The sequence below is a fragment of the Hylobates moloch genome, unplaced genomic scaffold (genome assembly GCF_009828535.3).
Source record: "Hylobates moloch isolate HMO894 unplaced genomic scaffold, HMol_V3 SCAFFOLD_13, whole genome shotgun sequence".
Classification (NCBI taxonomy): Eukaryota; Metazoa; Chordata; class Mammalia; order Primates; family Hylobatidae; genus Hylobates; species Hylobates moloch.
The window spans coordinates 48,473,871-48,536,123 of NW_026652288.1; the positions used below are offsets into that span (position 1 = coordinate 48,473,871).

Below are 62,253 nucleotides of genomic sequence, written 5' to 3' on the forward strand. Positions count from 1 at the left end.
AGCAGAACCAGACTAACACTAGAACTCCACTAGATCCTTCTGACCCTTCCCTCTGTCATCCTCCTAGGCTTAGAATACTGACATCTCTCTCTTTCTCTGCAGATGGACTGTAACAAAGCAGAGAAGTTTGATTTTGTAAGTTCCCTTGCTACTTGGCCCCTGGCTGCATTTCTCCATGGCATGCTGTCCTCTCCAGCTGCCCCAGTGGCTCTCTAACCCCACTACCAGGTGCACCAGCCCATACTAGAAGCCTTATTTCCAGAAGTGTGGAAATCTGCTGGCCTCAGAGAGGAAAGCCTCTTAACAAGACCTGAGTTCAGAAGGGCTAGTCAGCCTGTGAGGTATTAATAGAGCTTCTTAGTCAAGTGGAGCCTCAATGTCCCTTTTTCTCTTCCAGGTGTTGCAGTATCTCAACAAAATGGCTGGGAATGAATACATGGGTTTCAGCAATGCCACGTAAGTCCCTACTCAGAGGACTGACTGAAAGCATTGTGGTGTATGTGTGTGTACTTAGGATGGGGACAAGAGGAATGAGGGAGAGAGAATCTTAGGAGGAAGAAATCCCAGGGGAAATTTGGCCCTCCAGCTTCCCCTGAGTCCCTTCATTAACATTTGTTTATCTTGTAAAATAATTTGTTCCATTTCTAATTAGTACGTAATGAGAGAGGCAGTGTGATGGTTTGTGCCTAAGCCCTTTCTTGCCAAGACTTTCAAAGCCAAAAACTTCACTGGTTTTCCTAGATGACTAGACAGTTTGGGGTGTTTGGTTTGGGTTTACTTTATAACAAAGCTATGCTGAGTGTTTGCTCAGGTTCAGAAATTTCCTCTAATATTACTGTGAGAAGTTATAAAGGGGTTCATTTAGTTTGTGGTGTGATGTAGTTCTGTCTCTCCAGGGAAGGTAATTTTTCCCCTTCTCCCAACACCCACTCCTCCAACTTCAAGTACTAAATTGGGTGTTTGCTTCAGATTCCAGTCAGAGAAGGAAACAGGGGATCGGAATTATGCCATCGGCTATTATCTCAAGGAAAAGAAGGTAACCAGAAGAGGCCGGAAGAGAAAGTCCCTGGGAATTCTGCTGCTAGTGGAAGGGCAGTAGGGGTTGGGGGCTTCAGCTGAGACCCTGACAGTGTGAAAGGGCTGATGTCCTGAAGAGAAATGCTCTCCCCTCTCTTCCTTGCAGTGCTTTCCTAAGGGGGTGGACATGATGGCTGCCCTTGATCTCTACTTCCAGGTAAGAAAACACTGCTCAGGGCCGAGGGAACAGGACAGACTGTCCTTGCCCTTGCCCTACACCCAACGGTACCATGTGCAGGTTCACATCACATCTTCACCTATTCTTTGTTTTCATAGCTGTGCTCTGTGGAGGTCACTTGTGAATCAGGCAGTGTCATGGCAGCCACCCTCGCCAATGGTGGGATCTGCCCCATCACAGGCGAGAGTGTGCTGAGTGCTGAAGCAGTGCGCAACACCCTTAGCCTCATGCATTCCTGCGGCATGTATGACTTCTCTGGCCAGTTTGCCTTCCACGTGAGTTTCTGGCTCTGCTATCCATCTGTCATGAGCCCAGTGCTAAGAAGAGAGAACACTGACTCTCTCAAGATAGAGGTGGAAGCTTGTTCCTGCCTCTCATTCACTAACTTCCAGGAAGGCAATTAGGTTGAGACTCCTTAGGCGAGTTTCTCAAAAACACCAGGTTCCTCGAATATATAAAGGGATGTCTTTGGGAGGCTGAGATAGGTGGATCACCTGAGGTCAGGAGTTCGAGACCAGCCCGACCTACATGGTGAAACCCCATCTCTACTAAATACAAAAAATTAGCCGGGAGTGGTGGTGCACACCTGTAATCCCAGCTACTTGGGAGGCTGAGGCAGGAGAAGTGCTTGAACCTGGGAGGCGGAGGTTGCAGTGAACTGAGATTGTGCCATTGCACTCTAGCCTGGGCAACAAGAGCAAAACTCCATCTCAAAAAAAAAAAAAGAAAAAAACAACAACAACAACAACCAGAGGTGCTGCAGCTCCTGAATTGTGCTTCACATTGCTGGCTCTTCTCCTCGGGGTCTCAGCTTAGATGTCATTTCCAAAGAAAGACTTTTCTGACCACCCTATCTCACGTGGCCCCCCTCTACCTCTATTTACAGCACCCTGCTTCTCACTGTTTATCACAATTACTTTAAAAATTATGTGTCTATTTATTTACCTGTTTATTACCTATCTCCTAACACCAGAATGTAAGTTCCTAGTTCTAGCACAGCATCCAGCACAGAATGCTGTAAGTATTTCAAAAAATATTTTCTAGCTGAATCAGTGAATTTAAGAGAAGGAAAGGACAGGAGTAATAAAAGAAGCTAATTAACAAGCCAAAAGGTTGAGGTGGATGGTGCCCATGCAGTCATTTATAAACTTAAGAGTACAGCCTAACTTGTTTATTTTCTGATTTGGGGTACACCTACGTCATCCTCAGCTTCAGTTCTGTTTCCCAGGTGGGCCTGCCAGCCAAGTCAGCTGTATCAGGAGCCATCCTCCTGGTGGTACCCAATGTCATGGGAATGATGTGCCTATCACCCCCATTGGACAAGCTGGGGAACAGCCATAGGGGGACCAGCTTCTGCCAGGTGAGATGCTTTGCATATAGTACTTAATATTTTTGAAGCAATAAATTTGTTTAATGATACCACTTTTACTATAATAAAGCAATTTTGAGCTCCTACTAAGTGTAAGGAGTAAATAAACAATATATTTGGCTTACAATTCTAGAAGTTGGTGTCTCTCTTCAATTTCCACAACTATGACAACCTGAGGCACTGTGCTCGGAAGTTAGACCCACGGCGTGAAGGGGCAGAAGTTCGGGTAAGGAAAACTCCAGATGGCTTGTAAGACTATTTCAAAGTCCAGGTGCGGTGGCTCACGCCTGTAATCCCAGCACTTTGAGAGGCCAAGGTGGGCAGATCACGAGGTCAGGAGATCAAGACCATCCTGGCTAACACGGTGAAACCCCGTCTCTATTGAAAATACAAAAAATTAGCCAGACGTGGTGGCACGCACCTGTGGTCCTAGCTACTTGGGAGGCTGAGGCAGGAGAATCGCTTGAAACTGGGAGGCGGAGGTTGCAGTGAGCCAAGATCGTGCGCCACTATACTTCAGCCTGAACGACAGAGCGAGACTCCATCTCAAAAAAAATAATAATAATAATAATATTTCAGAGTAGCACATTCCATAACACTTCAGCAATACCCTTGGACTAAGCATCCATGGAGGAGGGTCACAGGGCACAGCTGGCACAGGTGAGTTCAATTAATGTCATGTGGGTATGATTTGTGTTCCAGAACAAGACTGTGGTCAACCTGTTATTTGCTGCCTATAGTGGCGATGTCTCAGCTCTTCGAAGGTAATGCTACTGTGACCAAATATACACAATAAAATACTCCTGGTCAGAGATTTTACTAGGAGGCAGCATAACAAAATAGTTAAGTGCTTCAGCTTTGGAATTAGAATGGATATAGATTGCATTTAAATGAAATTTTTTTTAAAAAGGAGATTTTTTAAAAAAAGTAAACTGCCTGCTCTATGATAATTAATGTTAGCCATTGTTATTGAGTGTTAAGAGCAGTGTCCTAGGAAGTAGTTACCCTGCCTCAAATGGGCACTTACCACAGGTAGGCAGTGAGTGATATTTCTGGTAGGATCACATTCCCATCTCTCTAATAAGGGTATAACAGTCTCATCTGGATACGGAAAAAAGATTATTCAGAGCCTACAAATCTGGGTATAGGCTGTTTCACTTTCTCTGAAACTCATCCAGTCTGACACCAGTTCACAAAAGAACACCTGTGATTCCAGTCTGATCTAGGCAACTCTAGCTGCTTTCCCACTACCCTCAGGTTTGCCTTGTCAGCCATGGATATGGAACAGAAAGACTATGACTCGCGCACAGCTCTGCATGTTGCTGCAGCTGAAGGTACTGAAGGGTTAAGGAGGGGAGGGTAATCATAAGACCCTTTCTTTTTCACCAAAAGTACCTTCATTATATGTGCCCTCAAGGTTATAGGGGCAGCAACTAGTTTTATCTAGACACCCTTTGGTTTGCAGCTAGACTATTACTGGGTGCTGCAGGGTACAAAATGGGAAGAGGCCTTTTCCCCTCCCCTCTTGGTAAAGACTGCAGTGGCTAAGTGTCTGCACCAAAGGGTTCAAGACCTGCGCCTTCTCATTTTCCTTCTGCCCGTATTCCTAGGACACATCGAAGTTGTTAAATTCCTGATCGAGGCTTGCAAAGTGAATCCTTTTGTCAAGGACAGGTGAGGAATAGGCTAAAAGTGGAGGAGGGTGGGCACAGCTTCTCCACCTATCCTCCAGCCACCATGCAAATATATACAACCACCATACTCTCCACGTCTCCTTTGCCTGATCATATCATTATTCCTCTCAGGTGGGGCAACATTCCCCTGGATGATGCTGTGCAGTTCAACCATCTGGAGGTGGTCAAACTGCTTCAAGATTACCAGGACTCCTACACACTCTCTGAGACTCAGGCTGAGGCAGCAGCTGAGGCCCTGTCCAAAGAGAACTTAGAAAGCATGGTATGAGCACAGGTCATGGAGAGCCCATGCTCAAGAAAAAGCATGAGCTGGCCACACATGTAATCCATAACCACCAAAAATACTATGGAGAGCTACACTGCTTCAGTGGGGACCAAGCAGTCATTTGGTGACTTAGGCTAGTGCTTTCTATGGGAGTCAAAATACCCCATTCCCTCAGCAGACAGAGTACAGAGAAGGGCCTCAGAGGACACCTGCAGTAGAGCTATCCAGAGAAAATGGGCTTCAAGGTACAGCCTAATGGCTTGCCCCACTCAAAACCATCCCAGCTCTTCACCCAGTTCTCCTCTTCCTCTCCCTCTCCCTCTCCCTGAAGAAACCATCATGAGAGAGATACACTGGTGGAGGCACTCTAGCTACCATGCACATGGACATATCCACAGAATATGGGAAGTGGGAATGGCTATATACATGGCTTTAGTAGTCTGGAGAGATCTACTCCCCTTGGCCAGGACATGCTGCTGCTACTGCTAACAGCCAATTTTATAGACAGAGAAAGTATTTTGTGTTCAAATAAACTTTAATTACCGAATCATTTTTGCTAAACCCAGTCCTTCTTTCTTCCCTAGGGGTATCTAGCTTCATCACCATCATAGAAGGTAGAAAAAGATGGAATCACAGGGTCAGAGCACAGCTTCTCTACCTACCCTACCAAACAGTACATATTCACTTACCCCACCACGTTTTTCTCAACTCCAAATACTGCTTTAGGTTAAGTGTATTCTGCTGCCAAGGGAAGTGTAGGTTTGAGTCTAAACAGGCTCTGAAACAGATTGTGCAAAACCTCAGGCCTCCTTCCTTCCTCGGGAAGTTCCAACTGTGGCAGAAATGAAGATGGAACTTCTCAAGAATAAACAGTTTTGGCCGGTCATGGTGGCTCATGCCTGAAATCCCAGCACTTTGGGAGGCCAAGGTGGGTGGATCACATGAGGCCAGGAGTTCGAGACCAGCCTGGCCAATATGGCAAAACCCCATCTCTACTAAAAATATAAAAATTAGACGGGCATGGTGGCAGACACGTGTAATCCCAGCTACTCAGGAGGCTGAGGCACGAGAGTCACTTGAACCCGAGGTAGAGTTTGCAGTGAGCCAAGATCATGCCACTGCACTCCAGCCTGGGTGACGGAGTGAGACTCTGTCTCAAAAAATAAATAAATAAATAGTTTCTAGCACTCATCCCCTAGATATCCCCAAGTGTCTCTCTTCCCCTTTGGTCACGGTTATAACTGGGATAATGATTATGACAGACTGGCTGGGTGTCAGAGGTACAGATTAAGGTAGATGGACTCAGGGTAAGGATAGCTACAGCTGTGTGGGGCTGAAGGTCTGTGGCACTGAGCTACTGGGGAAGGAGGGCTCTGTTTTCATTTTGACACACTGAGTTAATAAAGCACTTACTGAGGGAGCCAGAGCCCAAACTCTAAATGTGCTGTAGAAAAAGGGCCAAGTCATTGACTGCACCACTCCTTCAGCCAGAGGTAGAAAGGATTTACTCTTCAGCGATCTGGTAGAGCCCCAAGAACAAGTTACATGTGGACAAAGGGAGGGAGAGGTATCATGGTGATTAATAAATTCAAACAAAGCTGAATGATAAGACCCCAGGATGGAATACAGTCTGAGAAAGGCCTGGGCAAAGGGAGGCAGAGGGACTGAAAGAAGCAGGTCAGGGAAGATACACCCATGGTAGCCTAGGAAATTGGCAGTAGTTGGTGGGTGGGGAAAAGAGGGTTTGGCTGTATGCCTAGCTTTCACAAGGTAGGGGATGAGGAAGATGATTATGATATTGCACAGAGGACCCAACATTGAATTGTGGGAGCTAGAGGTTGCTTGAGGCAAAGTAAAAAGGCTTCAGACACTTTCAAAAGGAGGCTGGCCAAGGGCGTGATTAGGGACTCCAGTAATGGACATACTAGAGGCCCTCAGGCACCTCAAGCCCTGAATGGGTCAGCAGCTCCCCATCCCAGAGAGCAAAGGCAGGCACCACTGGACCCCGGAAATCTGTCTGTAGAGTGTGAACCACAGAGACCTGGCTCACATCCACCAGGCTCAGCTTCTGGGCCTCATACTCCAGCAACAGCCCCACCTTCTCTGGCTGCCCAATACCCTCAACTGGGGCTTTCTCGTTGGCCAACATGGTGTACCACTTGCGCTGGGCATAGGTGAACACCCAGGAACGATCATCAACACCAATGCAGCTATCCCGGGACATGTCCACATCTGCCACTCCTATCCGGAACTGCTGGGAGCGCTTCACTGTTACTTCCCAGTAGTGTCTGCCACTGGTGACCGCTGTGTCTGCCAGCACCACTGCCCACTCCCGGAAGCGCTCCACATTCAAGGCCACCTTGGTGGGCTCCAATCCCACCAAGCCATATTTGACACCCGTATCATCTCTGAAGAGTGCCAGGCTGCTGTGGGCGGTTTTTTCTTCCAGTTTGAAACTGACGCCTGCGGGCAGAGCAAAAAGACGGGATAATAACACGGGCTAGAACCCTAGGGCTGGTGATATATTCAGATCTGAGGCAGGCAGTCATGAGACACGAGCAACTAGGGAAGAGTCAGAATGCCAAGCGGGCAAGAGAGTCGCGAGGTCGCTTTACTATGGATAGCTCACGGAGCTGAAAAACTCGGATTGAGGAAGTCCCGGAATTTAAAGAAACCAAATGGTGTCACAGGTTTGGAATCTCGAGACCAAGGCAGGTGGGGAAAGAAAAGACCCGAGAGGGTTGGAGTTGCTTCTCGGAGTGGGGTCTGGGAATAATAGACAGAAGCCATTCTGGAGGTAAAAGAGTAAAAAGAGATAATCCTACCTCTCTGGGCCTCTGTGGAGGCAACTCCCAATCGTTTGGCTCCCCAGCGGCACAATCGCAAATAACGTGCAAAAAGCAGCGCCATCTTGCGCCTTGGATGAACCGGGCACGCCTCCCGCTTACAGACTCAGCCATCTGCCCGCCTGCTCCCCCAGCACGTGGTGCGCGAGGGGCGGCCGCGCAGTGTTATGACGTAAGAGACGCCCTGGGCTGCGGGGTGGGGGCGCCACGTTAGTGGTTTCTGTTCTGTTTCTTCCCGCGGTTAATGCTGCTTATTCAGTTTCTCTGCGTAGACGAACGCTGCTCACATTTGAACTACGTAAAACTTTTAGAGATATAGTGTAGCCAGATGCTTAAAAGTATAGAGTTTAAAATTAGTACTGTAATTAGCTTTGATCCTGGCTTCACTGTTTGAGTTTGGGCAACTCCACTTTTCTGAGCCTTAGTGTTCTCATTTATAAAATAGAAATTATATACAGACCTTAGTAATAATTAAGTGAGAATAATCAAGGCCGGGCGCGGTGGCTCACGCCTGTAATCTCAGCACTTTGGGAGGCCGAGGCAGGCAGATCACGAGGTCGGGAGATCAAGACCATCCTGGCCAATATGGTGAAACCCCGCCTCTACCAAAAGTACAAAAATTAGCCGGGCATGGTGGCGCGCGCCTGTAATCCCAGCTACCCGGGAGGCTGAAGCAGGAGAATCGCTTGAACCAGGGAGTGGGAGGTTGCAGTGAGCCGAGATCCTGCCACTGCACTCCAGCCTGGTGACAGAGCAAGACTCCATCTCAAAAAAAAAAGAATAATCTAGATATATATTGGCAAATAGCAACCATTGGGTAATTCACAGTTGTTTATAATTAATAGTAAATACATAAATACTGTTAATGCTGGTTTTGTATGTTCAAGGCTAGGAACGGATGGTTTAACTCAGCATTCAGTTTTCTGAACTTAACCAAAAGTAGCAATATTTTGGTTCAGGGTATGAGGTAGGAGATTATGGACAGCCTATATTTAACATTTCGATCTGCATTCCATTTTATTTTATTTTTTGAGACAGGGTCTCATTCTGTCACCCAGGCTGCATGCAGCACAGTGGTGCAAACAGCTCACTGCAGCCTTCATCTCCGAGGCACAAGCGATCTTCCTGCTTCAGCCTCCCGTGTAGCTGGGACCACATGTGCACGCACCATGCCCGGTTAACTTTTTTGTAGAAAAGGGGTTTCACTTTGTTGACCAAGCTGTTCTCGAATTCTCGGGCTCAAGCCATCCTCCCACCTTTGCCTTCTCAAAGTGCTGTGATTACAGGTGTTAGCCACTATGCCAGGCCTACATTTTTTTAATCAGTCCACTTCTCAAGGTTCTGCTGGCAAGTGCAATAGCAACATACATCCCACCTCCATCCTCCTACCCCTCAGAAAAGGATTTTAGATATATATTTTAAAAATTTATATTTTGAGACGGAGTGTCACTCTATCACCCAGGCTGGAGTGCAGTGGTTTGATGTTGGCTAACTGCAGCCTCTGCCTCTGGAGTTCAAGCAATTTTCCTGTCTCAGCCTCCTGAGTAGCTGGAATTACAAGTGCCCACCAACCACACCTGGCTAATTGTTTTTTTTGAGACTGAGTCTCACTCTGTTGCCCAGGCTAGAGCACAGTGGCGTGACCTTGGCTCACTGTAACCTCCGCCTCCCGGGTTCAAGCAATTCTCTCGTCTCAGCCTCCTGAGTAGCTGGGACTACAGGCGCATGCCACTACGTCCGGCTAATTTTTGTATTTTTAGTAGAGACGGGTTGCACCATATTGGTCGGGCTGGTCTCAAACTCCTGACCTCAGGTGATCCACCCATCTCAGCCTCCCAAAGTGCTGGGATTACAGGCGTGAGCCACTGCACCTGGCCTAATTTTTGTGTTTTTAGTAGAGACAGGGTTTCACCATGTTGGCCAGGCTGGTCTCAAACTCCTGACCTCAAGTGATCCACCCACCTCAGCTTCCCAAAGTGCTGGGATTACAGGTGTGAGCCACCACACCTGGCTTCTGGCTTAGATATTTAAAAGCCTAAATAATTAACCAAAAATTCTTCCGCCTCTCCCAGAGTTGTAACTGCCTTGAATGGTGCACATGGCCCTAGTTCAGGCCACTGTCATCCTTGGCCTTAAGGCTTTCTTATTTCTTTTCTTTATTTATTTATTTTATTTTATCTTTTTTATTGAGACCGAGTCTCACTCTGTCACCCAGGCTGGAGTGCAGTGGCACAATCTCGGCTCACTGCAACCTCCACTGCCCAGGTTCAAGCAATTCTCCTGCCTCAGCCTCCCAAGTAGTTGGGACTACAGGCGCCTACCACCAGGCCCGGCTAATTTTTGTATTTTTAATAGAGACAGGGTTTTGCCATGTTGGCCAGGCTTATCTCAAACTCCTGACCTCAGGTGATCTGCCTGCCTCTGCTTCCCAACGTTCTGGGATTACAGGCATGAGCCACCGTGCCTGGCCAAGGCTTTCTCATTTCAATGTAGAAATGTGAGTAGCTTCTAAGCTGATCTGCCAGCTTCTATCTGTCTGCTTCTAATTCAATGTCGGCATTACAGTCAGACATGCCACCTCCCTACTTAAATCTGTTACTGTGCCTGCCTCAAATTCCCTTGCATGGTCACAAGGCTTTACATGATATGACTGCTGCCTACCTTCTTTGTTCATTTTCACAAAATATGATTTCTTCAAGGGTTCATAGGGCCATTGCAGTATAATTCACTAGGTGCCATGATTGAAGTCATACAGGTTGCTCAGAAAACAAAGGAGAAACCTATGATTTAGTATATTTGAGAGTGGTGGGAAGAGACTTCCCAAAAGCCATAGCTATGGCTTGAAAAGCAGAAATGGTTAAGCAGGTGAGGGAATCTCATGAATTGCAACCCATATTCAGCCAGTTGCCCAGAAACCATGGAGTCCTTGGCTTGTCTGTCTCCTCTCACATATCTGATTGTCACTGAATCCCTATCACATTCCCCCTACTCCTACCCAGCCCCCACCATCAACTGCATCAGCCTTTTTTTTTTTTTTTTTTTTTGAGACGGAGTCTCGCTCTGTCACCCAGGCTAGAGTGCAGTGGCGCAATCTCGGCTCACTGCAAGCTCCGCCTCCTGGGTTCACGCCATTCTCCTGCCTCAGCCTCTCCGAGTAGCTGCGACTACAGGTGCCCGCCACCACGCCCGGCTAATTTTTTGTATTTTTAGTAGAGACGGGGTTTCACCGTGGTCTCGATCTCCTGACCTCGTGATCCGCCCGCCTCGGCCTCCCAAAGTGCTGGGATTACAAGCGTGAGCCACCACACCCGGCCTGCATCAGCCTTCTAACTTGTCTCCATTCTCCCCAGTGCTCTGCTGAGTGAAACCTATATCACCCATTAGGTTGTGAATTCTTTTTTTTTTTTTTTTGAGACAGAGTCTCACTCTATTGCCCAGGCTCAAGTGCCATGGTGTGATCTTGATTCACTGCAACCTCCGCCTCCCAGGTTCAAGCGATTCTCCTGCCTCAGCCTCCTGAATAGCTGGGATTACATGCACCTGCCACCATGCCTGGCTAATTTTTTTGTATTTTTAGTAGAGACGGGGTTTCACCATCTTGGTCAGGCTGTTCTTGAACTCCCGACCTTGTGATCCACCTGCCTCGGTCTCCCAAAGTGCTGGGATTACAGACATGAGCCACCACTCCTGCCTTAGGTCGTGAATTCTTAAGAAAGGTGATTAAATACTGTGTTCTCTGTGCCCCAGGGCCTTAGTGTTCCCTTTACCATAGAATATGTGCTCATTAAAACGAATGAGTATAAAAGGAGAGGGTGGTTGGGCATGGTAGCTCATGCCCGTAATCCCAGCATTTTGGCAGGCTGAGGTGAGAGGATCACTTGAGCCCAGGAGTTCAAGACCAGCCTGGGCAACATAGGGAGACCCTATCTCTACAAAATAAATTTTAGGATTAGCCAGGTGTGGTTGTGCATGCCTGTAGTCCCAGCTAATTGGGAAGCTGAGGCACGAGGATTGCTTGAGCCCAGGAGGTTGAGGCTACAGTGAGCCTGGGCAATGAACTGAGACCCTGTCTAAAAAAAAAAAAAAAGTTTTGTTCCCACATTTTTTGGAGTGCAGTGGCTCATTCTCTCCACCAGCTTTTTTTTTTTTCTTTTGAGACAGAGTCTGGCTCTGTCGCCCAGGCTGGAGTGCAGTGGTGTGATCTCAACTCACTGCAACCTCAGCCTCGTGGGTTCAAGCGATTCTCCTGCCTCAGCCTCCTGAGTAGCTGGGACTACAGGCATGTACCACCATGCTTGGCTAGTTTTTTGTATTTTTAATAGAGATGGGGTTTCACTATGTTGGCCAGGCTGATCTTGAACCCCTGTCCTCAAGCGATTTGCCCCTCTCGGCCTCCCGCCTGGCCTCGCCACCAGTTTGGAGTGCAGTGGCCCATTATCTCCACCAGGGGTCATCATGGCCCAGACCTTTCAGTCAGCTAAATAACGTGATAAGAGAGCTTAGAGATTTCCTTCAGCAAAGTCCTGCTCTGTCAATACTTTGCATTTTGGTAGTAATGGGAAGGTTCCCGGATTGTGTTTCTGTAGGATTTCCCCTTTGGTTCCTGTGAGAGCTGAAGCAATCACTGTACATCCCTCACACCGTCACTTAAGACACATCCATTACTTTATTCCTTATTCAGGGAATAGCCTTGCTTGTCATCTCTTGTATCATTTCACTTTCACAGGCTGACCATTCATTTGATAAACTCACCTTCCTCATTCAGATGATTTAGCTGCCTCGTTGCTCATTGTAATTATAATTCTTTTTTTTTTATTTTTTAAACAGATTCTCGCTCTGTCACCCAGGCTGCAGTGCAGTTCAGCTCACTGCAAACTCCGCCTCCTGGGTTCAAGCAGTTCTCCTACCAAAGCCACCCAAGTAGTTGGGATCACAGATGCGCACCACCACGCCTGGCTAATTTTTTGTATTTTTAGTAGAGACGGGGTTTCGCCATGTTGCCCAGGCTGGTCTCGAACTCCTGGCCTCCAGTGATCTGCCCACCTCAGCCTCCCAAAGGCTGACCACACCCAGCCTATAATTCTTAACTTTAATGCAAAATAATTAGAATATGATACAATTTTACTTAACAGACAAAACGGGAAAGACACTGAGGCAACAGGAACAGCTTAGACTAATGCACCGGGTTATGAAATTTAGAACAGAGTATTGGAAGGAACCACAAGGAACACAATATTGCCGGAGTCTCATGTTGGGGAGACAAGGAAAGCAGTTGGAAAAGTTGAGACTGGATGATGAAGTGGCTTACATGCCATGAGAAGGAGTTTAGACTGTCTTTCAGGCATTCAGGAACTGTTGAAGGGAACACAGAGAAGTTACAAATTACGGGTACCATATAAAGATAAAGCTGGCAGCAATATGGAGAATGAATTGGAAGGGACGAGACTAGAAACAGGGACAAACAGGGTCTGAGAGCACTAAAGTTCTCAGGTGAAACGTAGTGCAGACTCAGTTAACTAAGAGGTAGAATTCTTGGAGCTTTGGAGACATTAGATGGAAGTAAGAGGATGAGGGAAGGTGTCAAAGCTGATTCATAAGTTTCTGACTTTCTGACTTAATAAGGGAATGCAGAAGGAGAAGCATGTTTGGATGAGAAGATAATCAGTTCAGTTTTGGACAGGCTAAATTGAGGTGTCTGTGAGACAACCAGGTGAAATGTTCTATAGATATATGGATATACATCTCAAGGATGAGGTGGATGTAGATGTAGATGAGGTCATCCAAACAGAGGGTATAGGGTAAGTAGGGAATAAAAGGAAGGTACAACCCTAAAAAAGACCAATCCATGAGATAAATATAAAATGCTTAGAACAGAACCTGACCATAGTGAGCATTGGTCTGCCTGGCTTGAAGTTGTATCTGACTCCTTAGGAAAAGAAAGGAGGAGGCAAGGTGTGCTAATCTCTTTATTACTTGATTTCTTGGATTACCCCATTTCTAATTCGTGGGAGTCCTGGCCTGATCCAAGTACTAATTGGATCCCTTAACTATGGATGGGAGAAAGATGATGCACTCAGTGCTTGGTGATTGTTCTGGACTTTGCCAGTAGTCAGCAGTCAGCAAAGCATAACCAGAGAAAGAGAGAGAAGGGCAGGGGGTGGGGAGGGCCTCAGGAACTAGCCAAAGGGGCTGCTGGGCTGGCTTGTGCTATGCTGGGGCCTTTGTCCTGCTGAAACTGTCCACACAATGGAGCTGGGTTACATGCTGACCTGGCATTCTGAGTATGGGGCTGGGATAGAGATTCTGTATGGTGGAAGCAGAGATAGATAGTCACCTAGTCCCTGAGGGCTGCATCTCCATTCATCCACAGTGAAATCACTAGAAAGGATGTTCAATATATGATAATAATAAATTATGTTTATATGTAATTCACACCTCAATTCATTTATACTTTGATTTTTTTTTTTTAAGAGACAGGGTCTGCCTACATTGTCCAAGCTGGATTTAAATTCCTAGGCTCAAGCAATCCTTAACCTCAGGCTCCCAAATAGCAAGGACTACAGGCATGTGCTACTGTACCCAGCTCATTTATTTTTATTTATTTTATTTTGTTTTTATTATTTTTATTTTATTTATTTATTTGTGAGATGTAGTCTCATTCTGTCGCCCAGGCTGGAGTGCAATGGCATGATCTCAGCTCACTGCAGCCTCTGCCTCCCGGGTTCAAGCCATTCTCCTGCCTCAGCCTCCCAAGTAGCTGGGACTACAGGCATACACCACCATGCCCAGCTGATTTTTATATTTTTAGTAGAGATGGGTTTCACCATGTTGGCCAGGCTGGTCATGAACACCTGCCTCGGCCTCCAGAGTGCTAGGATTACAGGTGTGAACCCCTGCGCCTGGGCTTTATTTATTGTTTTGAACAGAATCTCCCTCTGTTGCCAAGGCCGAAGTGCAGTGGTGCCATAAGCTTACTGCAGCCTTGAACTCCTGGCCTCTGGTGATCCTCCTGCCTTGGCCTCCCAAAGTGCTGGGATTACAGGCATGAGTCACCATGACTGGCTATTTTTCCTTTTACATTTTATTTATTTTATATATAATTTATATATATAATTTATTTATATATATTTACATTTATTTATATTTTTACAATCTGGCCGGATAGGCAATAAAATACTATTTTGTTTTCTTTTAAAGAGACACAGTCTCACTCCGTCACTCAGGCTGGAATGCAGTGACATAATCATAGCTCACTGTAGCCTTGAATTCCTGGACTCAAGTGAACCTTCCACCTCAGCCTCCTGAGCAGCTAAGACTATAGGCACGTGCCACCACACCCTCTAATTTTTAAAAAACTTCTTATAGAGACAGGGTCTTGCTATGTTGCCCAAGCTGGTCTTGAACTCCTGACAAGGTAGTCTTCCTGCCTTGGCCTCCCAAAGTGTTGAGGTTACAGGCATGAGCCACCACACCTGTCCAGCGTAGATTGTTTATGGAACTCAAACCTGATATATTCTTCAGGTCCTGATAATATGAGCTGGCTAGGGAGTAGCTGCAGTAAGATGGTGAGTCAGTCCTGGACATCCTTAGAGGTGACTGTGGTAATCACATGGGACTCACTGTGGAGGAACACAGCAAGAAAAATAGCTCTGCCTGCAGATTTCCTAAGCTATATAGACCCACTTGCTCTCTCTTACTATGGATTATGGTTGTATAGCACTCTCTGGGACTAAGCAATGGAACCTTCCTTATTGAAGTGGGGAGTAAGCTAGAATCACTGTCACTGTCCTAAAGTTTGAAAGACTGATCATTAGTAATCAAGAGATAACTCAGTTAAGTATAGAGATAAATGAGAATTCATGGTGATTACCACTAGGAGCCATTAAGATTTATAATAACTTTGTAATTACTCAAATTTGTTATTTTACAAATCCTTTCTCCATTTTCATAGTTCCTGTTGGAAAAAACTTCAAAAACATTTGTATACTTACTTAAGGCCAGAAGAAAGGTGGAAAATCTACAGCTAAAAACATTTTGCAACCCCTGAAAAGAACCCCAAATACGAGAATGAAGTAGAATAATAGCAAAGGGGGGAACAAGTGAACAAGAAAAAAAGATGAAGATGAATTGGAGTGTGTCCTGGCATCACCCAGGAGGGTTAGACCCCAGAAATCCCCTTACTCCTAGGCAATTCTCCAAAGTCACCTTCCTTTGCAGATTTCTTTTCTTTTGTTTTTGTTTTTGTTTTGTTTTGTTTTGTTTTTGTTGTTTTTTTTTTTTTTTGAGACGGAGTCTCGCTCTGTCACCCAGGCTGGAGTGCAGTAGTGCAATCATGGGCCACTGCAGCCTCAACCTCCACGGGCTTAGTGAACCAGGCTAAGGCCTGGTTATTTTGTGGTGTTGTTTTGAGACAGGGTCTCACTCTGTTGCCCAGGCTGGAGTGCAGTGGCACCATCACAGCTCACCACCTCAGCCTTCCAAGTAACCAGGACCACAGGTGCATCCCACTTCTGAAGGGAGACACAGCCTTTTTTTGTTTTTTGTTTTTTGTTTTGAGATGGAGTCTTGCTCTGTCGCCCAAGCTAGAGTGCAGTGGTGCAATCTCGGCTCACTGCAAGCTCCGCCTTCTGGGTAAATGCCCTTCTCCTGCCTCAGCCTCCCGAGGAGCTGGGACTACAGGTGCCCGCCACCACGCCCAGCTAATTTTTTGTATTTTTAGTAGAGACGGGGTTTCACCGTGTTAGCCAGGATGGTCTCGATCTCCTGACCTCGTGATCCGCTCGCCTCAGCCTCCCAAAGGGCTGGGATTACAGGCGTGAGCCACTGAGCCCGGATTGTATTTGTTTTTTGTTGTTGTTTTGTTTAAAAAGGCTAGGCTAAGGCTGGGTGAGGTGCCTCACGCCTGTAATCCCAGCACTTTGGGAGGCCAAGGCAGGCAGATTGCTTGAGCCCAAGAGTTCAAGATAAGCCTGGGCCACACGGCAAAACCCCATCTCTACAAAAAATACAAACATTAGCTAGGTGTGCTGGTGCAGGCCTGTAGTCCCAGCTATTTGGGAGGCTGAGGTGGTGGGAGGATTGTTTGAGCCTGGGAGATTGCGCCATTACACTCCAGCCCGGAGTCTCTCCTTTTTTGAAACAGAGCAAGACCCTGTCTCAAAAACAAAACAAAACAAAACAACAACAACAACAAAAAAAACAAGGCCAGGTTCTATGGCTCATCCTTGTAATCTTGTAATCCCAGCACTTTGGGAGGCTGAGGTGGTAGAATCGGTAGGATGGCTTGAAGCCAGGAGTTTGAGACCAGCCTGGGCAACATAGTAACACCTCATCTCTAAAAAAAAAATTTTAAATAAGCTGGGTGCAGTGGCACGTGCCTGTAGTCCCAGCTACTCAGGGGGCTTAGGTGGGAGGATCGCATGAGCCCAGAAGTTTAAGACTGCAATGACCTGTGATCGCGCCACTGCACTCCAGCCTGCGCAACACAGTGAGACTACGTCTGTAAAATAAAAATAAAAATAAAAGGCTAGGCTAGTAGAAAACAATAAGCATACTAATTGTATGTAAATCTAAGCAAAAACTCAAGTAAGCTTTTGAGAGTTCATCTCTAGTTAGGTTTGAAAGAGGCCGGCATTTAGCTAAGTGGGGAGACTGATGTCAAAGGAAATGGGCCGAGGTTTAGTTCTCCATGAAATTCTTGTCAACGTTGATGAAGAATAAAGGCAAGAGGATGGTAGCTGCAGATAAGGAAAGCTAGCCATTTTATTTGTCGTCTATAAGAGATTGAATTTAACTGCCCTTTGCTGTTCCATCTCTTATTATCAGAGGCTACAGGATTGGTGGGTAGAGATAACCCATTCCTGTTAATAAAACCCCATTGAGTGGCTTCTGTTTACTTTTTAAATTTTTTAATTTTAATTTTTTTTTTTTTTTTCTAGACGGAGTCTCACTCTGTCTCCCAGGCTGGAGTGCAGTGGTGTGATCTCAGCTCACCACAGCCTCCACTTCCTGGGTTCAAGTGATTCTCTTGCCTCAGCCTCCCAAGTAGCTGGGATGACAGGTGAACACCATGATGCCTGGCTAATTTTTTTGTGTATTTTTAGTAGAGATGGGGTTTTGCCATGTTGGCCGGGCTGGTCTCAAATTCCCAACCTCAGATGATCCACCCACCTCAGCCTCCCAAGGTGCTGGGATTACAGATGTAAGCCACCATACCCAGCCAAATTTTCAATTTTGTTTTAGACAGGGCCTGACTCTGTCACCAAGGCTGGAGTGCAGTGGTGCTGTCTCAGTCCACTGCAACCTCTACCTCCCAGGCTCAAGTCATCCTCCCACCTCAGCCACCCCAGTAGCTGGGACTACAGGTGTGTGCCGTTGTGCCTGGCTAATTTTTGTATTTTTTGTACAGGAGGGGTTTCGCCATATTGCCCACGCTGCTCTCTGACTCCTGTGCTCAAACGATCCTCCTACCTCAGCCTCCTGATTTGCTGGGACTACAGGTGCAGGTAGCTCCTGTTTTTAAGTGCTTTATTCTGTGCCAGACACTGTACTAGGCTCTTTACCTACATTATGTTATTTGATACAGAGGAAATTGAGACTCAGAAAGCTTATGCTAATCTGGCCAGGTGCAGTGACTCAGGCTTGTAATCCCAGCACTTTGGGAGGCCGCGGTGGGCAGATCACTTGAGGCCAGGAGTTCGAGATCAGCCTGGCCAACGTGGTGAAACCCTGTCTCTACTAAAAATACAAAAATTAGCCAGGTGTGGTGGTGTGCACCTGTAATCCCAGCTACTTGGGAGGCTTGAACCCAGGAGGTGGAGGCTGCAGTGAGCTGAGATGGCACCACTGCACTCCAGAGTAAGACTCTGCCTGGGGAAAAAAAAAAAAAAAAAAGAAGCAAGCAAGCCTATGCTAATCTAATCTATTCAACAAATATTTATTTACTGCCTTCTGTGTGTTAAGCACCAGGTTTGCACTGGTGAAAAATCAGACAGGGTCCCTGCCCTCCTGGAACCTATATATAGCAGGGATAACTTGCCCAACCAGAAAGTGGTAAAGCATATATTGTTGTCACTGCTGTTTTTAATTAATTTGGGGTACACAGAATATTTTGTTGTTCATGATATCCTCTCCTCATTGGCCTATATATGGCTCCCACTTATTTGTTTTTAATAATGATTAAGCATCATTTCTAACCATCCATCCAATAGAAAAACTAGAACCTTGACAATTACTTTTATTTTATTTTATTTTTGAGACTGAGTTTCGCTCTTGTCGCCCAGGCTGGAGTGCAGTGGCACAATCTTGGCTCACTGCAACCTCCACCTCCCAGGTTCAAGCGATTCTCCTGTCTCAGCCTCCCAAGTAGCTGGGATTACAGGCACCCACCACCATGCCTGACTAATTATTGTATTTTTAGTAGAGATGGGGTTTCACCATGTTGGCCAGGCTGGTCTCCAACTCCTGACCTCAGGTGATCCGCCTGCCTCAGACTCCCAAAGTGCTGGGATTACAGGCGTGAGCCATTGCCCCCAGCCAACAATTACATAAATTTACATGATGTGCTACCCAAGTTTCTCTTGGGTATATAAGTGAGAAGTGGAGTTGCTGAGTCAGAAATTATGTAATTTGACCTGGCGTGGTGGCTCACACCTGTAATCCCAGCACTTTGGGAGGCCAAGAGGGGCAGATCACTTAAGGTCAGGAGTTCAAGACCAGCGTGGCCAACATGGTGAAACTCCATTTCTACTAAAAATACAAAAATTAGCTGGGCATGGTGGCGGGCACCTGTAGTCCCAGCTACTTGGGAGGCTGAGACATAAAAATTGCAGAGGTTGCAGTGAGCTGATTGTGCCACTGCACTCCAGCCTGGGCAACAGAGTGAGACTGTGTCTCAAAGAAAAAAAAAAAAAAAGAAATTATGTAATTTGTTCATCTTTATAAGTAGGTGTTAAACTGTGTCCCAAAGTCATTATCTCAGGTGGGGAACAGTGCCTCACGCCTGTAATCTCAACACTTTGGGATGCTGAGGTGACAGGATCACCTGAGCCTGGGAGTTTGAGGCCAGATTAGGCAACACAAGTGAGACCCCATCTCTACAAAAAATAAAAAAGTTAGCTGAGCATGGTGGTAAACACCTGTAGTCGCAGCTATTTGGGAGGCTGGGGTAGAAGGATCGCTTGAGCCCAGGAAGCTGAAAATGCAATGAGCTGTGATTGCACCACTCCACTCCAGCATGGGTGACAGGGCGAAACTCTGTCTAAAAAAAATAAATAAATAAATAAAAGTAATATCTCAGTTTATACTCCCACCAGCAGTTGTAACTGGTTCTTTTTTTTTTTTTTTTTTTTTTTGAGACGGAGTTTCGCTCTTGTTGCCCAGGCTAGAGTGCAATGGCGTGATCTCGGCTCACCGCAACCTCTGCCTCCCGGGTTCCAACGATTCTCCTGCCTCAACCTCCCAAGTAGCTGGGATTACAGGTACCCGCCACCATGCCCAGCTAATTTTTCTTATTTTTAGTAGAGACAGGGTTTCATTATGTTGGTCAGGCTGGTCTCGAACTCCTGACCTCAGGTGATCCACCCATCTTGGCCTCCCAAAGTGCTGAGATTACAGGCGTGAGCCACTGCACCCAGCTGGTTCTGTCACTTTTTATCCTCACCTAATTGGACCAGAGTATCTGTGGCCAAAGTCTCTGCTCTTAACACCATGATGTGCTACTCTCTCTCTTTATCCTGTCCAGGGGAAGTTTTCTGGAGGCAGCGTGAACCCTGCATGCTTCCTGAGGCCAGCAGTGGTGACTGGGATCTGGGAGCATTACTGGGTGAGATGCATTGAGGGTTACAGGGCCTTAAGTCAGGAGACTGATGAGGCTTCTAGAATATAGGAGATTCCAATGACTTCTGGTGGACTGTTTCTCTTCTATGTAATTGAGAGCTCCAAACCCTTTGGGTGCTCTCTGACCTGTTGTCAGCAACTCTTCCTGCCAGTGGATAGGTTAGATGGACCCCCTACCTTCACTATAACTCTCTTTCTGTTCATCCTCAAGCTGGGTATTATGAGGAGAAAGCACAGTCCCTGATCTGTGTTCCTTCTGTCTCCCCACAGGTGTACTGGGTAGGACCCATGCTGGGCACCATTCTTGCAGGCCTCACCTCGAATTTCTGTTCTCTGGTGCTTCATGAGAAAAGTTTGTGGCCGGTATGACTTGCTACTATGTGGAGATGGTAGAACCTATCAGTATGTCCCATTCCACCTTCTCCATCACCACACAACTCCACACCTAGGTCCCAAGTCCCTCACCAAGCCCGAGCACAACTGAACCTGTTTCCCCAAACTTTCCTTCCCCATATTATCCTTTTCCGTCTCCTTGACCAGCTGTTTCCCCAGGTCTGATCCCAGCACACCCATATCTTTCCCTGGGGATCAAGGCTTAGGGTGTGCTGATCATGGCTGTATTAGAGGATATTAGACCTTCCCATTGCTTCATAGCCAAGACTCAGTTTCCTTCCTTTCAGTACTTCTTGCTATGACCATGTGATTTAGGAAAGATGAAATACAAGCTGATTCTAAGGTTTAACTACGAGTCCCTTTCTTATTCCTATCCCTCCAACCCCACCCCCAGCCCATGCAGGGATGATAGTGTCTTCTCTCTGTCGATCCCTGTGGTTTAAAAAGCCAGGCCTAGGGTTTGAAAAGGGAGGTGCTGTCATGGACTGGGGGTAGGGAACCCAGGCTCAGAGAAAGCCAGACGCAGCAGAACTATTTTGTCCCAGAGCTGCAGGGTCCACAGATTCCAGCCCAAACTAGCCAATGGGAGAAAGGCTTCTAATCCCTGGGAACTAAAGAATTCTCTTTAGTTATCCAACTTCCCTGCTGAACCCCACTCCTTACCCCCACCCCCACCCTTACCCCTGGCAGACTCAGAGGAGGCTGAGGCCCCCAGGAGCTCAGCCCCAAATGCCATGAAGTGAGCTCAGCTTGATGGACCTTCCAAAGAGAGCTCAAGAGTATTCTAATGTTGATGTCAATCAGGACTATGAACCCCAATTTTGACACACACAGAAGGGCAGACTCTTCCAGTCCTGCTGTTCTTCACCCCCACTTCTCGTAGTCTCTCTTGCTCTGACCCCAATCCCACCCTCACTGCCATGGCTCTCTCGGCTCATCTCCCAGTTGAGAAAGGCGGGAAAATCCAACATCTTTACCATGTATGGGAGGCGACTTAGCCCTCCCCAGCTGTGAAGGGGTTAAGAGGCTGGGCCAGCTACCTCAGCCTGCCCCTCCCAGGGATTAAGAGTCCTCTATAAAGGGGACTGTCCACCCAGACAAGGCCATGGGGGTAGCAGGGACCCAGGCACTGTGCCCATCCCCCCTGCCATGTGGGAACTGCGATCAGCCTCCTTTTGGAGGGCCATATTCGCTGAATTCTTTGCCACCCTCTTCTATGTCTTCTTTGGGCTGGGGTCCTCACTGCGTTGGGCTCCTGGATCCCTGCATGTTCTGCAGGTGGCTATGGCATTTGGCTTGGCCCTGGCTACACTGGTGCAGTCTGTGGGCCACATCAGTGGAGCCCACGTCAATCCTGCAGTCACTTTTGCTTTCCTTGTGGGCTCCCAGATGTCCCTGCTCCGTGCCTTCTGCTATATGGCAGCCCAGATCCTGGGAGCTGTGGCTGGGGCCGCTGTGCTGTATAGCGTTACCCCACCTGCCGTCCGAGGAAACCTAGCACTCAACACGGTAATGGTTGGCTGAGAGGGGAGGGGGAACCTGGTGTCCTGACTCTCTGTTGCCCTGACTCCCTGACTGGTGCAGGTGAATCAGCTCACCTGGGGTCTGGGACAATATGTGCATGTGTGAGCATGTGTGTGTTGAAGTGGTGAGGATTGACAGGTGGTTTAGAGCTTTAAGGAAGGCATAGGGCCCTGGACTGAGAATTAACAAACCTGAGTTTGAGTTTCAGCTTTCCTTCCAACTCCTTGCAGGTTCTTAAGGAAACTTATTTTACCTTTCAAGGCCTCAGTTTCCTCATACATGTAAGTGGCTGCAATCATTTCCATCATGAAGGAGCACTGTTAGGAGATACTAAGATGCAAATACAATGATTATGAAGGGGGTTGTATTGTCCTTCCTCTCCAGGGACCTGATGCCATAAGGAGATCCTTGCCGGGGAAGTCTTGAGGAGGTAACACTGTGGCAGCCCTCACGAGCTGCCTCTCTTCTTCTTCCTTTGCGCAGTTGCACCCTGCAGTGAGCGTGGGCCAGGCAACCACAGTGGAGATCTTCCTGACGCTCCAGTTTGTGCTCTGCATCTTTGCCACATATGACGAGAGGCGGAATGGCCAACTGGGCTCCGTGGCCCTGGCCGTTGGCTTCTCCCTTGCCCTAGGGCACCTCTTTGGGGTAAGCAGGAAGGAGAACAACTTCTCATTCAAGGATTCCGGGGCCCCTAAACCTTTCCCAACTTTTAAGGGTTCTTCCTGCCTACTTCACTGTCAAACATGAACATTATCCATCGCACTCTGTACTGGCACAAAGGAATCAACTCTGCCCTATCCCTCTCTTGTGACTGCTATATCTAGTCCTTCTTGACCCCAAGGTAGAAATGAATGCATCATGGCTAGACATGGGCTTTGCCTATGGATCCATAGTCTGTTCCCAGACAGGGCATCAGTTGCCCTCACCCCATTCCAGGAACCCCTGGAGAGTCATGCAGGCTGTCCCTCCCCACTTGCTGCTGGCTAGAGAAAAGATGCCAGCTCTCAGGGGCAATGTGGGTTGTGGGGAGAGAAGCTGGGGTGCAGTAGGGGGGTGTCTCAGTTACAACTGTCTCTTTTGCAGATGTATTATACTGGTGCAGGCATGAATCCTGCCCGCTCCTTTGCTCCTGCCATTCTCACTGGGAACTTCACTAACCACTGGGTGAGTGAAGGGAGAGGGGCAAGATCCTGGAGCCCTTCTGGATGGTTGTGGACTGCAGGTTCCAGGCTGGATTCCTGCTTTCCTTCTGCATGTGTTGGCTGCTCTACCAGCACTCAGCTAAGGGGGCTGTCAGAGAGTGTGGCATGCCTGTGTGAGCAGGATTCATGATTTTCCTAGAAGGAGAGGCTCTTGCTCATATTTTTCCTTCTCTGGTTACTCAGGGAGTATGCACTGAGTATTCACTGGTTGCTGAACTAGGGGTATGAAGAGAGACAACTAAATATGAGCAGAATAAATTCTGCTCTCCGAGATCAAGATGTGTTGTGAGCACAAATGGGCCTCAGCCCCATTCCAGTTCTAATACGTTATTGGCTTTGTGTGTGACCATGGGCAAATAATCACTCTGTGCTTCAGTCTGTTTTACTATAAAATGGGACATTACGAGAAATGTGTGAAAGTTATATGTGAGAAACATTTAGCACAGAATCTGATATAAAGTAAGCACTCAATAAATATTGGTTATGTCCAAATATATGGAAATAATTTTAAAAATTTTCAAAGCTGTACACCCATTTTCATAACAGCGTTACTCACAATAGCCAAGAGGTAGAAGCAACCCAAGTGTTCCTCAGTGGATGAATGGATAAACAAAATGTGGTATATACATAAATGGAATATTAGCCGTAAAAAGGAAGGAAATTGTGACACATACCACAACATGGATGAATCTTGAGGACATTATGCTAAGTGAATAAGCCAGTCACAAAAAGACAAATACTGTATGATTACATTTATATGGGGTATTTAGAGTACTCAAATTCATAGACACAAAGTAGAAGGATAGTTACCAGGGGCTGATGGGGGTGGGGTGGAATAGGCAGTTGTTTAATGGGTATAGAGTTACAGTTTTGCAAGATGAAAAAGTTCTAGATATAGGTTGCACAACAATGTGAATATACTTAACACTACTAAACTGTACACTTAAAAACATATATATATATTTTTGAGACGGAGTCTCCCTCTATCACCCAGGCTGGAGTGCAGTGGAGCTTGATCTCAGGATCTCAGCTCACTGCAAACTCCGCCTCCTGGGTTCAAGCAATTCTCCTGCTTCAGCCTCCCGAGTAGCTGGGATTTCAGGCGCCTGCTACCGCACCCAGCTAATTTTTGTATTTTTAGTAGAGATGGGGTTTCTCCCTGTTGATCAGGCTGTTCTCAAATGGCTGACTTTGTGATCCGCCCGTCTCAGCCTCCCAAAGTGCTGGGATTACAGGCGTAAGCCACTGTGCCTATCCAAAAATATTTAATATGGTAAATTTTATATGTGTTTTACCACAATTTATAAAATTTTTTTGAAAGCAACATCAAACTAGTGCAAATTGATAACAAATAGAGTATACACATGCTAAGGTGTGGGATAAAGGAGTAATTTGATGAATCAGAAAATAAATGGTGAGTTTATTGTAGATATCAAGTGTACAATATCTTGTTTTCCACTAAGGTGGCTGGAAAAAGAGCAGCAACCAAGCCTGAGTATTCCTTTTTCTCTTCCTACAGGTGTACTGGGTAGGCCCAATCATTGGAGGGGGTCTGGGCAGCCTCCTGTACGACTTTCTTCTCTTCCCCCGGCTCAAGAGTATTTCTGAGAGACTGTCTGTCCTCAAGGGTGCCAAACCTGATGACTCCACTGGACAACCAGAGGTCACAGGGGAACCTGTTGAACTGAACACCCAGGCCCTGTAGAAGCTCCAGCTGAATAGAGGGAGTAGAAAGCTTCTGAGTTTACGTGGAGGGGTTGAGCCAGCCCCTAGATGAAGAAAGAGACTGTGGGGAGGGGCATGTACTTCTTTATTTTTTAACTTATGTATGTGGTTGTTTTTTTTTTTTCTTTTGCTGTGTGAAATCTTTCAAGTTGCATTCATGAGCTGGTTGGTGCAAACTTCCCTTCCTCCCCATCCCACCTCCCTTCGCCGTGTGTGCTGATTGTGCATATGAATGTGAGTGTGGCTGTGTCTGAGTTTTGGGGCATGAGAGCTAAGGAAGCAAAAAGAGGTGCCATCCTATACCTCCCTTCCTCGACCCAGTATGGTGAGTACTGGGTAACCAATACCTTAAGTTTCTGGCCTTTACCCTGCTGCCAGTCAAGTGCATGGCTCTTGATTTCTGAGGGAACAGAGAAGCAGGGAGTTACTCCTCACATGAGGCAGATGGAGAGAAGTGGAGGAGACAAGGCTTCCAAGGGTTAGGAGAAGGGACTCAAGGGAGGTGGGTGGTGAAAATGGAGGTATTAGCCCCAGATCAGGATGTAGGTGTACCAAAGAATTGGGGGGAAGTTAATGGGAATATATAGCCTACTTATCTCAGGGATGCTTGCCCCAGGGACTTGGGTGGGGAAGTAGCTCTGAGAAAAGTGAACACTAGGATTTAGCTGTTCTGTAAAGCCACATAAACCTGTCTACATCCGCTGGCTGGTTGTTTTCATTCTGGCATAATGGATCTCTTCAGAGGTCCTGGGCCAAGGAGCTTCCAACCTAAATAGGGCTTGGGCAAGCCTAGAATCTAGAAAAATTAAGCAGCTTAACTGGTCAGCCTGACATCCACTGTTGTGGCTGCCTGGCAGATGGTATTTAAGCCCCACAATTGTTCCCTAAGGCCAACACAGGAAATCTGATTCCTGGAGCAATAAATGAACGGGTGGTAGTAGGGGGCATGAGGGGAGAGGCTTTGACTCTGTTCTAATTTATTTAGAGCAAATCAAAACACTCCTCAAATGGCATCTTTCTGCTTTTATCACTAGTTCTGTGTTTTTTTTTGTTTTGTTTTGTGTCTTGTGTATTTTCATTTCTCTGTCATCTGTCCTTTCATCTTGAAGCAAATCTCTTCTAACTCTCTCATACCTCAGAAATTGATTCCTTCTCTTTAAATGCTTAATAATTCAGGAGATTATTATTTGTTTGAGCCCTATCTTCTTCTTCTTTTTTTTTTTTTGAGAGGGGGGTCTTACTATGTTGACCAGGTTGGAGTGCAATGGATATTCACAGGCATGATCATCGCACACTACAGTCTAGAAATCCTGGGCTCAAGCGATCTTCCTGCTTCAGCCTCCCCAGTAGCTGGGATTACAGGGGGCCAGAGCAGAGCCCTATTATCTTTTCCTTTTGGCAAGATCTTCTGAGCAGAGGCCAGAAGAGACCCTCAAATGATCAATGAATATTTACGGTTGCTTTCTTCCTTTTATGAGCCTCTTGCATACTTTGAAAGCTTTAAACTTATACCTATAATACAACGGACACCCCCTATCCCAGAAGACCATTCCTCTCTGTACTTCAGCTCTTCACTTCCTCCCAAATAAAACCTAACTTTTCTAACTAACTATTTAAGACTTGGAATAGTCCGCTTGACTAGAAGAAGGGGAAGAATGTTTGTAAATTCACCTCTAATCGGACTTTAATTCTACTATAATTCAGCAGAAAATTCATAGCGCTGTGATTTTTAGATCGACCTCACTTAAAACAGTCCCTGCACTCGCTTCCCTTTTCCTTCCTTCTTCACCAATCTCCGCCCCAGCTCGCTCGGAGTCACGTGGACCAGTCCGGCTCGCCCCGCCTAGCTCTCCGCGCAGGCGAGGACCGGTCCAGCTGAGCCTGGTGGCGGAAAGGCTGCGGCCCCGCGCCAGAGGGCTCCTGGCTCCTCCAGGCTTCTGAGGACCCGCAGGGAGCGGGTGAGTGGGTGTGTGGCGAGAGGGCGCTAAGCGGACACGGGGATCCTTTCGAAGCTATGGGGGCATTCTCGGGAGACGCTGAGTCCCTTTTCGCGCCATCCGGTTTAGAGCGAGGGGGCGGGGCTCGTGCTGCAGGCGCGCACGCGCAGTTCTGTACTCTGCGCCTTAAGTCTCCGGCGCCGTGTTCCTGGGTCTCACCGGACGCAGGCTTAGCCCTGCGCTGCTCCGCACAGCTTGGGCCTCCCGCTGGATGGGTTGTGATGGAAAGGGGCTTGGAACTCCTGAATTAGAACAGAAAGTGTCTGAGGGAGTTCCACTTCGGAGCTTAGCATCTAGTTGAGACCTGAAAAAAACTGGTGTGTGGCCTGGCTGTCAGCAGGGGTCGGAATTCACAGGCCGCTTTGCTTATATCGTGGGTTTTATGGAATGGCTTTCTCACTCCCTTCCCTTCGTTGCCTTGTTTGGGTTTGTCACCTGGACCTCAGCTGCTAATGAAGCTTTTTTCCTTGAGCCTCTCAATTCTTTGCCTTTCGTGCTTCGACTAGTACTTTCAATTTTTTATTTATTTTGAGACGGAGTCTCGTTCTGCAGTGGCGCCATCTCGGCTCACTGCAACCTCCGCCTCCCGGGTTCAAGCGATTCTCTTGCGTCAGCTTCCTGAGCAGCTGGGATTACAGGCGCGCGCCACCATGCCCGGCTAATTTTTTGTATTTTTTTTAGTAGAGACGGGGGTTTCACCATATTGGTCAGGATGATCTCAAACTCCTGACCTCATGATCCGCCCGCCTCGGCCTCCCAAAGTGCTGGGATTACGGGCGTGAGTCACCGCGCCTGGCCTGTTTGTTTTTTTGGTTGTTTTGTTTTGTTTTTGAGACGGAGTCTTGCTCTGTCGCCCAGGCTGGAGTGCAGCGGCCCGATCTCGGCTCACTGCAACCTCCGCCTCCCTGGTTCAAGCGATTCTCCTGCCTCAGCCTCCCCAGGAGCTGGGATTACAGGTGCCCGCCACCACGCCCGGCTAATTTTTGTATTTTTAGTAGAGATGGGGTTTCACCATGTTGGCCAGGCTGGTCTCGAACACCTGACCCCAAATGATCCGCCCACCTCGGCCTCCCACAGTGCTGGGATTACAGGTGTGAGCCACCGCGCCCAACCCTACTAGTACTTGGTACAAAGTAAAGGTAGATCATCTGATGTTAAATTTAAAACTCCTCTTTGACCACCCACAGTTAGCCTTAAATCCGTAGGTGGGTGTCTTTGGCCCCTTACAGTCTGGCCCTGACCCTCTCAATCTCATTTTGTAAATCTCTTACACACCTGACTCCTGGCCACGTGGAAAGATTGTGGCTGCCCTCTTTCATATCTCAGTACTTAGGTTCCTGCTGTTCCTTCTGCTTGGAAGTTCTTGACACTGCTCTGCCAAGCGAACTTCTCTTTGAAGACTGAGCTTAATTGTCCCTCTGAAAATCAATGTATCCGGCCTCCTATGCCAAGTTAGTCACTTCTTCCTGTGTGTCCCTGAAGTTTTTTACCCCCCTGTATTACCAGGGGCACTGATACAGCTCAATAAAAGGTTACTGAGCTCCTAACATGTACCATGCACTGTGCTTAGCACCAGGCTTACAGAGATGAGTAGGACGGAGAGTTCCCATCCCTTGAGGAACTCAAGTCGTAAGGAAAACACATGTAATTGAGTCTTCTGTGGTTAAAGTGAAAGGGTCATCAAGAAGTCCTTCCCGGCTTCCTTCCTCCTCTCACTGCACTCACACCATCTTACATCCTGATGCCTCCAAATCTTTAGCTCCAAACTCTTATCCCTCATCTTCCAGACTTGTCTGTTTCAGTTCAATTTAGTAAAGCATTTATTGAGCACTTACATTGTGCTGGGTAGTGATGATTCCTGATGTGAAAGAGTTTACGTTTTAGTGCAGTTATCATAGGATAGTTAGAATCACCTGAGGAACATTGTCAAAACACTTGCGTAAGCCCCATGTGTGGAAATTCTGATCCTCTAACAAGGCTCTGAAAATTCAAGGGTGAATAAGAATTCCTATCTCTACTAAAAAAAAAAATACAAAAATTAGCTGGGTATGGTGGCATGTTCCTGTAATCCCAGCTACTTGGGAGGCTGAGGCAGGGAGAATCACTTGAACCTGGGAGGCGGAGGTTGCAGTGAGCCAAGATTGCACTATTGCATTCCAGCCTGGGTGACAGAGTGAGACTCCGTCTCCAAAAAAAAAAAAAAAAAGAATTCCTGTCCTCAGGGAATCTAAGGCTAATGGAGGGAGATAGACTTTGATTTTAACTATTATGTACAACATGAATTGTAAGTACCATGTTGGAAGTCTGAATATGGCACACAGTAGACATCAAGGAAAAGGAGGTCACTTCTGTATGGAGAAGTCAGGAGGAAGTCCCTTTTGGGCAGTCTTTTTTTTTTTTTGAGATGGAGTTTTGCTCTTGTTGTCCAGGCTGGAGTGCAGTGGCATGGTCTCCCAGGTTCAAGCGATTCTCCTGGCTCAGCCTCCCAAGTAGCTGGAATTACAGGCACCCGCCACCACACCTGGCTAATTTTTTTTTAATTTTTAGTAGAGACAGGGTTTCACCATATTGGCCAGGCTGGTCTTGAAGTCCTGACCTCAGGCGATCCACCCGCCTCGGCCACCCAAAGTGCTGGGATTACAGGCGTGAGCCACTGCGCCTGGCCTGGACAGAGTCTTCAGAGCTAAGTTGATATTTAGATGGGAGGCCATTCTAGATAGACTAGTGGCTTGAGAGAGAAGCGTGAGAGGTAAACAGGAGAGAGATTCATGAAAGACTTTGTATTGTAGGCACTGGGGGTTACTGAAACTTTAGTTTTGTATGGTAATGCATGCTAATAGTAAAGAATTCAAATAGTATCAAAGGGAAAGAGAAATATTTCTCCTATCCTAGATCCCCTAGTTCTCAGAGACAATCACTATGAAGTTTCTTATGTATACATTGAAGTGTTTTAAGCAGGATTGTTATATGCCTAAATCAGGTAACCATATTGAGGCTAGATTGAACAAGACTAGAGGCAGCTGCATTCATGCCTGTAATCCCAGCACTTTGGGAGCCCAGGGGGGTGGATCGCTTGAGCCCAGGAGTTAAAGACCAGCCCGGGCAACATGGCAAAACCTTGTCTCTACAAAAAATACAAAAATTAGCAGCGTGTGATGATGTACCCTATAGTCCCAGCTATTTGGGAGGCTGAGGTGGGAAAGTTGCTTGAGCCTGGGAGATGGAGGCTGCCGGGAGCTGTGATTGCACCACTGCACTCCAGTCTGGGTGACAAAGTGAGACCCTCTTTCAAAAAAGAAAAAAAGGCTGGTGGCAGAGAAAGAGGATAGGAAGAGGTTGAGTAACCTAAGCAAGATCTACTCAGGAACTGAACTAAGGCAGTAGCAATTGGGATAGAAGGATAGACTGCAACTGATAGAAGAACTTAAGGAAGTTAAGTGAGATGGAGCTAAGGTGATTCCTAGGTTTCTTTTTTTTTTTTGAGACGCAGTTTTGCTCTTGTTGCCCAGGCTGGAGTGCAATGGCGCGATCTCAGCTCACTGCAACCTCCGCCTCCCGGGTTCAAGCGATTCTCCTGCCTCAGCTTCCTGAGTAGCTGGGATTACAGGCACGCACCACTACACCCGGCCAGTTTTGTATTTTTAGTAGAGACAGGGTTTCTCCATGTTGGTCAGGCTAGTCTTGAACTCCGGACCTCAGGTGATCCACCTGCCTCGGCCTCCCAAAGTGCTGGGATTACAGGCATGAGCCACTGCATCCAGCCTCTTTTTTTTTTTTTGACATGGAGTTTCGCTCTTGTTTCCCAGGCTGGAGTGCAATGGTGCGATCTTGGCTCACCGTAACCTCTGCCTCCTGGGTTCAAACAATTCTGCCTCAGCCTCCCAAGTAGCTGGGATTACAGGCATGCGCCACCACACCCAGCTAATTTTGTATTTTTAGTAGAGATGGCGTTTCTCCATGTTGGTCAGGCTGGTCTCGAACTCCCAACCTCAGGTGATCCGCCCACCTCAGCTTCCCAAAGTGCTGGGATTACAGGCATGAGCCACTGTGCCTGGCCCTAGGTTTCTTTTAATAAGGTGAAACTCAGCCTTCTTCACTGAGGAGATAGTGTCAGTCCTTGAGAGAGCCAAAGTGGAGACAGACTTGGGAAGATGAGTTCAGCTTTAGACCTATTGAGTGTAAGGTATCTTTGAGACATAAAGGTAGAGAATGCTATTCAGTTAGTCAGTTTAACATATGAGATTGTCAACTCAAGAGCTCAGAGGGGCCAGAAATACAGATTTGCTGGCTTCTGGCTTGGATGGTAGTTGAAGTGCGTGGGAGAGGGTGAGTTTGCCCAATCAGGCCGTGTACAGTGAGAAGGGAAGAAGGCTAAAGATGCAGGCCTAAGGAAAATCAGCACTTAAGTAGGAGGAGGAACAGCCAATAAGAGGTCAAAGGGAAAAGTTTTATGTTGGATTTTCTTCCCCCCTTAACATGAGCTGGGACAGGTGTGGGGGCACATGCCCGTAATCCCAGCACTTTGGGAGGCTGAGGTGGGAGGATAGCTTGAGCCTGGGGGGCTTGAGGCTGCAGTGAGCCGAGATCACACCACTGCACATCACTATACTTTTGAGACACTGTCTCAAAAGAAAAAACAGATGGAATAGCCTTGAGCAACTCAATATATTGGGATGGGGCTAGTGTAAAGGGAAGGTTGGAAATAAGGAATAACCAACTAAGGGACAGGAAGTGATTAATGAGGATCACAGAGTACTTAGATTAGAAGCAAAGAACTAGGGGTGGGTGTTTGAAATATATATGTTTTTAGGCTTGGGTGGAGAGAGTTGAGAGAGTTCATGTCTGATAACCTCAATTGTTCCTAACAGGAAGGAAGCAGATAAACCAGGTGGGAGGCAAGGAAGCAGTAGAGTGAAGGGGCTTGAGGATAATGATCAAAGTTAGGAATAGTGGTTCTTTGGGAAGAGACAATGAAGCGGACCAAGAATACAGAAATGAGGCTGGGCGCGGTGGCTCATGCCTGTAATCTCAGCATTTTGGGAGGCCGAGGCAGGCAGATCACGAGGTCAGGTGTTCCAGACCAGCCTGGCCAACATGGTGAAACCCTGTCTCTACTAAAAATACAAAAATTAGCCAAGCGTGGTGGCGGGCACCTGTAGTCCCAGCTACTTGGGAGGCTGAGGCAGGAGAATTGCTTGAACCCAGGAGGTGGAGTTGCAGTGAGCTGAGATCGCACCACTGCACTCCAGCCTGGATGACAGAGCAAGACTCTGTCTCAAAAAAAAAAAGAATGCCGAAATGATTTGCTGGACCAGGCTGAAGGCCCTGCTCAGGTTGCAGGCTATACGTGTTATCGGGGGAACCAGCCCCCAATATTTCAACATAGGTTCTTTTCTATTCTCCCTGTCGGCCGGTCTCATAAATAAAGAGAAAGACTACAAAGAAAAGAATTTTACAGCTGGGCCTCTGTGGGTGCCGTCACATATTGGTAGGACCATGATGGCGACTTGAGCCGCAAAACCAGCAAGTTTTTATTAGGGATTTTAGAAGGGGAGGGGGGTACGAATAGGGAGTGGATCACAGAGATCACATGCTTCAAAGGGCAATAAAAGATCACAAGGCAAAAGGGCAGAGTAGGATCACAAGGCAAGGGCGAAATTAGAATTACTGATGAGGGTCCATGTCCCACTGGGCACATATTGTCTTGATAAACATCTTAACAGGAAACAGGGTTTGAGAGCAGAAAACCAGTTTGACTAGAATTCACCAGGCTGGAATTTCCCAATCCTAGTAAGCCTGAGGGCACTGCAGGAGACCAGGGCATATTTCATCCCTTATCTCAACCACATAAGACAGACACTCCCAGAGCAGTCGTCTATAGGCCTACCCCTGGGAATGCACTCCTTCCCCAGGGTTATCAATTATTAATATTCCTTGCTGGGAAAATAATTCAATGATATTTCTCCTACTCACACGTCTGTTTATAGGCTCCCTGCAAGAAGAAAAATATGGGCCGGGCGCGGTGGCTCACGCGTGTAATCCCAGCACTTTGGGAGGCCGAGGTGGGCGGATCACGAGGTCAGGAGATCGAGACCACAGTGAAACCCCATCTCTACTAAAAATACAAAAAATTAGCCGGGCGTGGTGGCGGGCGCCTGTAGTCCCAGCTACTTGGAGAGGCTGAGGCAGGAGAATGGCGTGAACCCGGGAGGCAGAGCTTGCAGTGAGCCGAGACTGCGCCACTGCACTCCAGCCTGGGTGACAGAGCAAGACTCCATCTCAAAAAAAAAAAAAAAAAGAAGAAGAAGAAAAATGTGGCTGTATTCTGCCCGACCCCCCAGGCAGTCAGACCTTATGGTATCTTTCCTTGTTCCCTGAAAATCGCTGTTGTTCTGTTCTTTTTCAGGGTGCCCTGATTTCATATTGTTCAAACACACAATGTTTTACAAACAATTTGTACAGTTAACACAATGATCACAGGGTCCTGAGATGACATATATCCTCAGCTTATGAAGATGACGGGATTAAGAGATTAAAGACAGGCATAGGAAATTATAAGAGTATTGATTGGGGAAGTGATAAATGTCCATGAAATCTTCATAATTTATGTTCAGAGATTGCAGTAAAGACAGGCGTAATAAATTATTAAAGTGTTAATTTGAGGAACTAATAAATGTCCATGAAATCTTCACAATTTATGTTCTTCTGCTGTGGCTTCAGCTGGTCTCTCCATTTGGGGTCCCTGACTTCCCACAACATCATCTGTCTTATATCACTATACAGGGTTGTTTGGTTTTCTCCAGCACATCTGGGCCTAAATTTGAACTGAAGTCTAGGAAGCAGATGGTTGCATTGATCTGAGGTTATGTATGGTCTTTTGCAGGGTGAGTGTACTGAAAGGAAAAGGGATAGAGGCCACACGGGAAAATGGCCAAACTGATGTATATAGTGATACAGTAGTAGGATATGTGTGACCCTGGTTTGATCATTTTGTTTTCTAGCTCAGAAATCTTCAGTGGCTCCCTGGCTTAGGTTCTAAATCTTTGAACTGATGGACAAAGATGAGGTTTTTCCCATAAAGCTGGTTCCAGCTGCTTTTGCATTGCTTTCCTGTTGGACTCATCTATTCATAATGGCCCCCTCTTTGGTTTTGCACTGGCAGTTCTCTGCTTAAATGCCCATGCTATTCCCAGCTGCCTTAATCCTATGCAGCTTTCAAAGGCCCAGTTCTAATCATGCTTCCTCAGACAAAACCTTCTTGACCACTTTAACCTGAAAAGAGTACTAGTTTTTTAGTTTTTTTCGGTATCACATATTTAGAGCTTGTACTGCCTTGTCTTTTTTTTTTTTTTTTTTTGAGACGGAGTCTCGCTCTGTCGCCCAGGCTGGAGTGCAGTGGCGCAATCTCGGCTCACTGCAAGCTCCGCCTCCCAGGTTCATGCCATTCTCCTGCCTCATCCTCTCCGAGTAGCTGGGACTACAGGCGCCCGCCACCACGCCCGGCTAATTTTTTGTATTTTTAGTAGAGACAGGGTTTCACCGTGGTCTCGATCTCCTGACCTCATGATCCGCCCGCCTCGGCCTCCCAAAGTGCTGGGATTACAAGCGTGAGCCACCGCGCCCGGCCTTCTGCCTTGTCTTTTACATTGTTTGTTCTGTATTTGTGGATTTTATTTCTGCAACTACATTTTTTTTTTTTTTTTTTTTTGAGATGGAGTCTCACTCTGTCGCCCAGGCTGGAGTGCAGTGGTATGATCTCGACTCACTGTAACCTCCGCCTCCCTGGTTCAAGTGATTCTCCTGCCTCAGCCTCCCGAGTAGCTGGGATTACAGGCACCGCCACCACACCCGACTAATTTTTTGGTAGTTTTAGTAGAGACGGGATTTCATCATGTTGGCCAGACTAGTCTTGAACTCCTGACCTCGTGATCCACCCGCCCTGGCTTCCCAAAGTGCTGGGATTACAGGCGTGAGCCACCGCGCCTGGCCTCTGCAACTACATTTCTTAAATTTCTTTAGCACTACCATTGCACCTACACACTATCTTTTGCCAGGAAGTTTCTCCCTAAGCATTTAGTAACTGACTAAAGAGTCTGACAGATGGAGAGGAAATTAATATTTGGGGGGGTTTTCTGTTTGTTTTATTTGTTTGTCTTTTGAGACAGGGTCTCACTCTGTTACCCAGGCTGGAGTGCAGTGGCACGATTTCAGCTTATTGCAATGTCTTTTTTTTTTTTTTTTTTTTTTTTGAGACGGAGTCTCGCTGTGTCGCCCAGGCTGGAGTGCAGTGGCGCAATCTCGGCTCACTGCAAGCTCCGCCTCCCAGGTTCACGCCATTCTCCTGCCTCAGCCTCCCGAGTAGCTGGGACTACAGGCGCCCACCACCACACCCGGCTAATTTTTTGTATTTTTAGTAGAGACGCGGTTTCACCGTGTTAGCCAGGATGGTCTCGATCTCCTGACCTCGTGATCCGCCCGCCTCGGCCTCCCAAAGTGCTGGGATTACAGGCATGGGCCACCACGCCTGGCCAGCTTATTGCAATTTCAACCTCCTGGGCTCAAGTGATCCTCCTGCCTTAGCCTCCTAAGGCTGGGACTGAAGGTGTACATCAGCATGCCCGGCTGATTTTTGTATTTTAGTTTTTATAGAGACTGGGCTTTGCTATGTTGCCCAGGCTGGTCTCAAACTCCTGGACTCAAGTGATCTTCCCACCTCAACCTCCCAAAGTATTAGGATTACAGGCATGAGCCACCATGTCCAGCCAGGGGTTCTTACTTTGTGCTCAGCACTGGGTAGAGTGCTTAATATCACTGCTTCTCAAACTGTCTTGGTAAAGGACCAGGTAGATTTTTCCCTCAAGCTGTTGCAGATCAGTAGTGTTCTGAAAGCACTTCTGTAAAATAAAATTACTAGAAAAATAACATTTAAGAAGACATAGAGAATACAGGCTTTTTATTATTATCATTATTAGATTCAACAAACATTGGCTGGGTGCGGTGGCTCATGCCTGTAATCCCAGCACTTTGGGAGGCCGAGGTGGGTGGATCACTTGAGGCCAGGAGTTCAGCAGCCTAGGCAACATGGCGAAACCCCATCTCAACTACAAAACACAAAAAAATTAGCCTGGCATGGTGGCACAGGCCTGTAATCCCAGCTACTTGGGAGGCTGAGGCACGATAATAGTTTGAACCCGGGAGGCGGAGGTTACAGTGAGCCAAGATCACGCCACTGCACTCCATCCTGGGTGACAGAGGGAGACCCTGTCTCAAAACAAAACTGTAAACTGCCTGTCAGATTGCCCTAAGATGTTCTAAGTGCTAATGCTTTCTTTCTGTACTTACCTTGATGCAGACTGCTAATAGTTTGTGGACTGGCAATGGTCTGAAGACCAAGGTTTGAGTAGCATTGCTTTACATGATCTCATTTGCACTTCCCTAATATCTCGTGAGGGTGGGTATTATTATTTCCTCAGTATACTGATAAGGAAAGGGATTTAGTTAAGCCACCTGCTCAAGTTCACCAATTTAGTACCGGACAGAATTGGAATTCAAGTGCTAGATGCCATTTTGTTCATACTACTGGGTCTCAAAGAGGATCCTTGGAGCAGAGTTGGTTTGGGGCAGGTAAAGTGTTTTGTTTTGTCTTTAAAAAGTAAGTTAATTTGGTCGGGCGCGGTGTCTCATGCCTGTTATCCCAGCACTTTGGGAGGCCGAGGTGGGCAGATCATGAGGTCAGGAGTTCCGAGACCAGCCTGGCCAATATGGTGAAACCCCATCTCTACTAAAAATACAAAAATTAGCTGGGCATGGTGGCATGCACCTGTAGTCCCAGCTACTTGGGAGGCTGAGGCAGAAGAGTTGCCTGAAACCAGGAGGCAGAGGTTGCAGTGAGCTGAGATCACTGCACTCCAGCCTAGGCAACAGAGCAAGACTCTGTCTAAAAAAAAAAAAGAAAAGTAAGTTAATTTGAATTGCAAATACATTTAATATTTTATCTGTTGTTTTCTTTTGGTTCTTGCATTTTAATGCCTCCAAGTACTGATTTCAGATGCATATTGCTTCATCTGAACTGCTTGATACTTAGTTGAGTAGGAAAAGTAACTGACATCCCTTTTAAATGTCCAGACCCACTGGCTCTATGGTGTTTGACAAAGTTCTCACCTGGTCTATGATGAAATGTGAAAATAAAGTCAATGTAATGAATTTTTTCATGAAGTCATATTTATTAAATTTGAAGGACAGTATTTTATCCTGAGATTTTTGTCTATAGTTTTTTTGGTGTTAAAATGGTAGAAACAGAATGTGTATAGTAATTGTGTGGAGTGTAGTTTATAATCGCTGTTTGAGATATAATTCATATACTGTAAAATTCACCCTTTTAAAGTGTACAATTCAGGCTAGGTGTGGTGGTTCATACCTGTAATCTCAGCACTTTGGGAGGCCAAGGCAGGAGGATTACTTGAGGCCAGTCAGGAGTTTGAGACCAGTGTGGGCAACATAGGGAGGTACCAGCTCTACACAAATTTAAAAAATTAGCCAGGTGCGGTATTGAATGCCTGTGGTCCCAGCTACTTGGGAGGCTGAGGTGGGAGGATTGCTTGGGCCAAGAAGTTGAGGCTATAGCAAGTCATAATTGATCTGTACTCCAGCCTGGGCTGGTCAACAGAGTGAGACACTGTCTCAAAAAAAAAAAAAACAAGAAAACTACTGTACAGTTCTGTGATTTTTAGTATATTCAGAGAGTTCTACAACCATTTCTGCCCACCTCAGCCTCCTAAAGTGCTGGGATTACAGGCGTGAGCCACTGTGCCCATATCGGCCTATTGCATTTGCCTATTCTAGACATTTCATATAAATTCCATCATACAATATATGACCTTTTGTGTTTGGCTTCTTTTTTTTGTTTGTTGTTTTGAGATGGAGTTTTCATTTTTCATTCTTGCTGCCCAGGCTGGAGTGCAGTGGCGCGATTTGGGCTCACTGCAACCTCCACCTCCAGGGTTCAAGCGATTCTCCTGCCTCAGCCTCCTGAGTAGCTGGGATTACAGGCACCCGCCACCATGCCCAGCTAATTTTTTTGTATTTTTAGTAGAGATGGGGTTTCACCATGTTGGCCAGGCTGGTCTCAACTCCTGACCTCAGGGTGATCTGCCCACCTTGGCCTCCAAAAAGTGCTGGGATTACAGGTGTGAGCCACTGCACCTGGCTGTGTTTGGCTTCTTTCACTGAACATGTTTTCAAGTTTCATCTACTTCATGGCATGTATCAGTCAGTATTCCATTCCTTTTTTTTTTTTTTTGAGACAGAGCCTTGCTCTGTCATCTAGGCTGGAGTGCAGTGGCGCAATATCAGCCCACTGCAGCCTCCACTTCCCAGGCTCAAGTAATTCTCCCACCTCAGCTTCTCTAGTAGCTGGGACCACAAGCACACACCACCACACTCAGATAATTTTATTTTTTAAATTTTTTGTAGAGACGAGGTCTCACTATATTGCCCAAACTGTTCTTAAACTCCTGTGCTCAAGTGATCCTCCCGCCTTGGCCTCCCAAAGTACTAGGATTTCAGGCATGAGCCACTGAGCCTGGCTGTGCCCTTTTTAAATATAGACTTTCAAATTTGAGTTAGCATAGTTAGGAGGCAGGAGGATCACTTGAAGTCAGGAGTTCTGGAGCAGCCTGGGCAACATGGTGAAACCCTGTCTCTACCAAAAATACCAAAAAATTAGCTGGGCAAGCCGGGCACGGTGGCTCACGCCTGTAATCCCTGTACTTTGTGAGGCCAAGACGGGCAGATCACCGGAGGTCGGGAGTTTGAGACCAGCCTGACCAACGTGGAGAAACCTTGTCTCTACTAAAAATACAAAATTAGCCGGGTGTGGTGGTGCATGCCTGTAATCCCAGCTACTTGGGATGCTGAGGCAGGAGAATTGCTTGAACCCAGGAGGGAGGCGGAGGTTGCAGTGAGCCAAGATCGTGCCACTGCACCCCAGACTGCGTGACAGAGCGAAACTCCGTCTTAGAAAAAAAAAAAGTTTATCAAGCCCAGTATTAACACTCTCGGAGCGAGAGAGCAGACTGGCCTCTGCAAAATGAGATCAGCATTAGTTTGATGTAGTTTGGGTCTTTTTATGTGTTTTTTTTTTTTGGCTGCCTAATCTCTAGTCAGTGTCTGCCTTTTAATTGATGGATGTGTCGCTTAGTGCTTGCCTGCTGCCTCCATCCCATAATTTTAAGTACATGCATGATATGCAGTCCATATGCATGAGCGTTGATGAGCTGATTATCATACGGGGTCATGATAAGGACACTTTTTCTCTTTGATGCATATGCCTTGCCCTGAAGAGCTGCCCCTTGCTGGTTTGGTCTGGATCCTGCGGGCCGTGGGGCCCTTGCTTGCTTCTCTAGCTTACTTTTTGTTTTGGCCTGCTTAACTTTTGCCTTTTATCTTGCTTCTTGCTCACCTACCCCTTCACCTTGCTTCTGCTCTCATGTTCTTACTCATTCTGCCCTTTATCCAACTTTAAATTCCCTTTAATATTATCCTGCCTCATTTTCCCTATTCTGCTGTCTCAGTTACAGTGAGCCATGATTGTACCACTGCACTCCTGGGTGCCAGCCTGGGTGCCTGAGTGAGACCCTGTCTCAAAAAAAAAAAGCTATAAAATCATTTTGCAGACTCGAGTGTACTAGGAAAAGGTATTACTATTTTTGGTTTTGTACAAATGATTTCCTTTCTTTTATGAATTATTTTCTTGGGTTATATTTTCTGAAATGAGTTTACTGTTTCAAAGGGTATGACCCAGGATAATCTGTTGATTCAAAATTCGGCAAATATTTATTGCATGCTTGGCTGGGCGTGGTGGCTCAAGCATGTAATCCCAGCACTTTGGGAGGCCGAGGTGGGTGGATCACCTGAGGTCAGGAGTTCAAGACCCACCTGGCCAATATGGTAAAACCCCGTCTCTACTAAAAATACAAAATTAGCCTGGTATGGTGGTGTGCGCCTGTAATTCTAGCTACTTGGGAGGCTGAGGCAAAGAATCACTTAAACCTGGGAGGCACAGGTTACAGTGAGCCGAGATCACGCCACTACACTCCAGCCTGGGCAACAGAGCGTGAGACTCTGTCTCGAAAAAAAAAAAAAAAATTGCATGCTCGCTATATGCCAAGCTCTATTCTAGGCACTGGAGAATGCAGCAATGAGCCAAACAAAATGAAGCCCTGCAGCATGGAGTTTTCCTTTTGTTGGACTGGTTTACGATTTTTATTATACAAATCGATTTCTAAATGCTAGAACAACACTAATATATGATGACATTTCCATCCATCTGAAGTGAAATGAGAAAAATAAAGATAATGTATTCTTACTGAATTCTGACCACTGTTCGGGGTTCTAAATTCCTTCCTGAGGAGCCTGGAGAGAGCCATGTCCGCAGCCCATCCATCTTGCTAAACAGGTCACTTGGACCCAGTATGTTATGGCTTGCTCTCATAACTTGACTCTGGCATAGCATCAATCACACGATGGTTAGCAGACTTCCTTAACTAATTTACACTGATATTAAACATTCCTTTCTACTGACTCCAACTTTTTATTTTTATTTATTTCTGTTTATTTTTTGAGATGGAGTCTTTCTCTGTGGCCCAGGCTGGAGTGTGGTGGCCTACTGCAACCTCTGCCTCCCAGGTTCAAGCGATTCTCCTGCCTCAGCCTCCCAAGTAGCTGGTACTACAGGCGCACACCACCACGCCCAGCTAATTTTTGTATTTTTAGTAGAGACAGTGTTTCACCATGTTGGTCAGGCTGGTCTTGAACTCCTGACCTAAGGTGATCCACACACCTCGGCCTCCCGAAGTGCTGGGTTTACAGGCATGAGCCACCACACCCAGCCAAGACTTCTTAAGTTAGTGTTTTCTTGGACTGCAGTTACTCATTGGCTAAGAATAAGTCTCTTTAAATATTTGTCAGAGTTTGGTTTTTCCATAGACGGTATGGAGTTTTTCATAGTGATTATGGATTTTAAAGGACATAGCTGAGATTATATCATATACTATATACTTTTTCGGAGTGTTAAACAAGCTGTTTCTTTTCTTTTTTTTTTTAGACAGAGTCTCACTCTGTCACCCAGGCTGGAGTGCAGTGGTGCAATCTCTGCTCACTGCAAGCTCCGCCTCTCAGGTTCACTCCATTCTCCTGCCTCAGCCTCCTGAGTAGCTGGGATTACAGGCGCCCGCCACCACGCCCGGCTAATTTTTTGTATTTTTGGTAGAGAGGGGGTTTCACCGTGTTAGCCAGGATGGTCTCGATTTCCTGACCTCGTGATCCGCCCGCCTTGGCCTCCCAAAGTGCTGGGATTACAGGCGTGAGCCACCGTGCCTGGCCAACGCCCAGGTAATGTTTGTATTTTTAGTAGAAGATGGGGTTTCACCATGTTGGCCAAGCTGGTCTCGAACTCCTGACCTTAGGTGATCTGCCCGCCTTGGCCTTCCAAAGTGCTGGGATGCCACCGCACCTGGCCTACAAAAATTTTTTAAAAGGCCAGGCATGGTGGCACATACCCAGAGTCATAGCTACTCAGGAGGCTGAGGCAGGAGGACTGCTTGAGCCCAGGAATTTGAGGTTATAATGAGCTGTGATCATGCCACTGTACTCCAGCCTGGGCAACAGAGTGAAACCCTGTCTCTTTTTTTTTTTTTTTTTTTTTTTAAAGGAAGGTGATTCTTTGGGAGAGAGTGATAGGGAATGTACCAGTTTCTATTCACTCCATTTCCTCACCTGTTCTGTTAGATGCTGATTTCTACTGAGATTACCAAGGTTTAAGAGTAACTTTGGAGAGGAGAGTGAAGAACCTTTCTCTACACATTCACAGCGTCTCATAAGCCTCAGGGCTCCTGAGATGTATTAGATCCTTGGTGGAATCACTGTATGGCCAGAGCTCGGTTTTTTTAATTCCTGTGGTACATCAGAGCTGTGTCTGCGTGGAAGAGCCACAGAAAGTGGAGGGTGACAGGGTTGAGCAATTTATTTTTTCCAGAGACTCTGTAGACCAGGCTGGAGTGTAGTGGTGCAATCACAGCTCACCTCAACCTCGAACACCTAGGCGCAAGTAGTCCTCTTGCCTCAGCCAGCCTCCCGAGTAGGTAGGACTACAGGTGTGTGCCACAACGCTTGGCTTTTTGTACAGATGGGGTCTCACAGTGTTGCCCAGGCTAATCTTGAACACTGGGGCAAATGATCATGTCTTGGCCTCCTAAAGTGCTGAGATTATAGGCATGAGCCACTGTGCCCAGCCAGGGTCTAACAATTTTATTTGTTTATTTTTTTTTTTGAGACAGAGTCTCGCTCTGTTGCGCAGACCAGAGTGCAGCGGCATGATCTCGGCTCACCGCAACCTCTGCCTCCTGGGTTCAAGCGATTCTCCTGCCTCAGCCTTCCGAGTAGCTGGGATTATAGGCATGCGCCACCATGCTCGGCTAATTTTGTATTTTTAGTGGAGACAGGGTTTCTCCATGTTGGTCAGGCTGGTCTCAAACTCCCAACCTCAGGTGATCTGCCCGCCTTGGCCTCCCAAAGTGCCGGGATTAAAGACGTGAACCACTGTGCCTGGCCAGGGCAGGTGCCTAATTCATAGGCTGGAGCCTCTTTGGTTTTGATCAGGTAGAAGCCATTATTTAAAACTTTCTCTGGGACTGAGAACAGAATTTTGGTTGTGACAAAAGTCAAACATTTGAGGATCGTGTTCAGAATATTCTAAGCATTAGGGCCTTGTCCTGTTCCTATCTTCTTTTCATGGAGAGGAACTTACATTTTTTATCTTTCTCTATCTCTCCAGGCCTTATCATTTCTGTCTCCTGTTTCTCCACTTCCTTCTCTATTGGTTGGTCCACTGATATATGGACTTGCACATGATGAACTGTGAACTTCTAGCCACATGTAGTGCCCTTGGGTACTTGGAGGGAGACACTTACCACAAGGAACCAGATTGCTTAGGTGAGTACCTTTTCGAGGAAACAGGAAAAAAATTTGCTTGAATTAAGGAGGTCTGTTGAATTTCTCAAACCATGGGTGTGAAAAGATGTGGGTCTGGGTGGAACTTCTTCCAAGGTTCCACATGCATGTTTTGTTCTGTCTCTGAAGAGAGTGTGAAGGATCTGATCCGCTATTTGAGGTATGAGGATGAGACACGAGATGTGCGGCAGCAGCTGGGGGCAGCCCAGATCCTACAGAGCGACCTTCTGCCCATCCTCACCCAGCACCGCCAGGACAAGCCTCTCTTTGATGCTGTTATCAGGTTGCCTCCCTAGCTTTTAAACTTTCGCCACCTGCCAGGCTTTGGTGTTTGAGCTGATAGGTTTGGCATTTGAGCTGGTAAGGAAACTTAACAACTTCTCCCTCCTTCATTGTTTCCCAGACTGATGGTGAACTTGACACAACCAGCCTTGCTCTGTTTTGGCAATCTGCCTAAGGAGCCCAGCTTTCGGCACCATTTTTTGCAGGTGCTAACTTATTTGCAGGCCTACAAAGAGGTGAGGCTTTCCTTTGGAGTCCCTGGGGCAGAATATGGGGCAGTGGTGAAGAAGGTGAAGAATTGGATGACTGCTACTTAAGATCAGGTTCTCTATTTCACAGGCCTTTGCCAGTGAGAAGGCTTTTGGAGTCCTCAGTGAAACCCTGTATGAGCTGCTGCAGCTGGTGAGTGAGTCTTCACCTTACAGGATCCCATGGGACAGCATTTTGCACCTTCTCCGGGCAGAGGAGGAGATGCTGAGATACGGTCCCAGTCCTTGGGGATATGGTAGTCCGATCCATAGTCTCTGGCTGCCTCAGTACCGTTGGAACTCTTTCTTTTTAATCCTGCTTCTCTTCTGTGCCTGGGTCTTCCAGCCAGAGTACATACTGCCTGCCTTCCACAGGGAGTCTCTTCCTCTTCCTCTCTTCTGGTTAGGGCTGGGAGGAACGGCAGGAGGAAGACAACTTGCTGATTGAGCGGATCCTACTGCTGGTCAGAAATATTCTTCATGTCCCAGCTGACCTTGATCAGGAGAAGGTGAGGGTTTTGGGTATTCTATGTTCTTGTGCAGTTAGGTTGAGCTGCCTTTTTTTTTTTTTTTTTTTTTTTGAGACGGAGTCTCGCTCTGTCGCCAGGCTGGAGTGCAGTGGTGCGATCTCGGCTCACTGCAAGCTCAGCCTCCTGGGTTCACGCCATTCTCCTGCCTCAGCCTCTGCCTCCTGAGTAGCTGGGACTACAGGCGCCCGCCACCATGCCTGGCTAAATTTTTTTTTGTATTTTTAGTAGAGACAGGGTTTCACCATGTTAGCCAGGATGACCTCAATCTCCTGACCTCGTGATCTGCCCACCTTGGCCTCCCAAAGTGCTGAGATTACAGGTGTGAGCCACTGAGCCCGGCCAAGCTGCCCTTTTCGGGCTATTCTGTCCTCTGACAAGTCTGGGAGAGGAGACTTGGTCAAAGAATGAGTTGGAGAGCTTCAAGGCAGGGCAGTGGGATTGAATGAGCTCCCTCTCTACCCTCACCACTCACTGCTCAGAAGATTGATGATGACGCCAGTGCCCATGACCAGCTCCTCTGGGCGATTCACCTCAGCGGCCTGGACGACCTGCTCCTCTTTCTGGCCAGCTCGTCTGCTGAGCAGCAATGGAGCCTACATGTGCTAGAGATTGTCTCCCTTATGTTTCGTGACCAGGTGAGACCCTGGCCTATTGCCCGAGTCCCCTCCACCCATGAACTTTTCTGCTGTACAGCCAGAATTGTTCTTGTGATAATGGCTGCATTATTTGGGGAAGGCAGGCGACAGCAGGAGTAACCATGTCTTGAGTACAGTAGTACCCCCTTATTCATGGTTTTGCTTTCATTGATTTCAGTTACTCACAGTCAACCATGGTCTGAAAATATTAAGTGGAAAATTTCAGAAATAAACATTTTAGAAGTTTTAAACTTGTACATTGTTCTGAGTAGTGTGATGAAATCTTTTCTCCCTGTCTGTCCTAAACAAGATGTGAATCATCCCTCTGCGCAGCATATCCACACTGTATACCTGCCTGTTAGTCACATACTAGCCATCTTGGTTATCAAATTGAAAAAACATAATAGAACGTGTGTGTGTGTGTGTGTGTGTGTATACATGTTGTTTTCTGATAACGTATATATATAGCACATATATACATTCTATAAAACATAGAACGTACATGTTCTATGTATATGTGTATACACATATATATAATACGAATATATACATATATATATTTCAGTACTGTCTGCAGTTTCAGGCATCCAGTGGGGGTCTTAGAACATTTCCCCCTCAGATAAGGGAGAACGACAGCACAGCACCCCGTTAATGGGGTTCTATTTTGTTCACTCTTTGCATCCCCAGTAGGCATGAACTCAGGATAAGGAATGACTGTTCTGATTCTTCCCTCTTTGTTCCAATCTAGAACCCCGAGCAGCTGGCGGGAGTAGGGCAGGGACGCCTAGCTCAGGAGCGGAGCGCAGATGTTGCAGAACTGGAGGTGTTGCGCCAGCGAGAGATGGCAGAAAAGAAGACTCGAGCCCTCCAGCGAGGCAACAGGTGAGTGACAGAGACGCAGGTTCTTTTTCCTACATCATGGAATGCTGAGGGCATAGAAGGCAAATTCTAAGGTAGGGTGATTGAATAACATTTTAGTTTTTTTGTTTTTTTTTTGAGACAGAATTTTGCTCTTGTCGCCCAGGCTGGAGTGCACTGGCACGATCTCTGCTCACTGCAACCTCCGTCTCCTGGGTTCAAGTGATTCTTCTGCCTCAGCCTCCCCAGTAGCTGGGACTACAGGCGCATGCCACCATGCCAGGCTAATTTTTGTATTTTTAGTAGAGACGGGGTTTCACCATGTTGGCCAGGCTGGTCTCAAATTCCTGACCTCAGGTGATCTGCCTGCCTCAGCCTCCCAAAGTGCTGGAATTATAGGCGTGAGCCACCGCGCCCGACCAACATTTTGTAGTTTTAACTTGCTCCAATGTGCCAATGATAGAGAATGGAGATAAAGTTTCCAGAGAACTGAAAAATCACCTTGGACCTTTTTGTTTCTGCAGGCATTCTCGATTTGGGGGCTCCTATATTGTCCAGGGGTTGAAATCCATTGGGGAGAGGGACCTCATCTTTCACAAAGGCCTTCACAACGTGAGTATTCTTACATCTGGAGTGGGAACATAGTGGAGTTGCATAGCTTAAGCAGGGTAATCATCTTAAGAGTTCTTGGCTGGGCCTGGTGGCTCATACTTGTGGTCCCAGCACTTTGGGAGGCTGAGGCAGGAGGATTGCTTGAGCCCAGAAGTTCAAGATCAGACTGGGCAACATGGCAAGACCCTGTCTCTAAAAAAAAAATTAAATTAAAGGTTGGGTACAATGGCTCATGCCTGTAATCTTAACACTTTGAGAAGCTAAGGAAGGAGGATTGCTTGAGCCCAGGAGTTCGAGACCAGCCTGGGCAACATGGCAAAACCCTGTCCCTACAACAAGTGAAAAATACTAACTGAGCATGGTGGCACCCGCCTGTGGTCCTAACTACTCGGGAGGCTGAGGTGGGAGGATTGCTTGAGCCCAGGAGTCCAAGGCTCCAGTGCGCTATGATTGCATCATTACACTCCAGCCTGGGTGACAGAGCAAGTTCTTGTCTCAAAACAAAAACAAAAATTAGTTTCTTCTGAGAAAATTGACGAGAGCTGCAAGGGGAAGGTGGTAGTTAGGAGTAATTCTAATCCCCCAACCAACACACCCAGCTACGAAACTACAGTTCAGATTCGGGAAAGCAGCCGAAAAAGGTGCCTAAACGTCGCCAGGCCGCCCGAGAGCTGTCCATTCAGCGCCGTTCTGCCCTCAATGTGAGGCTCTTCCTCAGAGACTTCTGCTCGGAGTTCCTGGAGAACTGTTACAACCGGCTCATGGGATCAGTAAAGGTGAGAACCTGTGAAGGATGTGGAGATAATCAGGAATGGAATAGACAGGTGATGATGCAGCTGTTGGTGGGTAAGAAGTGGGGAGGAGCTCAGGGAGGCTGCCCCTGGAATGTGGACTCGTAGGTGGGAAGGATATGCACTTAGGATGTCCCTGAGAGATAGTGAAAATGCCAGGAGCGAGTGGGCTCCTGGCATGACAAAAGAGGCTCTGGAAAAATTGCCTCAGAGGGAGAGGAAAGCGAGAACAAGAGAGAGTTGGAAATTGTGGATCCTAGGGTATTATAGTAGTGTCCCGGTGCGGTGGCTCACACCTGTAATCCCAGCGCTTTGAGAGGCCGAGGCAGTGGATCACTTGAGGTCAGAAGTTCAAGACCAACCTGGCCAATATGGTGAAACCATATCTTTACTAAAAAAAAAAAAATACAAAAGAAAAAATTAGCCGGCATGGTGGTGTGCATTTGTAGTCCCAGTTACTCGGGAGCCTGAGGCAGGATAATCACTTGAACCTGGGAGGCAGAGGTTGCAGTGAGCCGAGATCACACCACTGCACTCCAGCCTCGTCATGACAGCGCAAGGCTATCAAAAAGACCAGGCGCAGTGGCTCATGGCTCTAATACCAGCACTTTGGGAGTCCAAGGCAGGTGGATCACCTGAGGTCAGGAGTTTGAGACCAGCCTGCAATATGGTGAAACCCCATCTCTACTGAAAATACAAAAAATTAACTGGGCGTGGTCGTGAGCACCTATAATCCCAGCTACCCAGGAGGCTGAGGCAGGAGAATCACCTGAACCCAGGAGGTGGAAGTTGTGGTGAGCCGAGATCATGCCATTGCACTCCAGCCTGGGCAACAGAGTGAGACTCCACCTCAAAAAAAAAAAAAAATTATGACAATGGTGTCCAGCATCCATTCCATCATCATAGGACAGGAAGGAAGAAGTTGGAAGCCCTGAAGTCGTGGTGATCTTTTTTTTTTCTTTTTTAAATGTTAGGATCACCTGCTTCGGGAGAAAGCTCAGCAGCATGATGAGACCTATTATATGTGGGCCTTGGCTTTCTTCATGGCCTTCAACCGAGCTGCCTCCTTCCGGCCAGGCCTGGTTTCTGAGACCCTCAGTGTCCGTACCTTCCACTTCATTGAGCAGAACCTCACCAACTACTATGAGATGATGCTGACTGACCGCAAGGAAGCTGCCTCCTGGGCACGCCGGTGAGTGGGATGGTTACTGGAGATAGAGTGAGCTAGGGATCTGAATGCTTGAATTCTGGCTGGTGCTTTTTTCCTGATTCAGGGTTCAGGTGGTCAGTCTGGGGAGCAAGGACTGGCTGGGAAATTTGGTTTGGGTGGCACTTTTTTTTTTTTTTTTTTGGCTGTGGGAGGTTGCTGTTTCCATGGGCCATTGCCCTAAGTTGTCCTCCATTTCACCTTTTCCCTTCAACTCCCAGGATGCACTTGGCTCTGAAGGCCTATCAGGAGCTGCTGGCAACAGTGAATGAGATGGACATATCTCCAGATGAGGCTGTGAGGGAGAGCAGCCGCATCATCAAGAGTGAGGCCCTGGCCTGGTCCCTGATCCCAGCCTGTCCCGTCTCGTGATGAGAATCTCATTCTTCCCAGTCCCAGCTTCATCCATCTCTCCTTTTCCAAGCTTTCCAGAATAGCCCTTCCATCCCTTTCTCTTCCCCATTCCTAGACAATATTTTCTATGTGATGGAGTACCGAGAACTATTCCTGGCACTTTTTCGAAAGTTTGATGAGAGATGCCAGCCCCGCTCTTTCCTTCGTGACCTGGTGGAGACCACCCACCTCTTCCTCAAAATGTTGGAGCGATTCTGTCGGAGCCGTGGGAAGCTGGTGGTGCAGGTACTGGGCAGCCCCACAATGTAGAAAGAGCTGTGAGGGAGAGTCAAGGAAGGGGGGCTCTTTCTTCTCACAGTTTGTACAGCTTAAGTTCATCTGTTAAACCTGCTCTGAACTACGACAGCAAGAGGTTTGTGGGTGTTGGCCAGTGTGAGTCTACTACGGTAGACTTCTCAGTTTCCTTCTCCCATTAGAATAATCTCTGATCTGCCATAAATATTTTAGTTCAGTCAGGAAACATTTATTGAACACCTACCACGTGCCAAGTACAAAAACCCTGGGGATTCATAATTTTAGAGTTTAATAATTATGCTATAGCATTTTCTGGTTATACCTTGAAAGCATTGTGGTGAGGTGGAAAGAGCCTTAAATTGCGTCCAGGCATGGTGACACACAGCTGTAATCCCCACGCTTGAGGAGGCCAAGGTGGGCAGATTACTTGAGGTCAGGGGTTCAAGACCAGCCTGGCCAACATGGTGAAACCCCGTCTCTACTAAAAATACAAAAATTAGCCAGGCGTAGTGATGCACACCTGTAATCCCAGCTACTCAGAAGGCTGAGACAGAATCGCTTGAATCCAGGAGGTGGAGATTGCAGTGAGCCAAGATCATGCCACTGTACTCCAGCCTGGGTGACACAGTGAGACTCTTTCTCAACAGCAACACAAAAAGAGCCTTAAATTGAACTTTAGAAAGTCTGGAATTTAGTCCTGTATTGGTTATTACTGGAATAAGCTCAAGCTGGTCGTGTTGGTCTCCAGATCCATAAAGTTGGGATTGTAACAGTTGTCCATGAACCCAAAGTGGAATCAGTGAAAAGCCAGGCTGGGCACAGTGGCTCATGCCTGTAATCCCAGCACTTCGGGAGGCCACGGTGGGTGGATCATTTGAGGCCAGGAGTTTGAGACCAGCTTGGGCAACATGACAAAGCCCCTTCTTTACTAAAAATACAAAAATTAGCTGGGTGTGATGGCACGCACCTGTAATCCCAACCATTTAGGAAGCTGAGTCATGAGAATTGCTTGAACCCAGGAGGCAGAGGTTGCAGTAGGCCAAGATCATGCCACTGTACTCTAGTCTGGGCCACAGAGCAAGACTCTGTCTCAAAAAAAAAAAAAACAAAAAACAAAAAACAATTCACCAGCATGGTGGCACATACCTGTAGTCCCAGCTACTCAGGAGGCTGAGACACGAGGATCACTGGAGCTTAGGAGTTTGAGGGTGCAGTGAGCTGTGATTGAGACATTGCATTCCAGTCTGGGCGAGAGCAAGACCCTACCTCTGAAAAATAAAATTGTTGGTTCACATTAAAATTAAAAAAAAACCCCGGGACAAAATGAAAACTCCAAGGAATTGGTATCCTGGAAACACAGAGACTTTGCTTTGTATAAACAGATTTTGGGCCAGGCACGGTGGCTCATGCCTGTAATCCTGGCACTTTGGGAGGCTGAGGCGGGCAGATCACTTGAGGTCAGGAGTTCGAGACCAGCCTGGCCAACATGGTGAAACCCTGTCTCTACTAAAAATACAAAAATTAGCCAGGCATGGTCGTGCACACCTGTAATCTCAGCTTCTTGGGAGGCTGAAGTGGGAGAATCACTTGAACCCGGGAGGCAGAGGTTGCAGTGAGCCAAGATCATGCCATTGCACTCCAGCCTGGGCAACAGAGCAAGACTCCGTCTCAAAAAAAAAAGAGAAAAAAAAAAAAAAACGAAATTAGCCTGGCGCGGTGGCACACACCTGTAATCCCAGCTACTTGGGAGGCTGAGGCAGGAGAATCGCTTGAACCCAGGAGGCAGAGGTTGTAGTGAGCCGAGATCACGCCATTGCACTCCAGCCTGGACAACAAGAGTGAAACTCTGTCTTAAAAAAAAAAAAATAGATTTTGTACCAGAACTTTCCCGTAACTCTAGTTGCTACAGCTTAAAATTCTGTCATAACTGGACTTGAAAGATGCAGTAGTACCAATGAGACTTTGCTAAAGGGTATTTTTGCACTCAGGGCTCTGTGGTATTATCTGTAATACTAGGTAGGTACTATCATTTATTGAGCATTTACTATGTGTCAGACGCTGTGCTGACATTTTCATGCAATCCTCACAGTAGCACATGTGCCCAAAGTGGTTAAGCAACTTGTCCAAAGTCTTGTTAGTAATACTAATTCAATACTCAAATCCAGATCTGCTGGACTCCATGCTCCTAAGATTTGGTGTGTTTGATTATAAGTTCTTTAATGGAGCATGACCTTTAGGGGCCTCTCAGTTCATCCTATTTGACTTTTGAGTACCCACACCAAAGACTGGTTCACAGCCCTGACTTGGGAAAAGCAGGATTTGGGTATTGACTCACTCTCCTGCTTTTCTTTTTTTTTCTTTTTTATTTATTTATTTTTTTAAGCAGGATCTCGCACTGTTACCTAAGCTGGAGTGGAGTGGCTCAATCTCAGCTCACTGCAACCTCTCCTTCCCGTGCCCAAGCGATTCTTCTGCCTCAGCCTCCCAAGTAGCTGGGACTACAGGCACACACCACCATGCCTGGCTAATTTTTGTATTTTTTTGTAGAGACAGGGTCTCGCTATGTTGCCCAGGCTGGTCTTGAACTCCTGACCTCAAGCGATCCACCTGCCTAGGCTTCCCAAAGTGTTGGGACTACAGGTGTGAGCCATTGCGCCTGGCTGTCCTAGTTTTCAGGAGAAAAAATTAGAGGCTTTATTTACATAGTGCTTTGCATTTTATGAAGCTTTTCCATGTGTCTTATTTGATCCTCATAGCATCTGCTTATTCTATAGACCTCTTGAGATAGCACTGCTTTTGGCAAACCTCTGAACTCAGGAAATAGGTCAGGAGTTTTGCCATGGCATCTTATGCTCACTCACATTATAACTCTTATCCACACTCTGGTGTAATTACCTTTCTACTTCCTGTCTCCACCACTAGAGTAAAAGCTCCTCAAAGGGAAGGAAATATACTGTTAACTATTGCTTTCTATTACCAATGGATAGCACATAATGGGCACTCTGTGAATGTCCGGTTAATTAGTTTTGTAATAGAAAAGACACTGATGGGGAAAAGGCCTCTTTAGCTCTCTTGACATCCTAATACAATTCTTTCCCCATAGAACAAACGAAAGAAGAGAAGGAAGAAGAAGAAGAAGGTCCTAGACCAGGCCATTGTTTCTGGTAATGTCCCATCTAGCCCAGAAGAAGTGGAGGCTGTGTGGCCAGCCCTGGCTGAGCAGCTACAGTGCTGTGCCCAGGTAGGTGGTTACAGAAACCCTGTCTTTTTTGAGAATAGTGCTCAGGGTATACAATCTGGGTTTTCCACTCCCTCCGCTCCCATAGCTTTATCCATCTCTAGAATTCTGAGCTCAGCATGGACTCCATGGTTCCCTTTGATGCGGCCTCAGAGGTGCCAGTGGAGGAGCAGCGGGCAGAAGCCATGGTACGGATCCAGGACTGTCTCCTGGCTGGCCAGGCCCCACAGGCCCTGACTCTCCTGAGGTCTGCCCGGTAAGAACCCTGCCTGCTTATCCTCTTGGGCTTTGGGGGAAGGAGGAGGCCATCACTATGGTACAGGGTTCTCAGTCTTCAAAAGAATGTCATCTCATCAAGGCTCTGGGACTGTATACCAACTGACTCCTGGGGCGTTTTGATTGGTTTGTTGGGCTTTTTTGTTTCTGAAAAACATTAAAAAAGCATAGTTAATTGAGAAAAAAATAGAGATAAAGCAAATCCTCACTTGACATCATCAATAAGTCCTTGGTAATTGCAGCTTTGACTGAAATGACCTACAGCATGTTTCTTATAATGTTAAGAGAAAAAAAACTGGTTTTGTTATACATTGTTTTCACTTAAAGTGGCAGTATCCAAGAACCTATTGAAGACATTAAGGGCCGACTTACTTTAATTCTAGTAGCCAAAGATATGCATCATTAACATTTTGATGAGTAACCATCCAGAGGTTTTTTTGCTCTGTTACATGTAAAAATATCATATATACCTTGTTTTACAAAAATGAAATACTGTACATGCTGATTTATAGTAATTTTTCACTTCTCAGTATATTATGAGCATTATTTTCTCATCAGATATATTTCTGTAATTGTTAATGGCTTTAAAACACCATTGTTTGAATATGTACATTTGTTCAACCAGGTGTCAAACATTTAGATTGTTTGCATTTTGTTCTTACCTGATTTTTATTGAATTGTGGCTTATGAGGAAAATTTTCCCTGGAGTCTTTGTTTCATTTGAGGTAACAGTTTTCATTCTGTTTATGGCCAACAAAAGAAATAAGTCTAAATTCCTTCTTCTACTTTGAATTATAAATTTAAAGCCAGATTTCCCCTGGGTAAAGGCTTTTTTCTATCTGTGCTCCAGGGAGGTGTGGCCTGAAGGAGATGTGTTTGGCTGTCAAGACATTTCTCCAGAGGAAGAGATCCAGTTGCTGAAACAAATCCTTTCTGCTCCACTTCCCCGTGAGTCTCCTCCCTTCACATCTGTCTCCTTCCAGCTCTTTTCTAGCACCAACGTAACAGAGACTCAGTAATCCTCCCTCTGTCTATAGGGCAGCAGGGCCCAGAGGAATGCGGGGCAGAGGAAGAAGAAGAGGAGGAGGAGGAGGAAGAGGAGGAGTTGCAAGTGGTCCAGGTGTTGGAGAAAGAATTTAATTTTCTGGACTACCTGAAACGGTGAGGGCTGAGAGGCCTGAGTTGGTCCTAGAGTGGCGATTGTGTGGCTGTGAGGATGAGTTATGTCTTCCTTATGCTGACATCCTCTCCCTCCTTGTTTTGGTGCAGCTTTGCATGTTCAACTGTCGTTCGAGCCTATGTGCTGCTACTACGGAGCTACCAGCAGAATAGTGCTCACACTAACCATTGCATTGTGAAGATGCTGCACCGGCTGGCCCATGACCTCAAAATGGAAGCCCTGCTTTTTCAGCTGTCAGTCTTCTGCCTCTTCAATCGTCTGCTTAGTGACCCTGCTGCTGGAGCCTACAAAGTGAGGGGATAACAAGGAATGGGGGTCTAGAAGGGTATGGGAACCCTCAGGTAAATAAATAATCTTCAGGAGATAGAAGGTGCTGAGAGGTGTCAAGGGCTGGGAGATGGGAAAACAATGAGAAAGTAGACAGGCAGGTTGAGGGAGCTGCATGGAGAAGGACAGAAGAGAGTGAGTGAGGAGGGAGCAGCTGGGAACAGCTATAGAGAAAATACCTAGAAGGCCAGGTTCGGGTCTGCATTGGACCAGAGGCCTCACAGTAACCTCCTTCTCCTACAGGAGCTAGTGACTTTTGCCAAATACATCCTGGGCAAATTCTTTGCATTGGCTGCAGTCAACCAAAAAGCCTTTGTGGAGCTGTTGTTCTGGAAGAACACAGCTGTGATTCGAGAGATGACTGAGGGCTATGGCTCCCTGGAGGACAGGTGAGCTTGAAGTTGGCGAAGGATGGGTGGGGGTAGGGGAAGTTTGATGCAGAGTCACAGAATGTCAAAGCTGTTAAGAGCTTGCATGTCATTTCGCCCACTGTTTCTTTCCCTATCATGGGTGAGAAAACAGGCTCAGGGGGTGAAATGCTTTACCTAAGGTTATCTAAGAGAGGAGCAGGGACTGGAGCCCAAGTCTACTGTGTATCTAGTTTCCTTCTCCATCACCAGCCTCCATAGAGGTGGTCACTGTTGGGAGCTGGGTGGTTGCCCAGAGAGAGTCCGTGTGCGACCTCTCCCAAAATGTGTTGGGAAACCATGAGGATTTGTAGAAATGTTTGTCCTCTTTCCCTTAGTATCTCAGCCGCTCTCCTTTCACACTTAGTCTCTTTTTCCCATAATATTCTCAGTCCCTAAAGTCAAAATGGTCAGGGTTCCATTGGCCCAACCTGGAAAATCTCTTAGTTTGACTTTTAGGTTCTTACGTGGAAGGAAAGCGAGGGGAAGGAGGCACACTGTAGGCCTCTGCTGGCTGGCCTCTTTCAGTTACCTGCCTCGTCCTTCCTGTTCTTTTCAGAACTGATCAGAGAAGGCCTTTGGTCTCCTCTTTTTGGGCCAAGAACCTATATGCTCCCTTTCTCCTTTCACCATTCAGGTCTTCCAGTCGCAGAGCGCCTACATGGAGCCCCGAAGAAGAGGCTCATCTTCGGGAGCTGTACCTCGCCCATAAGGACGTGGAAGGTGAGAGGCCTTGGGATCTGGAGAGTTTGTGAGGAGGGCAGCCTGAGCTGTGGGACCTTCTTTACTGCCTTAGTCCTTCCCCACGCCAGGGCAGGATGTGGTGGAAGCCATCTTGACCCACCTGAACACTGCTCCTCGAACACGCAAGCAGATCATCCACCATCTGGTACAGCTGGGACTGGCTGACAGTGTCAAGGACTTTCAAAGGTAGAGAGGCACATGCTCTGGAGGCTGTTGGGATGGGGACTTCCGTTCACTTCCTGGGCTTCCTCTTCCACTGACACCTTCCTAATCAGGAAAGGAACTCATGTTGTACTGTGGACGGGGGATCAGGAGTTGGAGCTGCAGCGGCTTTTTGAGGAATTCCGGGACTCAGATGGTGAGTGAGGTGGAAACTCAGGGGACCTTTGAGATGAAAGCCAAGCTATCCATTTGTTTTGGGGCTGCCTTTTATTCCCAAGAAAAGATTCTCCCATCCCTTCTGTTTACTTACTATATTTGTAAGTGTCATTTTTGGATGAATTGAGGTACCCTCTTTCCAGAGACCTCTGATTTATTTTACTCCTCTCTTTCCCTGTTGCCGTTGGGTATTCACATGCTTACTTTTTATAGATGTCCTGGGTCATATCATGAAGAATATCACAGCCAAACGCTCACGGGCCCGAATAGTGGATAAACTCTTGGCTCTGGGGCTGGTGGCTGAGCGGCGGGAGCTGTACAAGAAACGGCGGAAAAAGTTGGCATCCTCCATCTTGGTAACAATCTGATCCTAGCTCTGCTGGCATGGGCCTGCTCCCCTTGAAGTGCTCCTTAGGAGCAGTGCACCCGGATTCTTCCTGCCTGAGGCTGTTCTGACCAGATCCTTCCAAGAGAGCAGGCGGCGGGGCGGGGGTGGGGTGCGGCAGTCAGGAACGAGGAGACTCCACTAAGTTCCTCGTGTTGCCTTCATTTTCATTCCCCCAACCCCCAATGAATTTTAGCCAAATGGAGCGGAGTCCCTGAAAGATTTTTGCCAGGAAGATCTGGAAGAAGAGGAAAACCTGCCTGAGGAAGACAGCGAAGAGGAAGAAGAAGGGGGCTCAGAAGCAGCACAAGTCCAGGGTAGCTTAGTCCTTTCAACTGAAAACCTTGGTCAAAGCCTGCATCAGGAAGGTGAGGACTTTGGCTGGGAGAGGTGTCTCAGGTGGAGGCTTGGGAGTAGGGTCAAATGTAAGTTTCCCTCATTTCCTTAGGCTTTTCTACCCCGCTCCTATGGCTCCAGAACTGCCTGATCCGAGCAGCTGATGATCGGGAAGAGGATGGTGAGTGGACAGATGACACTTTTAGGAGGAGAGCCCTGGAGGCTATTGGAGACCTACCTGGTCATGGGATGGAGGACCAGTTCTTCCCTTATATCTTCACCATATGACTATTGACCCTGTCCTAGGCTGCTCCCAGGCCGTTCCATTGGTGCCACTCACAGAGGAAAATGAGGAAGCCATGGAAAACGAACAGTTTCAGCAGCTGTTGCACAAGCTAGGGGTTCGGCCCCCCGCCTCTGGGCAGGTAAATATGCCAGTTACAGTGTCAACCAAGGCATATTAGTCCTATTCCCAAATACATCTTCTCCTCCTCCTCGCTGTCATGGTGGTCCTCCTTATCATCCTCATCGTCATCTCGGTCTTCCTCATTGTCTTATCATCTCTGACCAAGATTCCTGCAGCAGCCATTCTGCTAGTCTTCTTTTCCTCTCTCTAATCTCCCCTTCCCCTAGATCCATCTTCCAGACTGCCCCCAGATTTATCTTTTTAAAATATAGTTTTGATTACAGTTGTCCCTTAGTATCTGAGAGGGGATTGGTTCCAGGACCCCCCTGCCCACAGATACCAAAATCTACAGATGCTGAAGTCCCTTTTTTTTTTGAGACAGAGTCTCGCTGTCGCCCAGGCTGGAGTGCAATGGTGCGATCTCGGCTCACTGCAGGCTCCGCCCCCCGGGGTTCACGCCATTCTCCTGCCTCAGCCTCCGGAGTAGCTGGGACTACAGGCGCCCGCCACCTCGCCCGGCTAATTTTTTGTATTTTTAGTAGAGACGGGGTTTCACTGTGTTAGCCAGGATGGTCTCGATCTCCTGACCTCGTGATCCGCCCGCCTCGGCCTCCCAAAGTGCTGGGATTACAGGCGTGAGCCACCGCACCCGGCTCTGAAGTCCCTTTTTATAGTATTTGTAAATAACCTAGGTACATCCTCCTGTATACTTTAAGTCATTTTTAGATTACATATAATACCTATACAATGTAAATGTTAGGTAAATAATCGTTATACTGTATTTTAAATATATACATGTATTATATATATATTTATTTTTTTATTTTTATTTTTTTGGGGGGGACAGAGTCTCACTCCATCACGCAGGCTGGAGTGCAGTGGCTCAGTCTCAGCTCACTGTTGCCTCAACCTCCCAGGCTCAGGTGATCCTCCCACCTCAGCCTCCTGAGTAGCTGGGACTACAGGCCTATGTTACCACTCCCCGCTAATTTTTTGTATTTTTTGTAGAGATGGGGTTATGCCATGTTGCCCAGGCTTTGTATTATTGTTTAATGTTGTATTGTTATTTTTTTATTGTTAATTTTTTTTTTTTTTTTTTTTTTTGAGACGGAGTCTTGCTGTGTCGCCCAGGCTGGAGTGCAGTGGCGCGATCTCGGCTCACTGCAAGCTCCACCTCCCGGGTTCACGCCATTCTCCTGCCTCAGCCTCTCCGAGTAGCTGGGACTACAGGCGCCCGCCACCACACCCGGCTAATTTTTTGTATTTTTAGTAGAGACGGGGTTTCACTGTGGTCTCGATCTCCTGACCTCGTGATCCGCCTGCCTCGGCCTCCCAAAGTGCTGGGATTACAAGCGTGAGCCACCGTGCCCGGCCTGTTAATTTTTTTTTAATATTGTCGATCTACAGTGGTTTGAATCCACAGATTCAGAACTTGTGGATATGGAGGGTCAAGTCCCCTGTCCAGAGCCATTGATGGTTCCTTACTGCTTGCAGGACAGAATCCACAAACTCCAAATGGCATCCCCATCCTTGGCCAACTTTTGCAGCCTCACAGCCACACCACTCACACACCGACTTTACATCATATTCACCCTGGTAGGCTTTTTCGTGCCTCCAAATGGTTAATCATGCCAGTCCCTCTATTGGAAGGCTGCAACCGTGCACACAAGGTGACACACACACACTCCATCTGTCTTACTGATGGACCTCTACCCACTCTTCAAGAGTCTGCTCAATTGTTTCCTTGTCAGAGAAGCAGTCCTTGTCATTCTTTCAACCCCTGAAGTAAAAATAATCACTTTTGCAGCTGTGATTTGTTCATTCCCCTGATGCAGCCTTAATCCTGTGGAATCTGCCGGGTACGGTGGCTCACGCCTGTAACCCCAGCACTTTGGGAGGCCAAGGCGGGCGGATCACCTGAGGTCAGGAGTTCAAGACCAGCCTGGCCAACATGGCAAAACCCTGTCTCTACTAAAAATACAAAAATTAGCCTGGTGTGGTGGTAGGCGCCTGTAGTCCCAGCTACTTGGGAGGCTGAGGCAGGAGAATTGCTTGAACCCAGGAAGGTGAGATTGCAGTGAGCCTTTATTGCTTTGCCACGGCACTCTAGCCTGGGCAACAGAGTGAGACTCTGCCTCAAAAAAAAAAAAAATCCTGTGATATTATGGTACATTTGTTCTTTTTCCCATTGGATTGTGAGTCATTTGATAGCAAGGATCATACCCGATTCACCTTTACATCCCCAGGATTTATTTATTTATTTATTCAATTGACAACTATAGCCAGGTGCAGTGGCTCATGCCTGTAATCCCAGTACTTTGGGAGGCTGAGGTGGGAGGATCGTTTGAGACTGGCCTGGGCAACACAGCAAGACCCTGTCTCTACAAAAAATTATTAAGTAGTTGGGCATCATGGTGGCATGCACCCCTGTGGTCCTGGCTACTTGAGAGGCTGAGGCAGGAGGATAGCTTGATCCCAAGAGATCGAGACTACAGTGGACCATGATTGTGCCACTGCACTTCAGCCTGAGTGACAGAGGCAGACCCCTTCTCATTTAAAAAAAAATAAAAGAACAACCAAAAAAACCTATAACTGGGAACCTCCTAATGTAGCAGGCACTGTGCTAGGCATTGGGTATATATTAGATAAGTAAGTATTATAATAAGTAGAGTTCACAACCCTTGTGGATCTTCACCAATGTTGGGTCATATATATTCAATGAATATCAAACTCTGGGGAACAAGAGGCTGGTCCTTTCCCTTTTCAACTTCTTGGACCCTGTAGGAAACCTTCTGGCGAATTCCAGCCAAGCTGAGTCCTACCAAGCTCCGGAGGGTAGCAGCTTCTTTGAGTCAACCAGAGGAGGAACAGAAGCTGCAGCCAGAGCTACAGCCTGAAGTCCCTGGAGAGCAAGGCTCTGATAAGGAGCACTGTAAAGAGCACCGAGCACAAGCCCTGAGGGCCCTCTTGCTAGCCCACAAGAAGAAAGCAGGCCTGGCGTCCCCAGAGGGTAATAGTGCGACAGCCATCTTCTGAGTATTAACGTGTCAGCCATGTTGATCTAGAGGGCAGGAAAGGTATTTTGAGAATATGAGGACCGAGTTCCTAATTTTGTGTCATTTATGGTCATTGCAGAGGAAGACGCTGTTGGTAGAGAGCACCTGAAGGCAGCACCCAAGAAACGACAATTGCTGGACAGTGACGAGGAACAGGAAGAAGATGAGGGCAGGAACAGAGGTAGGGAATTTGATGGGACCTTCTTTTTCTTCTCTAATCCTGAAGACAAACTCTACCACGTCCTTACCCCTTAACATATTTAGATATTCTCCTCTCTCTCACCCCCCGTCGTTCCCACAGCACCAGAGTCGGGAGCTCCAGGAATCCAAAAGAAGAAACGATATCAGATTGAGGATGATGAGGATGACTGAAGAGCTAAGAAGCCTCGGGGTAGAGATAGACACGTTTTTAGATGGTGCATTTAAGTCAGAGTTGGAAGGGTCATACAGGACCCGGAAGCTCCTCTTACTAGACAGAGCAGTAGAATCCCGGGCTCTTCCACGGATTTAGGCTGAGAAACTTCAGCAGCAGTATTGGACTTCTCTGCTGTCAGTCTTTTGTTTCTCCCAGTTTTTATCGGTATGCCCCAGCAGCTCTCTGGAGATTTATTCCTCTTCTTCTAGGAACCATTTCTTTTGGTTATTGGAGCTCCTTAGCAAACAAGAGGAGTGAGTGAAATAGAGAAAACACCCTGGACCCCTCTTGTTGGTTTGTTCCTTTTGGCTTTCTCTTGGAGGTGGGTCACAGCACCAGATGGGGAGCTTTATGACATGACAGGTGGGAGTTTTGTACCACTTTTAGAAGATACCAGATGCCTCTGTCCTCATTTTCTTTCCTATGATCATCCTCTAGATACCAGATAGAGCCCCATTCCTGCATTTGAGATAGGGTTGGAATATAGTACTCTAGATGATGAACGTGTTTGCTTTGTGTTTGGTATTAAACATGTAAGATTAGAAGTTCTGATCTCAGTCTGACTAGTCGATGTGTCTAAGTTCCCCAGCCCTTCCCCTGCTGTGCTCTTGAAAGAAGAACTTAAAAATTTTAGGGTAAAAAGAGACCAACAGACCGGCACAGTGGCTCAAACCTGTTGTCCTAGCACTTTGGGAGGCTGAGGCGGGTGGGTCACCTGAGGTCAGGAGTTTGAAACCAGCCTGGACAATATGGTGAAACCCCCTCTCCACTAAAAATACAAAAATTAGCCGGCCACAGTGGCACGCGCCTGTAATCCCAGCTACTCGGGTGGCTGAGGCAGGAGAATTGCCTGAACCCAGGAGGCAGAGGTTGCAGTGAGCCAAGGTCACGCCAGTGCATATGCCTGGGCAACAGAGCGAGACTCTGTCTCAAAAAAAAAGACCAACAACCTTCCCTTTTCTTCCACTTTCCCTACAGAAGACACAGAAAAGCGCTTTTGCCTCCAGATCCTTTTGTCTAGGGTAAATTCTTAGGGTGACAGGAGTATGCAGCAGGAAGAAGGAGGAGCCACAAAGGAAGAGAAGCCAGCTTGTTGTCATGGGGCATAGAAAAGGACAAAATCTAGGCATGAAAAGGATGGATAAATACTGCAGATATTACGTTCTTACCCATTCTTGGAAACGTCAGCTTTCTTGCTCCCTGTGCTTCCGGCTGAGGTAGGGCAAAGGTGAGATTGAGAAAATAGCCATTCAGCTCAGGAAGGCGTCTAAGTAAAGGACGGATTTGGATTGTCCTGTTGCTTTGACTTTTTTTTTTTTTTGAGACGGAGTCTCGCTCTGTCGCCCAGGCTGGAGTGCAGTGGCGCCATCTCGGCTCACTGCAAGCTCCGCCTCCTGGGTTCACGCTATTCTCCTGCCTCAGCCTCTCCGAGTAGCTGGGACTACAGGCGCCCGCCACCAGACCCGGCTAATTTTTTGTATTTTTAGTAGAGACGGGGTTTCACCGTGGTCTCAATCTCCTGACCTCGTGATCCGCCCGCCTCGGCCTCCCAAAGTGCTGGGATTACAAGCGTGAGCCACCGCGCCCGGCCGCTTTGACTTATTTTTATTTTTTCCTGAAAAGATGAGGATCCCCCATAGCCTCTAAAAGTAGGAGTGAAGCTATTTCCATGGTAATTGAAGTTTCCAAGGGCTAGACACTTTCTAGCTCTGGCCAGTCTTGGTGTCTCTTCATCCTGAGCCTTTCTCCACTTCGCAACCTGAGCATTGCTTCCTTCCAGCAGGGCTGCTCTGCTGTTCCACCATGATCCGGGCTGTGCTGCTCCTTTGCTGTGTCCTGCTGTCCCCAGTGTCTGCCTTTTTTTTTTTTTTTTTTTTTTTTGTCGCCCAGGCTGGAGTGTGGCAGCGCGATCTCGGCTCACTGCAGCCTCTGCCTGCTGGGTTCAAGTGATTCTCTTGCCTCAGCCTCCCAAGTAGCTGGAATTACAGGTACGAGCCACCACGCCCTGCAAATTTTTTGTATTTTTAGTAAAGACAGGATTTCACCATGTTGGCCAGGCTGGTCTTAAACTCCTGACCGAAGGTGATCCGCCTGCCTTGGCCTCCCAAAGTTCTGGGATTACAAGCGTGAGCCACCGTGCTCGGCCTAGCGGCTGCCTTTTTTTTTTTTTTTTTTT

At 47.1% G+C, this 62,253-nt stretch overlaps 4 protein-coding genes across 8 annotated transcripts in view; 3 read left to right on the plus strand and 1 right to left on the minus strand.

The window, feature by feature from the left end:
• The window catches only part of GLS2 (glutaminase 2), an 18,102-nt gene extending 12,969 nt beyond the window's left edge, over positions 1–5,133 (plus strand). For 2 of the 4 annotated variants that reach the window (XM_032173365.3, XM_032173366.3), the window contains exons 8-18: positions 103–135; positions 398–456; positions 970–1,036; positions 1,184–1,234; positions 1,354–1,530; positions 2,484–2,615; positions 2,758–2,850; positions 3,327–3,388; positions 3,882–3,958; positions 4,235–4,298; positions 4,430–5,133. In XM_032173365.3, coding sequence (XP_032029256.1) covers positions 103–135; positions 398–456; positions 970–1,036; positions 1,184–1,234; positions 1,354–1,530; positions 2,484–2,615; positions 2,758–2,850; positions 3,327–3,388; positions 3,882–3,958; positions 4,235–4,298; positions 4,430–4,586 — 972 coding nt within the window. In that variant the 3' untranslated portion in view covers positions 4,587–5,133. The remainder of the gene's footprint in view (positions 1–102; positions 136–397; positions 457–969; positions 1,037–1,183; positions 1,235–1,353; positions 1,531–2,483; positions 2,616–2,757; positions 2,851–3,326; positions 3,389–3,881; positions 3,959–4,234; positions 4,299–4,429) is intronic. The other 2 variants (XM_032173367.2, XM_032173368.2) reach the window with 1 other exon arrangement.
• Positions 5,134–6,071: 938 nt separating this feature from the next.
• On the minus strand, positions 6,072–7,524 carry SPRYD4 (SPRY domain containing 4). Its single transcript, XM_032173370.2, has 2 exons — positions 7,409–7,524; positions 6,072–7,046 (listed from the first exon to the last, which is right to left on the minus strand). The coding sequence occupies exons 1-2, from the start codon at positions 7,491–7,493 to the stop codon at positions 6,508–6,510; spliced, it is 624 nt and encodes a 207-aa protein (XP_032029261.1). The 5' UTR covers positions 7,494–7,524; the 3' UTR covers positions 6,072–6,507.
• Positions 7,525–21,764: 14,240 nt separating this feature from the next.
• On the plus strand, positions 21,765–26,879 carry MIP (major intrinsic protein of lens fiber). Its single transcript, XM_032173371.2, has 4 exons — positions 21,765–22,168; positions 22,667–22,831; positions 23,270–23,350; positions 24,908–26,879. Exons 1-4 carry the CDS (start codon positions 21,809–21,811, stop codon positions 25,091–25,093), a joined length of 792 nt encoding a protein of 263 aa, XP_032029262.1. The 5' UTR covers positions 21,765–21,808; the 3' UTR covers positions 25,094–26,879.
• Positions 26,880–26,954: 75 nt separating this feature from the next.
• On the plus strand, positions 26,955–60,622 carry TIMELESS (timeless circadian regulator). Of its 2 annotated transcripts, none has more exons than XM_032173372.2 (29): positions 26,955–27,071; positions 42,943–43,100; positions 43,248–43,401; positions 43,522–43,636; positions 43,740–43,802; positions 44,056–44,157; positions 44,658–44,813; positions 45,562–45,695; positions 46,196–46,283; positions 46,883–47,059; positions 48,049–48,266; positions 48,503–48,606; positions 48,751–48,920; positions 52,033–52,170; positions 52,272–52,423; positions 53,294–53,391; positions 53,481–53,604; positions 53,713–53,914; positions 54,194–54,339; positions 54,995–55,080; positions 55,170–55,287; positions 55,377–55,459; positions 55,693–55,835; positions 56,061–56,232; positions 56,313–56,381; positions 56,507–56,625; positions 59,391–59,616; positions 59,742–59,843; positions 59,964–60,622. In XM_032173372.2, exons 2-29 carry the CDS (start codon positions 43,004–43,006, stop codon positions 60,032–60,034), a joined length of 3,627 nt encoding a protein of 1,208 aa, XP_032029263.1. In that variant the 5' UTR covers positions 26,955–27,071; positions 42,943–43,003; the 3' UTR covers positions 60,035–60,622. The 2 variants fall into 2 exon arrangements, with proteins under 2 accessions (XP_032029263.1, XP_032029264.1); XM_032173373.2 differs by having other exon boundaries at positions 44,661–44,813.
• The last annotated feature ends 1,631 nt before the right edge of the window (positions 60,623–62,253 follow it).

Excerpts from the sequence above, each read along its gene's own strand:
- MIP (XM_032173371.2), top strand. The coding sequence starts at position 21,809 with ATGTGGGAACTGCGATCAGCCTCCTTTTGGAGGGCCATATTCGCTGAA. Across the intron at positions 22,832-23,269 it reads CCCTAGGGCACCTCTTTGGG|ATGTATTATACTGGTGCAGG; the intron begins GTAAGCAGGAAG and ends TCTCTTTTGCAG. Across the intron at positions 23,351-24,907 it reads GGAACTTCACTAACCACTGG|GTGTACTGGGTAGGCCCAAT; the intron begins GTGAGTGAAGGG and ends CTCTTCCTACAG.
- SPRYD4 (XM_032173370.2), bottom strand. The coding sequence starts at position 7,493 with ATGGCGCTGCTTTTTGCACGTTATTTGCGATTGTGCCGCTGGGGAGCC. Across the intron at positions 7,047-7,408 it reads CTCCACAGAGGCCCAGAGAG|GCGTCAGTTTCAAACTGGAA; the intron begins GTAGGATTATCT and ends CTCTGCCCGCAG.
- TIMELESS (XM_032173372.2), top strand. The coding sequence starts at position 43,004 with ATGGACTTGCACATGATGAACTGTGAACTTCTAGCCACATGTAGTGCC. Across the intron at positions 44,158-44,657 it reads CTGACCTTGATCAGGAGAAG|AAGATTGATGATGACGCCAG; the intron begins GTGAGGGTTTTG and ends CTCACTGCTCAG. Across the intron at positions 55,460-55,692 it reads GGAATTCCGGGACTCAGATG|ATGTCCTGGGTCATATCATG; the intron begins GTGAGTGAGGTG and ends TACTTTTTATAG.